Raw genomic sequence first — 63,778 nt, forward strand, 5'->3', positions numbered from 1 at the left:
AACTCTCTTTATGTGAAATTTTGTCTACAATATGACTCATAGAGGAAGTTTTTACAGCTTCAAATATCTCATTAGTCTATAAAGTTCACTGATTTTCCAAAATTCAACAGGAACTTTCTTTGACAGTTTAGAACTCATAAATTCTACAACATTATCAACATCCTTACATGCTCTTATCACCAATGATGTCATATTATTGGTGATGACTTCACATGAAGATATTGGAAGTAATGAATACATAAATTTCCTCTTGAATTGGAGGAAAAAATGGTAGAGGGTCTAAAATGGTTTAGCTCAATTTTGCTCTGCTTACTACACAGTCCCTAAAACCCTGGTTCCAAACCTGGGGTGTTTTCACCCACTGGGGGTGTGGGACAAGGGTGTAAGGGGTGTGGCTAACTAGTGTAGGAGAAAATTTATTTTGAGTTGAGAGAGCACCTCACATCATCACATGCTGAAAATGTGGATGAAACAAATTTTTGGGGTGTGAAAGGTTCACATGATTGGTCCAGGGAACTACTGCCCCAAAACTATAAAAATTTCAAATGTGTTCTGCAAATTTTTTCAGAACAGTGTAATACAGTACAAAATAACTGAAAGGTTGAGGGTAGTTAGGTTTCCACAAGATAATTAGACTAGATACTAATATTATTCACTTCAAAACAAAACTATTAAGCATGTAATAATTAACTTGTAAAATTCAAAAAAATAGACAAGAGATTCATGCTATATTGATGAGATTTCTTCCTTGATTGAACATTAACAATATCTATCGATTTTCAGAACCTAAAAAACCTTTTTAAATTTCAATTATGTAAGAAACACTGTTTATCAGTAGGGCAAGTTGACTTTATATCATTCTAGAGACATCAATGGTTTCTTCTAATATAACAAAAATCATGGACCTTAAAGGAATATATTTGTCAATACATTGGCTTTACTAGATGTTGATAGAAGTTCATTTTCAGCCATCTGTATCACTTTTTAAAATCAAAGTCTATCGTTTGATTTTCCTGCAATTCAACAGAAGTGCACAGAAAGAGTATTTTCTCAAACTAGAAATTTCTTTTCCTATTTCTATAGATTTCATTTCTATATATGGCAGTGGCTCAAGAAAAGACGACTTGTCTTTTTAACTTTCAAACATTGATAATTCTGGACACACATAGATTTGAATGCTCAAATTTCCACGGTGTATGATTGGTTAACAAAAATTTCTAATGTTGTGCAGTCTTAGCCTCGAAAGCGAAAGAAAATTAGCCTAGACCTATACAATATCTAGAATTACTCATGGCAATTCTTCTAATTAATAAGAGAATCTTGAGATAATTAATTAGTCTGAAAAGATGCTATTCTGATCATAATAGGATTAATTTACTTCCGACACCAAAATTTAATCAAAATAAAGCCTAGATTGCTTTCTGAACACAAAAACAGAGTAATTACTTCAAAATTTCTATGACTATAATCAAAAAATATTGCCAATGAAATTCAGGAAATCTTTGCTAGAAATTGCAGAAAATCGACTGAATTCAGTGAAACAAGATTAGATGTCATACATAATCCACTATAGTTAATCATTTCCTTTTCTTTTTTAAAAGTTTCAACTTAAAATCCCAGTATGTCACAAACAGCTAAAATCTATTAATGTTGAGGTTCCCTCACAGGATAGCAAGTTGAAGACGAGTGCCTATAAGAATAGTGGTTACAAGTTTCCAAAGCAACTCTCGTGAAACTGATAGCTTTGTAGCTTTGTAACTTTCAAACATAGATAATTATAGATACACTACTAAAAAATTTCTAGGGTAAGTTGTGAACATTATTACTGATTAATTTAGCATAACAATTCATGTTTTTGAGACCGTGATTTACTCCCGGAAATGTGGCATCTGTACTGAAACCTAAAGGATTTAGATAGATAATATCACACATAATAAGCCCAGTTCTTTATGTTTAAATCAAATCAGACTATCACCTTTAATAGGGTTTTAATTCAACATTATCATTCTCATGTGAATTTTAATGTTTTTACTATTTTCAGACCATGTTTAACGTTGTTTGACATGTTATTTGACACAAACACCACTACCAAAATCAACTTCAAGGGCAACTGATAAAAAGTTTAAATCAGGTCTAACAAATTCTCTGTGAGTTCTCTGTTGTCAAACACAATTAGTTGAGTGAATTAAAGGGATTGTAAAGAGGTTTTCTAAAAAATTTATGTGTATCAGGAAAACAACAAATTGCATCATTCGAATTTCCATTCAGAGGCTGTGGCTCTTGTAATTCCACTTAAAGTAAGTGACATCATTACAGCAAAAGCTGCTATTTATAAAGACCTTTATGATAGTGACATAAAAAAACACATAGTTTAAGTCAAATTGTGGGAACCACAGATGTCTGATTGGAATGGTGCAAATCGATATCCTACACACATAAATTATTCAGAAAACCTATTTAAGGGGTAATTCCTCAAATCCTACAGGTCAGATAAGTTTCTACCTATTAACTGAAGGCAATACACTGTATTCCAGATCCAGACCGAGTTTGGCAGAAAAGGTGGCAAATGTAAACAGGTTGAGAGGGCTTGGCACTGTGATAGTTATAAGTAGATCGAGTACAGCAAGAAAAGGTGGTCTGGGTCCAGAGTAGCACAGCAAAATATCAGTGCAGCCCACTTACCAAGGAGAAATGACCTTGGCCCTATGATATGTAATGTTGTAATACAATACATGGTGTTTGCTAAGATTTCATTTGAACGTAACAAAATTAATTCAAACTCATCGCATTGATAATCGTTGGCGACAATTTTATTTCCAGGTTTTTTTTCGCCACTGACTGACTGGAAAGCCAGTGTGGACTTGATGGCTCACATTCTCGCCCAGTGAAAACAGTGCAGTGTATCGATACAGGCCAGCCGGATGAGTCTGGACCGAGTATGGTTCACCTCAAGCATGCCCATTTGTATGCCTTAGGTTGTATTGATCACAGAAGACATAATCAAATCTTAATCTTTTTAATGGACATACTACCTTTCTCAAGAATCATGAAACTTAATTTTAATTTTATGTTCAATGTCATCTAAATAGAATCAAAAATCAATAAATGCCATTTGTAAACAATTATCACATGAACAGTCAATTGCAATACAGAAAATTTGCTTATTGACCTTATTAAATCACTGTAATCTGCTACATTGAATATTTATTTATATACATGTTACCATGGTAACAGATTTGATTAACACACACATTTTACCAATGAAATATTCAAACTTTTTTTTGCACACAGAAATCATCATTCATTGTCATAGTTTTCCTACTAATCAATAATTTTCAATTCTTTTAAAGTAGCACTATCATTCATTTTTTGGTGGTGTTTGGTATGTTACACTTGGAAATGAAAAAAACTTATTAAAGATGAGTTTCCTTATTTCTTAGTGTCAAATTAAGCAAAATATTTGATTAATGGGTGTCTCTTATGGATTATCATGTATTCTTCATCATATCATTATGTTCTTATTGCATATAATTAAGAGTTTTTATAACCAATCAAAAATGTCCATATGTATGTAGTCTGGATAAACAAAAAAAGACTTTTTGACCTTTCTTTATCAGTCACTCATTGGAATGCTGCGGGTGTTTCTCTAATAATTCAGGTAATTATGAATTGATTATGGCCATGTGAGTCTAACTGGTATCTTTGCAAGTCATTAGAACACCTCTACTTTCTGTTCATATAAGTATTAACATTTTCATTTTCATAAATAAAAATAAGAGAATCCATCTTTAAATGTGAATTGAGAGTTGGAAAAATTGGGTTAAGACATTTGATTTAAATTTCCAACTATCTTTGCATTTTCAAAATTTACAAAAATTCTTTTCATGAGTGATTTGGTTGGTTGAAAAAATAACACACTGACACAGGAGTTTTACATCCTACCTGGGCCACCAAGGCTCCCTGGCACAGGATTGAGGTGTTAAAATGAACAATGTACCGGTACTCGATATATACTACAATATGTGATACATGTAATTTTAAATTGATATTAGGGAAAAGTGTGAACTTACCACTTCATCAGCTGAGAAATCTATAAAACCTGGTAGAATCAGAAAATCACTGAAAAATAACCAAATATATCTAAATAGTTTAAAAGATAGCTATGTTACTGATGCATATTAAAAAAAACAATGTGTATACCATATCTTTAATAATAGTCTGCAACACTGGATGCAAGAGATTATTTTTGTTACAAAAAAGGAACATGAGTTTTACAGAATTTACATATCTGCATACAGCAGCAACAAAAGACAGGAGAAGTCTAAGAATCAGTGACTACCTGACTTTCTCGTACTTCTGAAGACTATTTATTCAAGACTCAAACCAACGCACTAAAATGGCGCAGCTGTCCTTTTAATGGGTAATGACGCATTTTGAAAATCAAAATATTAGCCACAAAAAGTGGTGGGGACCAACCACTGCAATCGGTGCCCATGACAGGGTATCAGGATGTGGCTGTCATAAGGTAAATTAATGCTATAAAGCCGCGAACCTTCAATCCTTACAAAACAGGTTTCAACAGGGTCAATCAAATATTTCAAACCCTACACCTCTTAGAAAACACATTCAAGAAACTGCCACACCCCCCACCCTCCAACCCTCTCCTCTTGAGACTGAAAAAAAAACTTCACCACATCATTCATTGAACACGTGGGTTATGAAATACAATTTACACGTGGTGAAGAAAACATTATTTTGTAAATGTTATTAAATTAAATACTCACTTGTAAGTCATACCATTTCCACCACCAAAAAGTTGTGCCCCAGTAAGGCCATCATCGGGTACATAACCTGTACCCCCAGTTATCAAATAATCAGCCATACTAAGGATTAAAACAAATATTTATTTCTAAAAAGTTTCTTAGAAGTTTAATGGCGATATAGGCCAAGTTCAAGGACGTTATTGTTTTGGATATAGCCTTGATCAAAAAGACATTCATTTAAATTACTTTAATCCGAAAATTTCCAAAATATAATTGGTTAACAGAAAAAACACCAGCGAAACCAGAAAACAGAAATGGCAGAACACTGAACCTAGGTTTGCATAAGTTTATATCAAAAGCTCTGTTGTCAGTATTACCGTAGAGTCTATTTAGGCCTATATAGATACTCAGAGTTTGCCTGATTGAAACAAAGTTAGAACCTGACAGAATCTTATGATGTCGTAGGTGCTTGAGGTCAAATTTTTGAATAGTATTTCAACTCAATACATCATGTCATAATCAATAAAATCAATTAGAATTCTTGTGATAAAATAATGTCCACTGTAAGAACAAATAAAAAAAAATATTTGACTCACCTGCAAGTATCTATATTTGAATGACTGAATCTGCTGGTGCACCTTTTACCAACCGACTCGTGTCCAGCTTGACGATGTGAACCTGTATCGGATGACATTGAGAGGACTAAAGATAGTCCCAATCTGTGAGTAAACTCTTTAAGAGTGTGTGTCCTAACAGAAACAATTAATTCTGTCAGAGAACATTACAAATTTGGTTCATAAATCTCAAAAGTCGGTCAACCAGACTTTGTTTTGCCAGGGTCCACGTATTGATAATTATATTATCTGTATTTCACAAAGTTTTCAATTCTCCGAGAAAACCAAATTTTAATACTTTTATAAATCAAAGATAAAAAAAAAACGGTTATAAATATATATTTTCGATGTTTCAGACTAGGCTCCTATCATGGAATTGTAACTTTTACATACTGTCACTATAGATTTTCACGGAATCGCGTATCCAGAATCCGGGAAAGCCAAACACCTTGTACAGGTGATAATAGGTGTAATTAACACAGACGACCACTAAACTAAGTATCTCCACAGACGACCTCCCCCTTAATTACATCCTCTTGTTATTTTCATTTGAAAATCCATTATTAGTAACCTTTCGATGTCAAAATATTTTTAAAGTTGAACTCAAAACAATTAGTATGTGTTGTATAAAGACACCATTGTTCGTCCAATTATATTCAATTATTATACTGAAAAGAGGAAAATTGATAAAATATTATATATTCGTCGATGAATTTGTATACCAAATAACGCTTAGATATTAGTTAAATATGTTGCATATCTATTTAAGGCTGAAACCTGATACTTTGTTGTTTATGTTCGCAAGAAAAAATCTTCTAAATATGCAAGCAGGTTTGCAGTATGCATATATGTGTACATTTTGCAGTGTGAATATGATTAGGCTACAGTTTTCAGTACGAATATGTGTACAGTTTTCAATATAAATATATGTACAGTTTGCAATATGCATATGTGTACATTTTGTAGTATTAATATGTGAACAGTTTTCGATATGAATATATGTACAGTTTGCAATATGAATATTGACATTGATATGAATATATTGTTTAATCTCGATAACCCCACACTGTACACAGCCTCAGACACCTTGGCACGTGGGTAGCCTGTCAGACGACCATGGACATGTTAGTTTTATGGCATGTGATAGGTAGCATCATTACAAGTTCGAAGGTGGGTTGACAGAATAACAAGTGCGTAAGTTTCAAGTATAACAAATGGGTAAGTTGATAATATAACAACCAGGTAGGTTGAAAGTATAGCAAGTGGGTAAATTTAAAGTATAACAAATGGGTAAGTTGGTAATATAGCAACCAGGTAGGTTGAAAGTATAGCAAGTGAGTAATTTTAAAGTATAACAAATGGGTTAGTTGGTAATATAGCAACCCGGTAGGTTGAAAGTATAGCAAGTGGGTAAGTTTAAAGTATAACAAATGGGTAAGTTAATAATATAACAACCAGGTAGGTTGAAAGTATAGCAAGTGGGTAAGTTTAAAGCATAACAAATGGGTAAGTTGGTAATATAGCAACCAGATAGGTTGAAAGTATAACAAGTGGATAAGTGTATAGCATAACAAATTGGTTGGTTGATAATATAGCAACCAGTTAGGTTGAAAGTATAACAAGTGCGTAAGTTTATAGTATAACAAATGGGTAAGTTGGTAAGATAGCAACCAGGTAGGTTGAAAGTATAACAAGCGGGTAAGTTTATAGTATAACAAATGGGTAAGTTGGTAAGATAGCAACCAGGTAGCTTGAAAGCATAACAAGTGGGTAAGTTTATAGCATAACAAATGGGTTAGTTGGTAATATAGCAACCAGGTAGGTTGAAAGTATAACAATGGGTAAGTTTATAGTATAAAAAATGGGTAAGTTGGTAATATAGCAACCAGGTAGGTTGAAAGTATAACAAGTGCGAAAGTTTATAGTATAACAAATGGGTTAGTTGGTAATATAGCAACCAGGCAGGTTGACAGTGTGAATCTCTTTTCTGGTGAATCGGATTCTTGAGGGGAATTGTACATATAAACTATAAGTAAAAATCGATGACAATTGTGATACGAAAAAATGGTAACAGTTGTGACATAATGGCTCTAACATCAAATGAATCAGTGTTGACAAAAACAACAAAACACTTAAAACAAACAATAAGGGCCATTTAAAGAAACAAAACCTGTCAAGTGTGAAAACCAAACATTTAAAGTATGGCCTTTTAGATCAAGCGTTAATATTTTCCAGTTTCAGTCAAAAAGACCTTGTTTATAAATCCATATTGCATCGGTCTGATGGATTTGAATCTATACACGTATGCCTTTAATGCATACATGTTATACATTATAGGAGACTGATGTTCAGGCTTATCTTTGTATCACTATAAACATTTTATTCCTACCATACCATAACTAAGTGTATATCAACATGTTTGACAGAATATATCTAAGAGAACGTACCTTTAAAAGAGTATTGTATACGCCAATGCACTGAAGTATGCAATGATACTCTGCGAATTTGTCAAGTGCAGCTTGTCCGGTCTCGTCCGAATTACAAATTGATACCGTGGATATAATTTTAAACATACATAGGCCTAATACAGTTTTCTCTGTTATCACATTTTCATAATGTACAGAAATTTTACGTTTGTTCTCTCAACCATACACACCAAAAGTGGTAGCTATTGAGTCATTATACGATAACGTTAAATCTATATTGGAGTGATGAGTTGTTTTCCGATGATATTTCCATATGACTGCCGCACGCCAAGTAAAAGACGCGTTTTTCTGAGATTCCATCGATTTTCTGGGTATATATAGTTGATAATGATATGATAGATTATGGTTATAAATTGAAAATGATTTAATACAAATTAATAATAATTATACCAGAGAAGTGGAAAGGGGTGTGACGAAAAATATCTTTCAGATTTTAATTACTGGATAGGATGCTTTAAATCAGGGTTTTTCAACCTGTGGGAGGAGGGGTAATTATTCCCAAGGGTCTAACATACAATAGGAAGGATTTATAGAAGGAAGGCGGGTAGTGCAATTGATTAAAGAGCCTTAAAGAGGTAATAAAAAGAAAGAAAACCCCTGTTTTTAATTAAGACAGGCTTAGCTTTTGTGTAACAGGCATTCTTTAAGACCAAACACGGACCATTACTTTTTGATTTCTAATTCTGATAATTTACATTCTTATACATTTATTACTTTTGGCTCCACTACAAAAATTAGGCCCACAGTTGCCCTTGGCGAGATGAGGTTTGTTCTACATTTTAGACCACCAGACGCCACACTGAATGTCCCCCTCCTAATTATCTGGGAAAAAATAATATGAATTGAAAAAAAAGTAAATTCCGATATAAGTAATGTAGGCCTACACCGAAAGTTGGCCCTTTCGACTAACGTCCTTTTTTCTTTGATAAAAGAATAGATGTTATGAAACAATGGAGGTTGCACAAACTGTATCCAGTTTCAGTCTGGTTTAAGGGTTTGACTTTTTCATACTATCTTAAACGAGTGTCTGGTTAAATGAGTCTATGGTGAACCGGAAGTTGACGTCTTTAATAGTGAGGGGAATTCCCAGAGTAAAGTCGTATTTCCCAAATTGAGTAATGCCAGAAAACCGATAGAGGGCTGATGGTAAACGACGTAGATTTGTCAAACCATTTTAACACCGAAAGATAAAGTTTATAATATCGTAAAATTACGTGAGTATAACTATGTTTATATTTGTCGAAGTACCAAACGCAAACCACTGAATAATTGTAGTTACAATACAAGATCAAAGTAAAACTTATGTCTTAAAGTTGAAGTACCAGGACACAGTCACAGTAAAGTATGGGCTCAAGACCAAGGAACTGAAGTTGGTATTTCTAGAAACTAACTATGAAATAAAGACATTGACATAAACCACTGCCTTCCTGTATTTGAACTTATTAAGAATAAATAAAAGTGGAAGTACATGTAAACATCCAACTGATAATTAATACTACAAAGTAGGCCATTTGTTTATCAACAATATCTAGCAAACTTTGAAACATAGTTCTGATGAGTCATCCCAAACATATCATAATATAAATACAAGTAGTCATATACATAGATAATAGTACTAAATACAAGTAGTCAAATACATAGACAATAGTACAAAATACAAGTAGTCAAATACATAGACAATAGTACAAAATACAAGTAGTCAAATACATAGACAATAGTACTAAATACAAGTAGTCAAATACATAGACAATAGTACTAAATACAAGTAGTCAAATACATAGACAATAGTACTAAATACAAGTAGTCAAATACATAGACAATAGTACAAAATACAAGTAGTCAAATACATAGACAATAGTACTAAATACAAGTAGTCAAATACATAGACAATAGTACTAAATACAAGTAGTCAAATACATAGACAATAGTACTAAATACAAGTAGTCAAATACATAGACAATAGTACAAAATACAAGTAGTCAAATATGCTTACTAACAGATTACTTATTTCTAATTAAGAATAACACAGCAATTTATTCAAATGGCTTCCTGATATTATGGTAATCCATCACCATAATTGATTAAGATTAACAGGTTTTTAACTAGTTTATTATATATCGATTAGGGGAGGAAACCACTTAGAATAGCCGTGGAAAACACTAGGATTAAAAAGAGGTGGAAACCACTGGAGGGAAACCACTAGGGAGGAACTTGTAAAGGGGGAAACCACTACATGCCGTCAAATACATATTTATTAGTACTAAATACAAGTAGTCAAATACATAGACAATAACACTTAATACAAGAAGTCAAATACATACACTGTACTTAAACTACCCTGAGTGAATTTGTAAAGGTATCCTTCTTGCTTGAAAAAGATTCCTGAATGCGAATTGGAACATTGCGTAAATTAAAGAGGAGTAGTATATCCATTATAGTATTTTATTTATATAATGTTCTATCTACCTCTAAATGTCAATCAAGGATAATCCTTATTGATATTGAAATTAGTGATATAAGGATCTAGTTTACATTATTGACAAAATACCTGTCACTGAAATATAACTCTAATTGTACCAACAAAGATGTAATGATTAGTGATATAAGGATCTAGTTTACATGCTTGACAAAATACCTGTCACTGAAATATAACTGTAATTGTACCAACAAAGATCTAATGATGATTAATGAATATTTGTATAAATTTGTTTTTGATTTTCAGAGGTAAACTTCATCAATAGAATAGCATCAAAATGAATGGACTAAATGGTGAAAGGGGAGTAGGTATACAGAATGGACTTGTGTCAGATTTTGAAGTTCTTGGTCATTCAGGACCTAGTACTGGTGCAAGCTATAATAATGGTGGTCCAACTGTTCAACCAGGATTTACATCTCAGATATCTCTCACTGATATGACTTTAGATGAAGCCAGACAGAAACTCATAGAATTTGCATCAGAAAATGCTGAACTTCAGAGTAAGTTTTGTTAGAGCCTAGTTGAAACAATTCTGTGATAAGTTGGTGAATACCAAATATTTTGGGCTCCAAAAAATAAAACAGGGTTAGGTATTACTATCAGGCAGTGAAAGCTGACACTGGGCCAACTCTCGGAAGCACCGACACAGGCATTGTTTATAGTTTTATTGAATTGAATCAAAAAGTTCATATTACACTAGGTTAGAGTTTTGGAAATCTAATTCAAACTGTTTTTAAGATGTAAAATGTTATTAAGTAAGACTGTTGGTTTTAAACTTTATCTCATGTATGTTTGGTTAATAGTTAAGTGTATTGAAAATATTTAGTTTTTTATATTTGTTTATTGGTTCCCATGCTTTATAATCAATAGAATCCTTTAAAATTGTATTGTGGTGTGATTGTTATATATTGTTTTATTTAATATGTGAACTATATTTTGTAGGGTATATGAAAGATAACAATGAAATGATGAAGCGTCAGTATGAACATTTAGCAGCCTGGAAAGATAAAGTACAACATGCTAATGTAGCTAATAAAGAAAAGTTTGAACAGACCAGAGTATTGATTTGTAATTTACGTAGAGAGAATGAAGAGTTTTCTCAGAAAGTAATGGTTTTAGAGAAAGAATTACAAGAAAAGGTATGCAGTCACTACAGTGTTCATTATATTAATTAGATTCTATGATAGGGGCAAGGGTACAATTTAATTTTCTATGTAGGTTTATATCCATGAGATCTTGGACACGTTCAATTTTGGGTAAGATTTGACAAATGATAACAAAGTTTCAACCCAATAGATTTTATGAAATCTTGTGGATTTATATAAACAAGATCTTGTACAAGGTTGCTTTTGGGTACTATTTGACATTTATTTGCATCATATATACCTTAATTTATTGGGTACCATAAATGGGCGTATCTAACGTAGGTGGGCGTAAGTTGTTGAATCAGTTATGTTGAAAAATGTAAAAGATTTCTACTATTGATAATGTGAATATTATTTTTATTTCTAGTATCACCAAGTAGAGGATATGAAACATGAAAATGAGTTGATAACTTCTCAGAAACAACAGAATGCCAGACAAGTGGAGGAATTAAAACAGACTTTGTCTCTGTTAGAGAAGATGAAAAACGAGGCTAAAGAGAAAGGGGAGCCTATTCCAGACAATGATACAGTAAGTAATAAATTTTCAAGAAATATTTATCTAAATATTGGCTTCAGTATCACTTATTACATCACTTATGACAATGTAATTTCCAGTTTGTCTACAATAAGATAAAGAGTTCAAACAGAAGTGACATACAAATATTACAAGATTTTTACTAATACCTTTATCTGAAATGTACCTTCTCCAACTGGTTGAGATAATACTGAGATTTGTCCACTTGTTTTCCCTCAGGACAGTTGGAAATTGAAAAAGAGTAGGCTTATGCAGCTGTCCTTGCTAAATTTCCCTCATTGCCAAGTAATTGCACACTGCATGGCGTTATCCGTCTTCATTTGCCCAATTAGTATGTAAAACTCTCATTTGTCCATCTATGTCCATCTGGCAGATTTGGAAAACCATATTCCTTTGAAAATTGAAGGACAATATGCGCCCATATTAATTGAAAATGTGGAACATTGATATATAACACCTAATATTTCTTGTATTTTAGGTTTTGGTACAATTGTCGTTAGAAAATGAAAAGAAACTGGACGAATATAAGAATTTGTTAGACAAACAAAATGTCGAGTTGAGAGAAGCCAGAAATGCTAATGATGTTTTACTGAAAGATTTAAAAGATTTGCAGAAATTGAAGGAACAGATTCAACAAGACTATCAGAGAGTCAGTCGAGAGAATATGGAACTGACAAACAATATGGAAGCTGGTTTGATTCTGAATTCTATCAACTCAGTCAGCTGGTTTCAAGCCAGCAAGAAACAATGTAATGGAGAAGATGGGGTGGATGCAGGACAGTCAGCCAATGGATCACAAGAAACAGAAGCATCACCAACAGACGGCAACAAGGCAATTGAAGACCTACAACAATCGGCAATAGACGATCTACGAAAATTCCAAGAAAGTAAAAATAAAGATTATGAAGATCAAATTTCACAATTACAAAAATCTGTTCAAGAACACCAAGAAAAGGTAAGAAGGAAAAAGGAGTAAAAATATGGTTTTTGCTGTCATGTTATGTTGTATAGAGCTCTTTGCATATTCTTTAAACAAAAAAAGAGAAAAATAAGAACAAAATTAGACATTTGAATGGTGTAAAAATCGTTAAGCTGTATTGCTCTGTATATGTAATTATGCCATTTCGCCCTTAATTACTTAATATATTTGTATTTGTAACATTATGATATCTATGATGGTAGCCACTAAAAAGTTATAATGTAATGTTCTTCTTAAAAGGGAATTTGATGTTCCAATTGTTTCAATGATGTTCACCCACTAGAGCAAGAGCTTATTAAGTTTTAACTAAGCTCAGTCGATGAATTAATTAAATCGTTTGACCACTAGTTTTGTCACTACTCATCTCATCAAATTGCTAAGCGGTTTGTACAAGAATATCTTCCATTTGTGAAAACCTAAAAGAGATATTCTGAATTTAGACGTCATTTCAAGATTTGTACAACTGTTGATTTTATATATTGTACAGAATGAAGAACTATTCCAAGTTATTAAAGAAAAAGATCGAGAACTTCAAGAGTTGAAAACCACACATGAACAGGAATTAGCTGAGTCTAGTAAATTATATGAAGACAAAATGGCCGACTTTGCTAAGAAATTAGACACTGATAGAGAAGAACAAGTAAGTTTTTTTCAAAAATGCCTTATGGACTTAAAGATTAGATAAAACTAGGTAAAGTACAAGAACTCTTTATTTTTTTTCTCATTTATTTGGTCGTGTTTTATCTTTTGAAAGCATATCACTCACCCCACTCCTAACACTAGACTTATTAGTGAACACAATGTATTTTAGCTAAAGTTGCAGTCATCAGCTAATGAGAATGTGGAGTCTCTAAAGGCTCAAGTTATAGAATTGATGAGAGAAGTTCATGAACTTAGTAGTAAAATAGAGGCTGCTAATAGTTCTATTGACAGGAAGAATGAAAGGTAGGCTTTAGATACTACAAGTTCAGGCTTGGTCAAGGGGAGATAACTTTCTTTGGAGTAGGGTACAACTGAAAAATGTGTACTAATGTTTAAGAAATCCATAGGGTTCAACTATTTTTTTGTTATATTTGGATGTACCCTATAAAATGTTAGACAGTGAAAACATTAATAGTAGCCCTGGCAAAGAGTTGGTAGTGCATGTAGACTTATGAGGCAAGAACAAAAATTACTGCTTGTTTACATTGACTGTTCTTTGTTGCTACAAAAATGGTTCCAAAACCAGTTTTTAGCGAGATTGATCGATTCAGGTATCTATCATGAGTGGCCAGTTCTGCAGTTCATAAGTTCAAAACTAATAATAATCCTAATAACTAACGTCTCAGTTGCAGATGGTTTTCTAAGGCATAATATACTTAAATCCATACAGTATCATTTTATTATTACTTTCAGAATAAGAGATATGGAAATGAAATGTAACAAAGCAGTTCAAGATTTAATGATAGTAGAGCGCCAGAAAGCAGATGCTGTTAACACTCTACAGGAACGGTGCCAATTTTTACAGTCCAACTATTCACAGGAACATGAACAATATGAAATCAGCAAGTAAGTAATTTGATAAGGAAATATAATCAAATAATGATTTACTCCTTCAAATAAGGATGTGCGATATACAAAAATCTCCAGTCGGTCTTTTTCCACCTTGTCGATAATCAAGTGCGGAGCATGCAATTGAAAGGAAAAGGAATCTGATTGGATGATGACGGTCTGTCATGCAGATGATAAAACTATTGGAGACACTTATCAAACTTCTGTGATATTATAAATTCTGTCGGTGACATGATAATCTTGTCGTGGAAGCACGGGCACCCGCTAGATTTTACTCAAGATCCGAGTCGGGGACAAAAATCTCCGTCCAATAATGCTTGTGTGAACATCCCTGGTACTGTAATCAATATTTTTCACTGTTATTATTTACTTTATGAATGGTTTAGAAGGACTGTCGTTGTCATGCTCTGTGAGGATGAGATAAACACTTACAACTTATTGTGCTAAATCTTGACATTTACAAATGATTATTGATATTTTTATCTAGAAGTGAACTACAAAATTTACGAGAATCATTTAATCGTCTTATAGAAGATTATAAAGAACTTTATAATACCTTCAAAACCACCCAGGTAAGTTGTTGTATAAATTGTTACTGTTATTTTATAAAAGTTGTACAAACAATAAAATTACCAACAGAGGCAAATATTTACATGGTGAGGTTTGAGCTTTCACAGGGAGCAATTTATAAATGCAAAGTCAATTCAGGGGATTTTTCTCTTCTGCTAATTTCAGTGTACAGAACCTGGATTTAATATTAAATTATTAGCACACATTTTGTTTATTCAAATTTAGGAACTTAAAATCTAAAAGCTTAAGTCCAGTGCTTGTGCTTTCGCAACTTTGTCGGTCTCTTTGAGCATTCTTAAGAATCAAAATGAGATCATGCTACATAAAGACGGGGAAAAAATCCATTGCCCATGCCCAACACGAATGAAGCTTTCCAATCGGCTGTTAACAACGGTACAAAAAATATGGAACAAAGACAAAACGCTTGATGACAGGGTGAAAAAAAAGAGGCAAAAATATAGCAGATGTTGTTTTTCAGGACGAATCAACATCAGAAGAAGTTAAAAAGTTAAAGAATGATGTCAACAAATTAACATGTCAGGTGATCGTTGCCGAGGAAGCCCTGACAATGAGAGATGAAACAGTTGAATCGTTAAAAAAAGAAATGGCTTCACTGAGACAAAGTTTCGAAGAAAAGATTGCTATTTATAGGGCACAGGTAAATATTTATCTCTCAAACATTTAAAAAAAATGATGAGTTACAATAGAAAACATTACTAGTACTGCTGGTACTGGTGAAACGATGTATCTCGATACGACATGCCATGATACAAGTTTTGTATTGCAATGTCGTGTATCGATACTTAATCATACATCTCGTTCTCATGGAAATTTTTTATAAGTTGGCGAATAGAATCACAAATTTTTCTGACTTAACTGAAATTGACATTAACTTCTATCAACTATATTACCAAATCTCACAGTTACAAAGTGAATTAGTGAATATTGTATCTTACACCATATCCCTATACGTATCTTATCCTGACCGTTGTATCATATTATGTATCCTATTGTGGCATATATCCCTATTAGTATCTTATCCTAACCGTTGTATCATATTATGTATCTAATTGTGGCATGACATGCCAGTACTAGTTATTAGTGTTATTTTCAGTATGAGTTCTATCTGTGGTAGCTAATTAGGTTGCTTGCCAACCTTGAGGTTTGATGACAGTACCAATCAATTAAATTCCTGCCCTTAGTGCTGGGATTTTTCGATGTGGACAAAAAGTGTATTCTTAGATCATTAGACACTGAATGCACCTTTTGTTCGAGTCACAAACTCCAGCACTTCCCAGAGGGAAGGAATTTGATTGGCTGGCAGTGTCACCAAACTGACAAATGTTCAAGAAGGCCACCTTAGACCCTAAATGAAATGGCTATATTAAAAATAAAAGCTTATTAAAAACGGAACAAAACTTAATTTAATTAGACTGAAAAATTTGCACACTGCATGACATTGTACTTTATTTTTATTTGAAGGCTGAAGTATTTAAAATGGATTTTGATGCTGAGAGACAAGCTAGAGAGAAACAGGCTCAGGAGAAGAATTCAATTTTACAAGATATGGCTGACTTACAAATCAAGAACCAACAATTAGCGGACGAAATGGACACCATTAGTCGCAATCAGTTTTCAGAGATGCAAAAACGTGTCAGACAACAGCCAAATTCAAGTTTTTTTCACGTACCACAAAGTCCAAATCCTGGCATGTCATCCCACTTTATATCTTTCCCTTCAGATACTTCTCAAACAAATCTAGTGGTAAGATATGATATTTCTGGCTATACATTACAAGGCATGAACATATAGTTTTTTTTACAAGATCTCCACATTGCACACTGCACCCAATAAGATGTACAATAGGTTAACGTTTTCCATATTTTCATTTTTATTATAATTCCATCCAATTATTTCCAAACTATTTTGTTTAATTAAGAGTCAAAATTTATATGTAATATGAACAGAATTGGTCCTACAATGTAGATATTGTAGCTGTGTTTTGCAATTTTTTGTGGTTGTCAATATTTAACATAATTTTTGGTTTGATTTGATGAACACAAAATTTCTTTTTCCCAGGGACCTGTATCATAAAAGAAATATCTCGATGTTTTGGAAATATGCTTTCATAAATTCCAATACTCCAAGGACAAAAGATTAACGATAGATTTTTGGAATAATAGAGCCCAAATCTGTAAATATATGAGAATGTGTTGTGGTTCGACAAACTGAATAATGTTCTTTTATTATTTCAGCCCCTTCCTAGACCAGCTGATCAGTTACAACAAGTAGAGGAACATGAATTTACTTGTCCCAAATGTAACCTGAAATGTCCTGATTTAGAGTCTTTACAAATTCATGTTGATGATTGTATGGATCTAGACTAGTTTAACTGTTCAGAAAATACACATTTTTGCAAGATGCATGCAGTTAAATGAATTCAATAGAGGTTTTCTATACATTTACAGCTTCTGTTTGTCCAATCTGATTAAAATTTGATTAGAATTTTGTTTTGTAATTATTTTTCTTCAGTCTTCATTGTAATCTAAGAATATTTATAACATGGTGCTTACTGTTGACATTCATTTCAACCAATCAGAGCAAGTCATGCAGAATCTTTGTCGAAATATTGTGGAATAGCGAAACCCAAAGTAGCGATATGACCAATGAGATTATGAGACTGCCGATACCAGCTTGTAGAAGTGATTCTGATTGGTGGCAGTTTGATGCATGATTGCCTGCTATAAATAGCTTAAAACATCACCAGTATGTGATCATGAGATAATACTTGTTAGATTACAATGGAGACTGTCAAAAAGAATGATTATGAAACAAAATATTAATTAAATTTTAATTAGATTGCTATTTAGCCTGAATGAGAAACCAGAAACCATAGATTGTGAACAGAAATCAAAGTTATAACAAGAAGCTATAAAAATGACCAGATAACCAGTTTTGAATCCCTTTGATTTTTCTAAAACAAACATTTTAATTATCCTGTTAAAATGGAATTATTGTCTTGTTTATGGAAATCCACTGTGTAATTTATTTAAAAACTGATCTTACACTTCTGTTAACTCGCTAGTGTTTTAACAAATAGCCAATTTGTTGTAAAAACCCATATTGTTATAATGTTATATATTTCTGTTCATTATGATGCATCATTCCTTACTGGACATATTTGGGGAACAAATAGTATGGTATAAGTTACTATCCAAATGGTATACAATAGTAAATTTAAGTAACATCTGTAAATTGAGGATGTTACCATGGCATGTACAATTGTTACCTTCACAATAGAAATTGTTACTAATTCTGTACTATGAAAGGGACTTTTCTCCTTAAAAGGGAGTGTTACTCTCACAAAAGGGATTATTACCCATAAAAGTAATTGTTACCCCTTAAAAGCAATTGTTACTCCCTCTTAATCCTTCTTAAAGTGATACTACGTCTTAGAATGAACATAAAATTTAATTCTCAAGAATGGTCAATATGAGTATATATATATCAGTGAACTTACCTGGTGTCATAAAGTTACAACAGAATCCCTGTAAAATCTGGAAAATTGGAAAATTTATAAAACTATGTAATTATTGAAAAAGGCTTAATCATAATATTAAGTGTTTTTCAATAGTTAATTGCATTTTTATTAAGTTTTTTGGATTTATCGGATTATATAAGGAACCGGTTATGTTATTTATGACACCAAGTATCTACTGATTAATATAATGCTCTTATTGGCCAAGTTTAAATTTTTTAAATTTAATGCTTATTTTAAGACGTAGTATCCCTTTAAGGGATTGTTACCCCATTAAAGAAATTGTAACCCTGGCAATGGAAATTGTCACTCCATCTATTAAAGGGATTTTTACACCCTAATATGAATGTTAATCCTTCTTAAGCCAATGTTACCCACACCAAAAGGGATTTCTTACCACAGTTGAGAATGACTCGGGATATTGTAAATAACTATTATTACTTCTAGGTGTATATATTTATGGAAGTTGTGATCAACTATAAAATGTGATATTAATCTTTTTATAACTTGTGATTTTAACACTGTGTATTAACCTAACATTTATTCTTTAGTTTGCACGAATTTCAAAATATTCAGCTTCAGTGGGGATTGGAAATTTGGATATTTGAATGTTTTTGTTGTAAATATTTCTTTCAATCCAAATATTTTTTGTCTTAATAAGAGCCCCAGACAAACGTATTTTTTCGCCCCATCAGGATGATTAAAATCGCCATTTTTCTGATCATGAAAGTGCACACGATGCGAATATTTTAGAGGATATTACTCGTAGAATTTTGAATGTCACATGATATCAGAATCAAGTCTGATTGGTTTGAGAAATATCAATCGCCCAACAAAATACACTGGATATGGCCAGACCAGCAAGTTTAATATATATTTCTTTCTTTTTTTATGCCAGCGATTTGTAAGGGAGTAAAATATTGTTGTTGACATGAGTGGACAACATCGGCCAATGAAATACGCTCAGAATACATTAGAATGCTTAATGGAAATTATCGGAAAAACCTTATCTTGCATATATGATATATTTCTTATGCTTTACATCCATCTATTAATACTGTTATGTTATGTTAATATGGCAATGCTTGTTCTCACTGTTTCATGAGTATTTATAATTATCAATGGGTCAATACTAGGGCCTGTTTCACAAAATTTTAACTGAGATAGAATACAGATATAAAAACACAGCAATTTGATTGGTTAATAAAGCTAAATTCAAAATCTATGTTAGTTATTGACCAATCAGATAACTAGAAATCATCTCAAGTTAGGATTTTGTGAAACCGGTCCAGTAAACCTGTACAATTTCTCTCAGCAAAAACTTTTTCCATTAAATTGAATTTGTATAAGTAGAATTTCTATTTACCCAAAGATAGTATTATTATAATTTTGATTTCTTGTAATAATATGTAACTGAAGTGTATACAATTGTTATTATATGTTCTATATCTAGCTTAGTGAAGATCTAGCAGTTAAATTAACTTAAATGTAAAAGCTGTAAAAAGGGCCTTTATAGACTTTGTTGAAAGGTGAATTTAGTGTACTTTAATGTTCTTTGCTGCAAGTATGTGAGTTGATCTGTAACAAATGAATAGCAATATTAAACAATGTATTTTAAAAGGACTGTAAAGAGGTTTTCTTATCAATCCAGTAAAGCAAAATATGCTTTATCACTGAAGGCCCATTGTGATTAGTAACAAACACTTACTTTTGATGGAATTGCAGGAACCACAGACATCTAATTGAAGATTGGAATAGTGCAAATTGATGCCATCAGTGTCCCTGATAAACATGAACAATTTAGAAAACCTCTTTACAATCCCTTTAAATAATGTATTTTAATCTAATTGTTTTCTCTTAAACAATTCAAAGGGATATGGCATTCTAAATATTTGCTTTATCAGTTGATATCTGATATCAGCTATTTAGAAGATTGTATAACTTTAATATTTACAATAATGATATAACTATCATAACCAAACTGATTGTTAAATTGTTGGTTAAGATTCTGTTATTATTCACAAAACAAAACCAAATGAATAAATTATTTGATAAAAAAGAGTTTTAGTTGTTATTCATTTGAGAATATCAATTCATTGTCTTCTATACCTGGTATATACTTCTTTTTTTATATAAATTACTTTACTCATATAGAGCACTTTACTCACATAGAGCACTTTACTCACATAGAGCACTTTACTCATATAGAGCACTTTACTCACATAGAGCACTTTACTCACATAGAGCACTTTACTCATATAGAGCACTTTACTCATATAGAGCACTTTACTCATATAGAACACTTTACTCATATAGAGCACTTTACTCATATAGAACACTTTACTCACATAGAGCACTTTACTCATATATATCACTTTACTCATATAGAACACTTTACTCATATAGAGCACTTTACTCATATAGAACACTTTACTCACATAGAGCACTTTACTCATATATAGCACTTTACTTATATAGAACACTTTACTCATATAGAGCTCTTTACTCATATAGAGCACTTTACTCGTATAGAACACTTTACTCATATAGAGCACTTTACTCATAAGATCATTAATGCCCCCTAGAAAATGTCTTTAAACAAAAGTTCTGAACTCATCTTGAAATGTAGACATGAGAAAAAGTTCTACTTGTCTTCAGTAGGGACGCAGGCTTACATTGGGTCAGTTGTCTGAAGATCACATAGCGTGAAACTCTGAGTAACAACAACATGTGTTTTTAGATTCTGTTAAAATATTTCTATATCACTTTACTCACATAAATCACTTTACTCATTTAGATCACTTTACTTATAGGCCTACAGATCACTTTACTCATACAGAGCACTTTATTCGCATAGAGCACATTATTAATACAGAGAACTTTATTCACATAGAGCACATTATTAATACAGAGAACTTTATTCACATAGAGCACTTTACTCTGATAGCTCAATTCTATTGAATCGTGCCTATAGAGATATATAACTCTATGATCATACCTCTATGTTGTATTAAGGTGTATGAGATGTCTTGCATCTGGAAAACCTGATGATATGCTATGACTGGGCTTGTCAATGGTACATTTTTCATTTAAATTCTATACCACAGACAGAGGCCAGATTGTACAATAATACACCTGTTAATCATTACGTGGATACTATAGTTCGATTTAATGAGCCAAACCAAAGACTTCAAAATTCATTGTTGTCTTTCAAATAAATGGATTGTCTCCCTTAAATAATTTTTAACTTTTTTATTTGAACAGGTAACAAATGTAATGCAATTTATAAAGGTGATTCTTTTCGGCTGTGAATTTGCAGCTCTTTTAATATGTTGTATCACCGATCTGTCAATTTGATTTATTCATTTCTTCAATAATATTAAAATCCCTCGCGTGTCGAGTATTTAAATAACGGTACATGGGATTAAAAGATTAGGGATTAAAACGAGGTTATGTATCCAAGGAGACGTTGTTATCACGTGACTACCAGGTAGGTAGTTGATAGACTACTGTATTAGTGTATAGAAAAGTAGAAAGAAAGTTGTAGTTATTATTGTAAAGGTAAGGCAGGTTTATTATAAATATATTAACTTTGTACTACAATGTATTCTATTATACTGTTATTTCAATATACTTAAGCCATAATATTCCCTTTTATAATGCATACATACATATACATTGTCGGTAAGATCAAATGTTTGTTTACCTGATTAAACTTACAGTTTACCTGTAATTAAACGATTTTCTTAATTATAAAACATCATCAAGACTATTCAGACATAGGCCTACATGCAGGATTGACATAGGTAAGAACTATAGAATAACTTGATAAATTTCAAATATATGTAAACGTATATCAATTATTACTGTTTACAAGTTGATTATAAACTAGCTTTGCAATTATTAGTTTTACAATTTACTAAATGAGTTCAGCAATGTTATTTAATGAGCCCTATAAAACCTTGCAATTAATGCAATTAGCACTATTTGAGAGTGATAAAGTCAATACTGTTGAAATATTTGTAACTAGAAATTTGAGAAAATGGTTTATTTTCAACAAATAATTATATAAACTTGATTTAACAAATGTTCCAAACTTGTCTTGAAGTGTTGACATGAAAACAGTTCTACTTCGGTAGGGACACAGGCTGAAATAGGTCAGTTGTCTAGTTTGAAACTCTGAGTAACAACATGTTTCAGGTTCTGTTTTAATAATTCTAATATAATTATTTACATCACCATGCTGTTTAAGGGATTGTGAAGATTCTAAAAATTGTTATTATATTGGGGACACTGATAACATCATTTCGTACCATTCCAATTTTCAATCAGATGTCTGAGGTTCCTGCAATTCCAATAAAACTAATTGTTTGATGACGTCATTAATTGCAAAGGGCCTTATGTGATAAAGCATATTTTGCAATTAGTGACATCATCAAACACTAAGATTTAGGAAAACTTCTTCATAATCACTTTAACTATCAGCATATTGCTAATGATAGATTAATTGATATGAGTGATTTGATATTTATTACTGCTAGGCAATATGTTATTGATCACACCATACAAAACAAGATTATTATATTTTCCTAGTAATGGATATTAAATCAATTCTATGTTTTCTTCCATTAATCGTCTTCGATTAAACAAGAAATCAATATGTCTTTCACAAAGCTTAAAAAATCTTGGTTGTTTTTTATAAACTTATAGAGTAACTGAAGGTTTAGAATTAGATCTTTAAGTGAGTGAATTCAAATTTGTCGTCAAATTTTGTTCTTGAAAAGTTCAAAAAAATTCTGCAAAAATTACAATGATTAGAAGATGTACTTAAGATTAACATCACAACCAAACAGTTTTCAAGTTTGATTTGGATATGAAAAGAATGTTAAGAGTTTGATGTGTAGATGGACCAACAGACATTTTTACATTGCGTTATTAAGGGTCCTTGTTTCGGATTCAGACAGAGGCAACATTTATGTAGTGTTAATATCTTGCATAAGAGAGAAAACGCTTGCTAGTCTGAATCTAGACTAACCAAGATTTATGTTAATGGCTGGTATTCAGAAAGGAAATCACGAATCCTGGTGCACTCTTAGATATTGTCAAATAAGATTTCTGAAAAGTATTACTAGCAGTAATTGGTCATTTTGTTTTTTCAGGGTAATGAAATAAACAACCAGAATGACCACGCTACCAAAAATAGCTCAAACCAGTACGCCGTTACCACGGAAATGTTCAGTGACTGAACCAATCAGACGATCTCAAACTTCAGTTTCCTTATACGGACCTTATCCACCACCACATTTATCTAACCAATGGGATTACTTGCAGACTCCTCCGAGAATCAATCCCATTGGTCCAATGCCACCAAGAAAACGTATCAACACAAGTTGGGAAACAATCCCCGCCCACTTTCATAATGATAGTAGAAGGATTTTGATGCAGCAGAGAGAGCATGAACGTTATCATTCTGCCTGGTCTAAAGCCTTTTATGGCAATCCTGCTGAGAGAGAGTCATACAAGTAAGTCACTCTTTAATAAGACTTACAATCTTAACCATCTTAGTACTAGGATATCCTAGAAATAATGTTAGAAGATAAGACCCTGGGACATTGTTTTGAGAATTTGGGGCCAGAACCCTATTATCACGCATACATCGGCCCAAAGTCTGTTTGAATCATCGGTTGAATCGTCGACACAATGATAGGCTAATGCATTGCTCAAATGTGCTTTTGCTCCTGTGATGTCACTATTGCAAACACTGCTTATAAAATCCAAGGGTCTTTGCAATAGCTACTGAGGGGGAACATCATAAAACACCTAAATTTTAGTGGAATTGCATGAAACAACAGATATCTTACTAGTTACTCAAAATTAGAATGATGCAAATTGATCCTATCATTATTCCTGATACACATACAAATTTAGATATATACTCATAAAATATATTGGTATTTTCAGTAAGCACTTTCGAGAGGTATTAAAACAACAGATGTCTGACCAGGATTCATGGAAACGTCAAAATCTAATAAATAAAGTACAAGAAAGTGAACAGGCTGTAGAATATGATAGAACTTGTCTTCAGAAAGATTTCGAAGATCATCTCACCAAATTCAATTATCTCAAAAATTTCAGAGATGATAATAAAAAGGTTAGTAACTTTTTTAAATGCAAATTTGTTCGCAATAACTTTTTTAATCACAAGATTTCCCTGAAATATTTCTGTATTCAAATGAAATAAAGAATGAAGGTTCTTAATAGATTTCAGCTCAGAGCATTTGATTCTAATTAAAACCTAACTCACTTTTTCATGAAATCAACATTGGCTAAATTTTTCTATCAAGGGGCTCACTTAATGATCAAGAATTTTCCAATCATGTGACATTTTGACTGACAGACAGTTAGCCATAGGTTATAAGTAAGTTAGATCATATAAAGTAAAATGAAATTTAAAAATATGTAAGCTTGATACCATCTAAAAAAATCTTTGGCCAAGATCTGATTCTTTAACATCAATCTTAAAGCTGATTGAAAACTTGGAAAATTGATTCCTTTTTCTGATGAACCCAAATTTTTCATTTCAGCTGATGGAGAAAAAATGGGAAGTATCGAAAGATAGCCAGAGAAAAAGTAATCTATATGAGAGAGAAATTATTAGATATAATCCAATCAACTGGAGTTGTACATTAAAATAAACTTTTCTAACAAACATTTTCATTGGACAATAACTGTGATACTGAGTTTTGATTGGACAAATTTATCATCAATCAGGAGACAATCGTTTCTACGGTGCAAAATTTTAGCCTTAACATGATTGTTTGTTATTTTCTTTGTATATTTGAGCAACATCTACATCAATTGTAAAACAAACATTTTTTGCCTTCAAATTCAGTATATTTATAGAAAATTCTGTAAGGATATAATATTTATTGTGAGTATTTGAGTACTTAGGCCAGACTTTTCTTTTATTTATTGGTGACCACTTTATTTTTGGAAAACATAGCATTATAAAAAAAAATGTGCTGATTTAGAACTTATAGGTACAGATTCGCCATTGTTGGGGGTTGATTTGGGTCTTGAATACATGTCTTTTCTATTGACGACAAAGTCTCAAGAAAAGACAAGTCGTTTTTTAACTTTCCAAAGTAGATCATTCTGGACACACATGGATATGAAGGCCCAAATTTTGACGGAAAGCTGTGAACATATTACTGATTAATATAGCTAAAAATTCCCGTTTCAGAGATTACAGTACGATTGGTCAAACGGATGGTCAACCTATAAGTATTAATATTATTGTAAACCAGAAAAAAAAGTCTGGCCATTTGCCTGTTTCTATATGTCTTATTAGAATTATTGTTATTTATTGTTTTTTGTAAGAAACTATTGAATTATGAAATGAACATACACTAATAGTACACATAGAAAAACATCTTTAAGAGAAAGTTATTAATATTAGTAGAGTATGATGTTGATTGACATAACAGGTGATGGCATACTACTATTTCTTGTTCATATTTTGTTTTTTTCGCTAGATCAAGAACATGTAGCTGATAGTCTCATTGTATTTTTTTAACAAATCAAATTACTAGTGGAATAGAGCTGAAATCAAAGTTATATAATTTTTTTGTGAAACATTGAATATTTAAGTTTTTATAAAACGATATAGGGTTTTGCATTTAATATTTTTTCGCGGTCATTTTAACAATTATATATAGGTTGAAAGGCTAATTAAATAACATGTCAAGGAATTCAAAAAAGGTTTTGTAGTATTTGTATTAATATGTATAAGGATACTTATGCCTTCTATTTTCACTATATCAAGCTCCCTTCATAGATCCATTATTCCTTGGACCAGATTATGATGTTACTATAGATTATACAATTGGACTTGGAAACTGCTTTGAAATTCCTTTATCTTATATCCATGATATTAAAAATATGAGACAGTGCTTGTGAATGTATCCTATTAAGTTCAGTTTTCTTAAGAAAAATGTATTTAAACCAGACACTCTTTTAATTATAAATAAACGTGCGTGATTTAAATTGTTAATGTTATGGTTTGTTATAGGGTATATTTTTAAAGTTTATTTATGAATATTATTTTGAATAACCAAATGTTTGTATGACTGTTACATTCCAATAAAATTGAATATTGATGTTATATCAGACTAATTTGGTCAGATTTATAGAAAACATTTAGATTTGCTATATTTATGGCCAGTATTATCAGTAGGATATGATCACAACAAGAATTCCTTATATTCCTTATGTTGACTGCCAAATTGCAAGCCTTCTCTGAAAATCCAGTTGCTTTCAGATTCTGTCAATTGTGAGCCTCCCCTTACAAAACTGAATATAAGGAAGTTAAATATAGAATGCAATGATCAACAGAAACAATTTAATCATAGGATAAAATTAAAAAAAAAAATCAAATCTAACAATGGTTAGAAATCAGAAATTCTGGTTGAGAAATAGTGAATATAGAATAGAATATATAGAGTATCTCATACTATTATAACATACACACACATATCACAATTATACATGTACAGATTTCTCTTTACAAAGTTCTTAGATTCATGGCAAGATTTCATGAATATACATAACCATTCAATAACTACTCTGTTTTTACACAAAAATATATAATTTTCAATTCATATTTAAGCTATTAATATTTTTTTAGAAAAAAAGTCAGGAAGTTTATATGACCTCTGACAATAAAAAAAATACTACGTCCATTTTAAAATCAACCACTCTTAAAATAATCAGATTGAATACATACTTCACACTCTTACTACTTTCACAGGAGTCAACAATATTGCATGCACTTCTTGGGGGTCTTTTGAATTGTAAGATTTCTTGAGATATAAAGAGATATGAAAAAATAAATTAAATTCAAACTCTTTGCTTTTTTAACTCATAATATTTTTAACTCATCAAAACAGCTTGTGTTTAAGTTTTGAATAGGGGTGGGCAGAGCAACTAACGGTGGGCTAGTTACCAAACAAATACCTGAGGAAGCAATTGAAACAGTTTAAAATAAAATACAGTAGGCGATGGAACTAACATTTAAAATACTGACGACAACACATAACAAAAAACATTAATGAAAGCACTAATCATTAACAGTTTTAGGTAAGTTTCAGGAATTTAGCAGCTAATTTGTCTTAAATAATAATATACTTGATAAAGAATTATGTTAATTTTTTGAATACTAAGAATATACATCACGCTGGTAATTTGTTGATGGCCGTCCTCGTGAACGTATTTTTGATAAAATAAATGGTAAAAATGATAGAGCTAATAATCCAAATCCTAACATGGGACGATACCGTATCCAACCAATGGCAATAATAGTTATTGATAAACTAATTGATAATGCAGCGTTCATGGCTCCTACTCCCATAGCAACCAGTTCACCAACTATTGGTAACCAATCAACTGAAAAAGAAAAATAAAGTTTGTTTTATTGGAGTTATGTATGGCTTGTTCCTAAGCTGAGAGAGCAACCAATCCAGTCTTAAAACAGGACATAGTCAAGTCTAACGGTCTGTTGAGTGACCTCCCTTTTTGTGCTCTCTTGAATTGTAGAAAATAAAAGCAGGATCATTCAGGCAGTGAACTGAAATACCTAATGGACTACAGAATTCAAAGACAAAACGGTACATACCTAATGTAGTAATAATACTAGTCAAACAACCAAAACCTACAAACATTAATAACCAACCAGCAAATCTTATTCCCCATGTCATCATAATATTTTGATTATGTTCTTCTTCAAACATTTTCTACAATTAAAATATTAATCTTTAACAACATGGCGTTGTCACTTTCCATTAATTCTAGCAGGTTGAAAGCAAAGATATTTTAAACACTAATCCCCAATCCAAACAATAAGTATCTTTTAGTTTATTTTCAGTTGCTGGGGTGTTAGCTCTAAATAAATAGAATGCAAGTGGAGACGCCTTCCAGAATTGGGAACACAGATAGGAGAATGACAGACTTAAAGGATTTCAATTGCAATAGCACTGTGGAAGAGCCATAGGAGCAAAACAAAATTGATTTGTGCTTTCGAACACATATTTTGGGGCAAAAAGGGATCAAAATCATTTTCGTAAATTTGTTAGGAATGAAGTTGGATATCCCCACTGGAGCACACTCATGACAACTATTCAAGTCTGCTTCTGTTTTTGCGAATGCATGTAATAAAACTTGAACCCTTTTAACATGTAGTTGCATGAGGCAGAAATATTCAATACCAAAATTACTCACCTTGGCAGACATTTCACCATGATATAGAAGTTCAAGGTCATCACCAGCATCTGTTTCATACCGTGTTAACTGTAACCCCACCTGTTTGGCTACCACACTGACCTACAATTACAAAAAGACTTGTTAAGATTTTCCCTTAAATTTACCTGTAGACCTTATCAAATTGACATAAATTTTAAACATTTTTCTGCTTTCATCAATAAAGACAACTTGTTTGGGAAAATACAATATTAAAACTAATTTTTTCTTGGATAATATCAATTGGATACATAAAGTAATTTAGAATAAAAAGTGTATGAGTAAAAATATGAAAGAACTTACTGTATCAGGATCACCTAGAGATGATTTGCCACTGATACCAGTATATTCAAACTGTATTCTAATATCTCCTACCTATAATAGATATACAGTTATCAGATTTCTTGTTCTTAACATAATAATGACTCTATATTATTAGTTGAATCCTTCAGAATAAGTAGGACACATATTTCTCTACAATTTAATGGGAGCTTCCAAGAAGCATAACAAACTTTATAAGTTTACATACACTTTTTAAATAGTGTTGGCATGAAATAATTCACAGCTGAATTTTTTTAGTTAAAGCTTTCAGATATGTTAAGGAACATGTTTCTTTAGATTTTGGTGTATAGATTTCATAAATTTCAGCAAAAAAAGAAAGAATATTTGACGTCAAAAAAAACCATAATTCCTTTTATATAACATTTTTGAACAAGTTTTAAATGATTCTCGTGCTGACAAGACTGGATGTAGTGGCAAGTTTTACCAACGTAAAGACATTCTTAGACTAACATTACTATTTTAAGGCTGATATTTCAATAAACATAATCAGTAAAATTGTATATCCTGACAAATATGCGACAGTAATGTATAGTGAAGAAATGACAAACCTGAGGTCTTCTAGGGTTGTTTGATTGATATAAATATCCATTATAGAATTCTAATCCTGAATTTGGAGGTATATTAATTAACTCTTGTCCTAATGGTTTATACTGCTTTATCTTATCAATTAAATCTGAAAATTTATAATATCAATATATCATTATTATCAAAAACTACCGGAAGCAATGATAATCAATTCCCAGGGGTTGCCATGTGATCAAAATGAGTTGTATTTCCTACTTATCTCCTCCTGATTGAAATCGTGTAGTAGCCAATGAGGTAAAATACACTGAGTCATGATCAACTCCTTCTTCATTCATCTTTACATCTTTAAAATTCCTGTTTAAACTGTATTCTACTATCTCCTACTAGACTCTAAAGTTGGAAATGAGCCTATGTTTGCATAACATGTTTATAACCGAATTCTATAGAAATTTCACTCACTTTTTGAAAGATGAAAATTTCCAACTTGAACAGAATCTGCTGTAAAAACTTTTGAAGTAACTTGCATAGACCTGAAATCGTATGTTCACTAAATTCATGTTCATATTGTTTCAAAAGCGTCTGGTCGTTTGGATGAGACAATAAGCCCAGACCCCATGTGCTACAGGCTTTGCAAGTGAAAGATCCCTCAACAGCCGGAAATTGGTTCTAGCAAAATTTCCCTCATCGCACACTGCATGGTGTTGCCTGTCTTCAAAAGGTGCAGAACAGTGGATGTAAAACTTCATTCATTTCATTTCTTACCATCGATTTGTTTCAGAAATGTGAACAGAGCAGCAAAAGATTTTTTTTTGTAAACATTTTACTAAAAATAAAAGCAGGTAGTATTTACAGATTTTATAAGTTAAATACACTACATACCCAGGATTTTCATGACCTAGTAAACTATGAAATGATGAACTAGACACTAATTCAGATCTCCACTCTTCAGCTAAAAAATAACACATTACAATCAATTGATTTAGTTGCATTTCCTCTTACAGACCTTGTAGACAAGACATACAAACAATAGAAATCAAAATTTTTACTTCTGAGGTATATTTGAAGGGATCATGCAATTTTCGTACACTTGTTTTTAGGTTTTTAGACCAGGATCAACCCTAGAAAATCCTGCTTCTTGCCCTATAAGTTTTAAATCTTTTTAAATTTTCATACAGAACAAACTATACTATATTTCAACTATTAGCCCTAAAATAGTATGTAATTCATATGTCATTACTATCACTCTCACAAAATAAAGTATGTAAAGGTATATACTTACAATATGAATATGATGTTTCTACCCTAGTTTGTCCTCCTTCATCATATTCACTGAAATAAAATTAAAAAAATTGTGGTTAATGCACACTATTTAAAAAACAACTGAATTAACTTTCAACCCATTGCTAGAAAGTTATTTGATATTGAAGTGTGCATATTTTCAAGGGTTATATGCTAAGGCAACTATCAAAACAAAAAGTAACTGACCGTTTTGATTCCTGTTCAACCCACTGATACATTTCAACTGATCTTTTTAACTTAACAACATGTAGATTGATACCATAGTCTGGATCACTCATAATCTGGAAATATCATTATTATTACTTACAACACAGGTCATAATACATCAGTTGTCTGAATTTCAGAATTTCAGACTGTAATATAGCAACCTTTCATGTATTCAGGAAGGTTGTAAATGCAGCAATTTAACTGGATTGAATGCTAGCAAATACAGCCAATCAGAGTCCTGACAGAAAGTCAATATCAAATGGCTTTTTTCCGTGATATAAGAATAATGTCTAGTGCAATCAAGGTATAAGATAAAGTTTGTAATAACTTGACCTTGTGAAGATGATAAAATTAATGAGTAACAGTAATTGTTCAGGTTTTATCTTTATATTTCTTTAACCATTAGTTATATGACACAAAACAACAATGAAAATTATAATGTTACAAACTTTTTTCACAAAACGTAATTTCATTACCTTATCAGTATGTAGAGTAGCTGTTAAATAGACCAGTTTACCATTATTAGATTCGAATGCTACATCTGTTGATTTTAATGGTATTACAACACTTAATCCTTCATCTAAAGACTTAGCTGTCTGCACTGCTCTACCCTGCAAAATACAAATATACCAAAAAGTTCAGAAAAATACATAAATTGGCAACTGGAAGCATAGGTGTACAGGCCAATGTCTTTTCATGGGGTTTCAGAAATAAAATATACCTTATATTGGATCTCAAGGACTAGGGTTCTGAAAATACTCACCTCATTCCAGTAGAGCAACCCAGAAGATGCTACTAATAGACCTAATCCTACAACAAACGCTACTAAACTATTCTGTATTCTCTCACAGAATGATGCATTCCGTCTATATGTTACTCTTGTATGACTGTTACCATAGTTATTATGCATTCCTGGGTCATCTGGATACTGAAATCAAAAATATGTCTACACATCATTATAACTTCAAATGAGGTCTTTTTGTGTATCCAGGAAACTTATCTACACCATTCCAATTTGGTCTGTGGTTTCTGTAATTCTGTAAGACCTTAAACTATGATGCCCCTAATGCAAAGACCATTCCAAATGTGTTAAATCACTACACAGGCCCATATCTGACTAACCATTCATGTTCATAGTTATTTTAACAACATAATTGTCTGACTGCAGACTGTGGCAGTGGGAAATAGAAACTTAATGTCTGACAAGACTACTACATTGAGCTTTGAATTGAATTTTCTCTCTCATTTCATAAATATACAGTATAAAATTTTAAACTTTATTCAATTATGCCACTCGAGTAAAGAATACTTACATGTTGTCGATACATATTTGTATTCCTTATTTACCTTCAACCTTTCAACACGTAAAAAAAAAACCACCTGTACTCTTTCTGTACCGGATGTAAACAAGGAATTCCACAGGGCGATATCTTATTGGTCAATATTAAGTCACATGATAGACCATCAGGGGATTTCCCAAATATTGACAACTTCCGGTTTAATAACAAACCGAAAGTACAAAACTAAGAACCAAAAACAGACATTTGCTCAGAAATAAAACGGAAAACAATGAAGAATCTAAGACATACGCCATCGATTTCACATGCCAGATACAACCCGTTGAAACTCCCAATGCATAACTGGTATCATACACGCTAAATTCTTTCACGGAATACTTGTTCATAAAAACATTTATTCAAGAAGCATTATCAGACCACAGTTAATACTTTCGTGTTCATAAGTTCATAAACAGCACTTTAAATGTTGTGGAAAATTCCCTTGGGAATTCAGGATAACTCAATTTGAACTTGGAAATTCTAGCGTCCATTGGAAATACCTAATAAGTCACATTTTGGAGACTGAGCTAGTCAGAATGTGACTTACAAGGTGTATTAGGATCCTTCAATGTGGAGACTTGCTAGGTTCTCTGATCTTTTAGAAATCTGCTTTTATCTTACCAAAGATGGACTGACAGCTTATTAAATAGTATTGAAATTAATTGATCCTCATTGAAAGTCTCATTTTTAAATTAAATTCATGTTTATATGTGTCCGGAATTGTGACTTGCTAGGTTTTACTTCAGTAAGAATCTTAAGGTAAATGTACAGAAAGTCTACACATTTTGAGATACAAGTGGAAGGTATTTCAACACAATTGTTAAATAGAGTTTTCTTTCACTTTACTTTTCCAACAGCACCTTAGACGTCCTTTATGTAGGTGTTCTCAAAAGCACCAAAATGAGCGTTATCAGATATAGTTTCCAATGGAGGCTAGAGTGTCTTCATAATGACATATTGTACTGAATGTGTTACCAGCGAAATGAGACTAGTATAGTGGTGTTATGTAATGCAATGCTTTTGAAAGGTGTTTCTCTGACTCTACCTCAACTTTTCATTTGATCACATTTCTAAATTTTCTTGTACCAAATCTTAGCTGAAGAAATATGAGACACAGTGTTGAGATAATTGAATCATTTAAGAGATAAAAATACAACTTTTATAATGTATCATACTTTATTACAGAACAAAACGAATTTAGAATTTAGTCTGTGGTCGTTTTGTAGAGAATCTTGGTACATACAGTTTGTGATTCACTCTGTGAGGCAATGGGAATCGAACATTGGGTTTCTGAAATAAGAAATAATGAACATTAAAAATCTCTAGTTTTTTTTTTTAAATCAATTTTGTATTGAAGCCTTTTTTCCAGCTGTAAAATGGCCATTGACAAGACTATTGGCAATAGACAGCAGCACAGAAATAGAGGATCTTAAAAGAGTGCTGATGTGATATGAAATTTCTAAATGGAGTTTCCAGATTTAATATTGTCTCAACAAGGGAAATTTTTAATCCAGCAACGAATTTCATAGATTCCATATTACATGTGAAAGATTTTCCTTAAATTCCTTGCACTTTTCCATATAGGAACAAATAAGATCGAGATAAACTTTCAATCAAAGTTATCTTATTTCACAGAATGTCATGTTCTGTTCACATGGTGCATGAATACAAGACCTAATTTGCATAGTTATTAACCTGTACTAGAGTTTGTATAGTTTTTATGAACCTGTGTTATGAACCCGAGAACAGTACTGTTACGTGTAAAGTAGAATATAATCCTTGTGAATCATGAAGTTTTCATTGTTTCTTCTCTAAATCTTATAATTCTTTTATTCTACCCATTTGCACACAGCTACAGTATTTGGCCTCAACAAACTACAAGAATGACGTAAATTTTCAGAGTTTCGCATGACAATCAATGTAGTTTCTTCTCATTGCTGAATTCCAATAAAGTTTCTGTTAAATGAGTACATACCATAAATTGTTTAATGTTGGGTCTTCTCACTTTATCATCTTCCACTTGTTTAACTCTGATGATCTGAATAGAGGAGGGACGAGCTCTATGACGAGCACCCATATCACGATCTGAAATACAGATTTCAAGATATTCTCTGTGAACTTTGCATTGCACCCTACATGGACTAAATGTTTGTTCCCAATTGCTTCTATATTGTGCTGTTATTGAAATGAACACACTTCTCCCTCCGAAATTTCCTGTGTAATAGACCCACATTAAAAATATTTATCAACTCAAATCTCTCTGTACTGCAATGAAGTTGATATTTAAACTCGTACAGAAATGGTTGGTGAAAGTTTGTTCTCTTTTGAACATGCACATGAACGTACACATGTATCTATGTGTATCAATCTAATATTTAACTAAACACTTACAACATGATGTGACTGCTTTAGCAGCAGTCAATTCACGATATTCTCTGTACATATTGTGAATACCACTTCGTGAAACATAGCGTAACCAGACACCATAGGTCTTAACTACAGTTGGTTTCTTCTCACCAACCTATACAAATAGAAAGTCTAATTGAATGAAATCCATGTGTAAAACAAAAAAGCTTAATGCATATAATTTCCAAATACCAAATATAATATACTGATAAAATTAAAACATAACTGTATAAGGATAAATTACTAATTTCAGTAGAAGATGTAATGATTGCAACAGGGAGAATATAGTAGGACTTGTCAACTTCATCCAAAAGTAACCATGCTCCATGTGTGCCAATGCATTACCATGCAGGGTACAATGAGGAAAATTTTGCCAGGACAGCGCCATTAGCGCTTTTCCTTGTGATATTCTCTTACCTGCATTACTTACAGGGAACAAATTTTAAGGTCTATGTTGAAACTGGTTTACTTACAAGTTTGCACATAAGGATTTCTCCATGCGCTTTTTTAATTTTCTTCAAACTCCTAAGATGATACCAAAATCTTGATTTAGCTGAACATTTGTCATTGGCAAATATATTCATTTTGAAAATGGGAGGGTTGGATTCTGTTGCCGAGGGCGTGTGGCGCCCATACACCATGTACTGTTTTAACTGAAAAGAAAATAATTTTCATTGATTAGCATTTTCATTAACCAAAGGCTTTTAACTTAAATTAAAATTTCAACCTAAGTGAATGTACAGCAAGTAGGAAGTAGGTAGGGTAGAGATCATACATGAAGCCATGATTGGATATGAACCGCAATCTGATTAACTATATTAATAAATGATCAAATAATTTCAACAAACTTCATCCAGTCCAAAAATGAAATTGAGTTTCACTTTCTTCTTTTCTAGCTAATAAGTCAACTTCATGCAGTGTACAATGAAGGAAATTTTGCCAGGACAGCTATCACAGCATCATAAGCCTACTTTATTTCATTTCCCGACTTTACTGTCAGAGAATCTTTAACGTGCACGCACAGCCTCTAGCAGACGGCCACGGTTTATTGTCCCCGATGTCCCATCAGAACAACTAGGCAGATACACAATTATGAAGGATGTAAGAAGTCTAATGAAAATCTTTTACCACATGAGAATATCACACATTGGATGATGAGAATTCTAGTCTCTAACACAAGAAGAGTTTATGATAATAATAAATAGAAAGGGTTCAATGAAAGATATCATTCATCATGGTAATTTTTGCAGCTGAAACCCATAGCACAAGTCAAGTCTATACGTCTTTAGACAGGTGTATGACACCATTCATGCTAATTGATGTAAAATCAAAAGATCTGTCTGCAGGACACGATAATTCATTGCGAAAATGACTTGAAATACGACATATTCGACTCTTTCCAACACGTGTTTACAAGTGAAAGCCGCCATCTTGAATCGGGTAACCAGTTTTTGGCGTGTTTGAAACCTGTTTTCTCAAAAATGTGCGATTCTATGGGTCTAAAGCATATGTAATCGAGAACGATTCTTATTCATCAAGGGAATGAAAGGAGTTGATTTTGCTTTCTAAGGTCGCTAAGTGACATATTTGATAATTTAGTCGTACCTCACCACGAACCCTCATTTTGCTAGTTTTACACGAGGGGAAAAAGAAAGATCACGTGATTGATTTTCCGGAAATATGTTTTTCTTGATTCAAATTTTGTTGAAATTCAAAATTATTCCCAAATCCCATATCTTTATCAAATTAACCGATTTCAAAATATCATAAAACCCAACATGATTTTGTAAAAAAAAATAAAAATGAAAAAATTTCGACAATATTTTGTGGTTCATTAAAAATGTAGATTGAAAAACAATCCTTTTTGAAACGAAATATTTTAAATGATATTTACCCCCGAATATTCCAATATTAAGGTTGTCAAAGGTATAGACAAATTTCAAGCGGACTGTTCCGCGGTCATTGGCGGATCTTATCGAAGTAGATTATATCATCAGTATAATTAACAGGGTCTGTTGGAGTAATAATGGACGCAGCACTGGAAAATTAGAGGTTTAAATCTTTTAAAGTATCGGGTGAAAGAAAGTATTCACATAGAGGCTGAGCTCTTAACGGATAGGCTTGATTCATCATAACAGGCCAAATGGCAAAAACCACCGTTATCTATGATGTACATCAAAAGTAGCCGTCATGAAATACAGAGATAGTGTACACAAAAATCAAATACAGAAGAAATCCTTCTTTTTTCTCAAGCTTATGTAAACAAAACAAATTTTGAGTACATGTCACAATACGCTCATAAGCAACGGTTTAAAGCAATCTAACTTTAAAGAACCTTAAAACAAATCGCAAATCGTTGTTGTTTTTAGAAGGATTTTTTTTTAATAAGGACACAAACCTAGCCCCCCCTCCCCCTTTTTTCTCTCCCTTGAATTGGTGTCAAGCCAAAAAAAGTCTCACATATTGATGGTGCAATAAAATCACATGAGCAATGATGTTTCGTTTCATTGGATTGCTGAGTCCAGAATTTAACGTAGTCCACTACGTTGTTGGTTGTGTACATTAAACAAGCATGGTGTGATGAAACGTGGTTGAAATCAAAATAATCGTATTTAATGACATAAAACAATCAAATCTATCAGATCAATTAGAAAACTGACTTGGCGATGTTGTGAAATGGTTGTTAAGCTGACAAAAATGTAGAAAAGTTACAATTCTAGTGCAAATTTGTCGAATCTATGTGAACATCTGCAATCTTTTTTGGGACCAACTCCCACAATAAAACGATGATTTAGTCACCGATATTTATTTTTGAGGATGAAATAATTTGTTATAAAGCATTTGATAAAAATCAAAATGGATGAATTGGCTTTACAGGGGCTAGGTTCACTGACAGACAGTGGATCACAGGCCAGGGTAAGTAAATGAAATCGAATGACTGATTCACTTCAATATTTTAAAAAAATTAACAATTTAAATGCTTGTTTGAGTGTTAAGTTTTAGCCTAAATAATTTAAGATTTTCCATACAGTCTCAAAGATGGATTTAAATAAAATTTTCCACAAAGAATAGTAGCCCATGAGTAGTTAGTCATAAACATCTGCTTCTATTCCGGCCTTTGCTTTGACAGAATGTGATATTTTGACAGTTATTGGCTGGAGTCAGAAAAACTATGCCCTGTTTTATGGGGATTTTCCACTCATGTAATTGAAGATATGCTTTTTCTAACATAATATTAAATTACCTTTATGATAACTGTAAATTGGGTTGGGTGGTATTATAGTAACTTTCGTTCCACCTGACTTTATGAGCCTTGAGTTTAGGTTAGAGGCTGGAATAGAGGCAGACATTTTGGTCTAAAGAGTGGTAAACCTACTGTATTAAATGATACAGAATTACGTAATGTTCAGTATAGACACCAAATGTTGTGGTCATGATGAATATATTTTCAGGCTGTGCAGTATTTTGAAGAATTAAAGGCATGTGAAGATGGGTGGAAGTTATGTGCTCAGGCATTTACTAATGGCAATTATCAGGGGTAAGATCATTACTTAAGACTTAAGTTTCATAGACCTACTACTGACTGTAGGCTTGTTATTATTTTTATTTCTTTGTTATGTTCTTAACAGTCTTCTTAAAAATGGATTTACAGTAGTATCATCTTATAACTTGACTGCAATATCCATATTTCTTGTTTCACTGAAAGTAGGATGTAAAACTCCATTCATTTCATTTCTTGCATCACAGAAGTAAATACAGCGATTTGATTGGACTGTACGCTAGGGAATACATAGCCCCTGATCACATTCTGAGCCAAATTGTTTACAGTCTACCTGTTGACAGCTCTGATTGGCTGTATTCCAAATGTGACTATTGCAGTCAAGGTATTAGACAAAGTTTGTAATAACTTGACATTATGAAGATGCAGTAGCAAAAACACTCAGTAGTACTCATAATTATATCAAGATCCTTTACAGAAAGATAAACTCAGCCTCAGCACTGCAATAATTTAATTTTTGAATAATTCATTGTATTTTAATTAGTCATTTTTCTTTTCAGAAATGATCATGTCAAGTTTTTCTGTCTACAAGTTATTGAAGATTATCTAAAGAAAAGGTTTGTGATTTGATGTTAGAAACTTGAATTTTGGAACTTAAAGCTTGTCTACAGCTCTCAGAGCTGATATTAAATGGTATTTGACTAAACAGATGTTAAAATGGCTTTTACATTACATGTTTAAAATATGCATTAATAAGATAAAAAAAGCCATACTATACTGTAGTGATATGTGAATTAACAACATGGTTTAATTAGGATGCAGTTGAATATAACCTAGAAAACAGTGGAGTGTACTGTCAATATTGATTAGTTCTATGTTTGTTTATTTTAGATATATTAATTCTAATTCTGATGAACACACTGTTGTGAAATCTTTTGTTATGGCATGTCTTCAAATAGAGGTAAGTAAAATGATTCCTGGATTATCTTGATAAAAGATAAAACTTCAGTCTCAAAAAAAAACCTAACACTTCCAGTCTTATAAATGCAATTTTCTGAAGGAGACTTTGTTTAAAACATTTGTCCTATTGATCTTGAAAACCATGAAAAAAAAAAAATCTAAAATAGTTGAAATAAGATTGGTTGTATCTGTTTGAGATGTATAGAATCTATTCAAGACTGTAATTTATAAAGTTAAGGAAAGCTGATTTCATTGCATTTTGTATTCAAATTTCATTTCTTCATTTTTTCCAGATTTTTTGTTGCATTTTGTATTCAAATTTTTCACTCAATATATTTCAGGGCGATGAAAGAACTCAGAATAAGAATTTTATTCGTAATAAAGTAGCTCAGTTGATATCGTTAGTCTATGTTGTAGACTACCCCCATCGATGGCCAGCATTCTTTACAGACTTACTACAAACATTAAACCTAGGTCCTATGGCTGTAGATATGTATTTACGAATATTATTAGCTATAGATACAGAGGTTGTTGATAGAGAAGTCATTCATAATCAAGATGTAAGTTTAATTTTGTATACTCCCTGTGCCTCTAAAAGACTATCTATTTTTTGCGTTTTGGTTTCTCATTACATTGTAATAACAACGAGATGAATTCAGATGAAATAGAATCTTATGGTTAACTTTAGATTGAAAATTTAAATAAATTCTGTACTAGTCTTTATTATCCTTTCCTGCCTAAACCTGCTAACCTGACTTGACATTCTTCAATTGTGAAAACTTGATTGAAAAAAACATGAAATGATCAAATAAAAGTTAATTTAATCAGAGTTCATATTGTGTATTTTCAATGTGTATTTTATAGGAGACAGCTCGTAATACAATGATAAAAGATGCTATGAGAGATCAGTATGTTGTACAGTTAGCTGAATCTTGGTTTCAAATCATGGTAAATATTACATTATAATATTTAATCCAAATTAACTTTGAACCAAGATGTTATAACTGAGAATTTTAACTTTGATTTTGAAGGATCATATATGAGGGCATCCTTTTAATAGTCAATAGCCACTTCGATAAAGTGGTTATTAATGGCCTGCTACTAGAAAGCAGAATTCTTGATGGGTAGGATTGTTTTTTCGCTTTATGTCTTTTGACTTTTAGAAGCTTATGTTGTTGGCTCAGACAATAAAACATGTGTAAATGACACTGTTATCTTGCTTTGTTTTCAGACTCGATATGAAGATACTCATCCAGAAATAACCTGTCGTTGTTTGGACGTGGTTGGAAAATATGTGTCTTGGATAGATATTAATCTAGTAGCTAATGATCAGTTTGTGACAATATTATTACGTTATTTAAATAAACTATTAATAAGAGAATCTGTCTGTGATTGTATATATGATATTATGTCTAAAGGAATGGATCCAGTGGCTAAAACTAAATTAATTGATACCTTTGTTAATCTTATTGAAGCCCAGGGTGTTTTTAATACTTCAGAGGTAAGTTATGACAAATTTTTTAATGTTAATTCATCCCTTGTAGTCAATCATGATTTGTTTTAAGAATTTTAACCAATTTAGAACCCAAACAACATTTTCATCCAATCAGCATTTGCTAATATATTTCTAAATTATTAAATATTTCATAAATATGTGACATTTTGACTGACAGTTAGCATTAGGTTAAAAGTAAGTTTGATCATATTAACTCCTATAAACCACGAAAATTTACAAAGCTCAAAGTTAATTTGTTCTTTTTGAACATCAGTCAATACATTGCTCTGTCAAATTTTCATGTACAGTGTGTCTTCTAACAAAGTTTGATGTTTGATTTATTTTATTATATTACAGGATGAAGATGGAGATTTCCTTTCTAAATTATCAAAACTTGTCAATGGTATTGGTGTTAGTTTAATTATAGCTTGGCAAAAGTAAGTATTTTGCTATACAATGTTTTTAAGGGGACAGATAGGCCATTTTTTTTACCAATCATACTTTAGTCTCAGAAACTGGAATTTTTTAGCTGAGCTAATCAGTAATAGTGTTCACAGCTCACCGTCGGAATTTGCGCCTTCAAATCTATGTGTGTCCAGAATTATCTGCGTTTGAATGTCCCTTTATGGACAGAGGACAATTTTTTTTCCTTTTTATGTTGCCAATTCGTTAAAATTAACCATTAAGGATAATTAACGTTTCAAAACTAAATTTTGGAGATTATTTTGATATGAAATTAAATACCAGCTTCTAAAGGCAAAATTATATTTACCAACAAGATGGTAGCATAATTTATTTTTTGATGATGGTATTTTGTGTTATAGGCTAGTTAAAGGCAACGACCAAGAAAATGCTAATCTAACTCTTCAGTCATTAGAGAATAAAGTACCATTTATGTTACGATTTCTCGGTGACGAAGATGATCATGTATCAGGGGAAGTAACTGGATTTGCTCAAGATTATATTGCATTATTAAAACAAGTTGTTCCCCTTTCTCCTAGACAACGAGAAAATGTAGAGGTGAGTAGAATTTAGGATTTCCCTATCCCAAATTTATTCCAATCCCAAAATATTGTTAAGTTAGTTGACCTTTATAGATGGGACCTGGGCACCAAGAATCTCATCCACAACAAAAGTTGTTCTTCATTTGCACCATGATTATAAAAAATTTGTATGAAAATATAGGCATAACATAACTTATCATAGTTTTCAAAAAGTTTTGATCATACATCCAGTGAATTGATATGGCAGATTGTTGATTAATGTCACTATTACTATTCACATAGCAAATGAATTATCAAAGAATTTACAATATACAAGTATGTTGATATGATATATTATTATTTATTTCCAGGGGTTATTGTATACTATAATATCAAAAATGAAATATGATGATTCCTATAACTTTGAAGAAGAGGTCAGTCTAGAATATTTAAGTATAAGCTATTAGATGGATCCAGATTTATAGTTTGTTATGCAACCTGTCTGTGGCTTATCTGTCCCTGATTAAATTGTTTTCATTTGACCAATTGTTTAATAGAAAATAGATAGAAAATGACAACTCCATATTGTTCATTGACTGTATTCTATTGTATTAAGTATTAAATTTGATTTATTTTGTTGTAGGGAGAAGATGAAGCTATGTTTTTAGAATACAGAAAACAACTAAAAGTTATCTTCAACAATCTAGCACTATTAGTAAGTTATGATATGTTAGATTTTTCTTGATCTATTAGGGTATGTTAGGAAGTTTAATAGCAAGGGTTAACAGATGATAAATGATCAAGTGCAATTAGAAAAAATCAACTTTAGATACAGATAACACAAATTCAAGGAACAAAAAAAGCATTTATGTGAATCATCTAAATTTAATTGCAAATTACATGAGAGACATTTCAGTTTTTTGTACGCCCACATAGAAAGGTGTATTTTGCCATCCATTCATCCACAAGTGGCTTGTGAACTCAATAGAGGCCACAGTGTTTGTCGTATTTTTATCAAATTTGTCTATAGTTCTATTATGTGATCTTTTCATTTTTTGAGCACCATCAGACAGATCTTCAGAGTGGGGAGTATCTTGCTTTGTAACAGCTAGTTTTATCCCAATGACAATGTTTAACATGAATGTTATTTTTTTTCAGGATACAGATCTACTCATCAGTAATGTATTAAATGTAGTAACTAGAACTCTACCTAACTGGGAGTCTGTTGATTTTAGAGATGTAGAAATAGCTGTTTGTTTAATGTATATGTTAGGAGAGGCTGTCCCTGTAAGTTTGTTAACTCATTTCTTAGGGACTTTCTGTGGTTAACAATTTATCAATTCCAGGTCCTGTATTCTTGAAACAATCGTAGCGCTAGGGTCTTAACTTCTAACACTGGGTTTAGGATGTCCTAGCACTAAGATCGTTTCAAGAATACGGCTCTGATTCTATGATAACTGGATTATGTAGAGTGTCATTTTGAAGCCTGGTTAATATTTTCATTAAATGTTCAATCTTCTGTCATACTGTATAAATCTAAGTTCTAAATCTCCACCTCTTTCAACCATTGAGCTTTTTGGTCTGGTTTCAAAAAGTTCACTGAAACAAACATTGAAAAATCAGAAATGCATTTAATGAAGAATGATGCTTTCAAAATAAGTTATATCAACTGTGTGAACTCTCTGAAATGGATGCCAAGTTGAACACCCAATCACAGAGTGGTAGATGTTCCTAATTTGCTAGAAGCAGTAACTTTTGGGAATAGTAAAATATTCATATCTACCTACTTTATTGTTTACAGACATCTCATGGTCAACATTTTAGTGGTAATCCATCCAAGGCGTCTGCTTTACAGGAAATGATGAGACTGGTGAGTTATCTTCCTTGATCAGAAAACTCTATGCCATGAGTGCAGGATGCTCATCATCTGCACCATCTATTGGAATTTTAATCCTCATTTCTATAACAGCGGTCCTGATGAGGATTTTATAGCTGAAACATGCTTTCATTATCATATTTTTGACCAATGTAAGAGCATGCCTAAACTACTAAGTGTTTTGTCATTTATTATGCTTCTCTTAATATTTTGTTATTGGTTTACATACATCTTTGATTAGTTTAAAGACAATGTAAACGTTTTGAGAATATTTTGTTTTGTATTTTTAGTTAATAAAAAGTCGAGTTAGCTATCATGGACATACCAGTATTTTGTTACAATTTTTTGAAACTGTTGTAAGATATGATAAATTCTTTCAATGTGAACCAGAACATATCCCTGAAGTTTTAGTAAGTAAATAATGATATTCTATCTCTACCTTGAAGTTAGTACGGCCCTAAAACAAATTTGACACTTGACCAGTCAACTTTCATGTTACCAATGTTGTTTTCTTTGGTAAATTATCTGTTTGTAGTGCTGGCACGATATGTCGGTGAATCAATGTATGGCTATACAACTTGCCACGAAAAGCATATTGTATACTTGGCGATACCTTTTATTCCATAAAAAGTTGGGATTTTTATTTGTTTTATGTTATTACGATTTTTTTCACTGCAATTCTTTTTATAAGACAGTGGACGCTAACCACTTCTATCAACTATATTACCAAATATCACAGTTATAAAGTTATAAATTAATATATATATAGTAACTATTTATAAGACAGTGAACGCTAACCACTTCCATCAACTATATTACCAAATATCACAGTTATAAAGTTATAAATTAATATATGTAGTAACTATTTATAAGACAGTGAACACTAACCACTTCTATCAACTATATTACCAAATATCACAGTTATAAAGTTATAAATTAATATATAGAAATTTTGAAGATAAAATGTTAATTTTCATCCCATATCGCGATATGTATCGAGATCCTTGTTTCGCGATATATATCATATTGTGGCTTGATTGACGATACCCAGCACTACTGTTTTGACAGTTATGATCAGAAAAGGCAGAAATAATTATCGTTTCTCATTGGTTCAAATTATTCCTGGTCTATTATGCTTTTGTACTTTTAATTCAATTTCAACTCTTTTCAACTTTTATTTTAGATGGCATTTTTAGATGAACGAGGATTTCGTAATCAGTCTGGTAAAGTGAGAAGCCGAGCCTCCTATCTTTTCTCTAGATTCGTAAAAGGTTTAAGGTAGGTGATTTATGTTTCTAATGATTTGATGGGGCCAATGAAAAAAGCTGAGTTTAATGTAGTTATAGTTGTTTTGTTGTGTGACACCAATTTCTAATTGATAGTTTGGATTTCAATTTATTTTTAAAGGCGCCACTGAATTTTTATGCAAGTTCTGTTATTTTTGTTTTCATTTTTTTGCAGGCAACATATGAATGCGTATCTTGAAGATGTATTAAAGAGAATGAATGATTTATTGGCATTAAATACACCAGATAATGGCTACCAACATCTACTATCTGATGATGATCAACTGTTTATATATGAAACAGCTGGTGTTTTGGTGGTTGCTAGTGATTTCTCTCCTCAGGTCGGTCATTAAGTATCATTGATGTCATTTGCTTGGTATGGTAGGAAACAAATAGTAGTCATGGGTTCTAATCTTGGTCATCAAGAATTGCATAACCCCATCAAAATAATCAAAAAAAAAAATAACAACCTTTAAGATAGGCTGTAGCGTAATGGGTTAGAGTGTCGGAATATTTACCTGATATCGTTTGCGTGATTACATTACAGTTATTGGTTTCTAATCTAGTTTGGTGTGTGGAAGTTCAATGATCTTGAATAAGTCTCTTCTCTCATAACTCAGGTCTACCCAGCTGTGAATGGGTACAGATAATCCAGGAAAGTTAAATAACGGGAGCATTAGTCAAGGATCAGCTGGTAGAAAAGTTCCTTTGTGAACCTCAGTTGTTATAGTTTCTCACTTAAATCATTAAATTATCAAAATTATTGTTTCCTTTTCAGAAAAAACAGGAGTTAATGAGAAACCTATTGGCACCCATTGTTAGTAAATTTGAAGGATTATTAACTAAGTTAAATAGAGAAACAGATGAAGAAAAACAACTAGCCTATGCTCGGTGTATTAATAATGCTATGGGTCTGGCAAGGTAGGAATAGATCATATGTATTGTTTAACCTGTTTCTTTGTGTTTGAAAATAGTTTTCAGCAATAAAAATGTTCAAATCTAACATGGAAATTGAAAAACATTTGCTTAAGTTTGATATAAACTAACTGGATTTATAATTTCTATTAATTAACATTTTATAATAGATTATACCTCAAATCTCCCGTGTAGCTATACTAAGATGAGTCAATACAAATATTTTGATTAATAATCGATAATTGATAAGTAGCCTGTCATCGATAATCAATATCAGTTTGTAATAATTAAACTCTATTAAAATCCATGTTTTATTTTTTGTTTATATTTTTTTTTCAGTCGAACAAGTAAAGGATTTTCTAGTCAACAGACCATAAAACAATCTGGTTGTGTAGAAATATTCACAGAACTCCTGAAAATATTTCTACAAGCTTTAAATGCGTCAGTACATCGTCCTATATTACATGTTGGTGTCAGACAGTATATGCATCGTATGGTAGTATGTCTAGGAGAGGAGATATTACCCTATGTACCTATAGCTTTAGAGAATTTATTAAAAAATCCTGAAACCAAGGAACTGTATGATTTTATACCACTTATTAATCAACTTATTATGAAATTTAAGGTAAGTTCAACTTTTTTGTACTAATTAAGAATAAAATTTGGTTTCCTGAAAGAAACAAACCTAAACCAAGAGAACATTAGGTTCATTATAATCCTGTATACCTGCTGGTCCTTGGCCTAACCTCTTGACATTGATCTATTCCGGATTATCTATACCCATTTACAACTGGGAAATAATGAGGAAAGATGCCTTATTCAAGGTCATCATATTTCTCACATCATACTGTAACACAACCTAGCAAATGATGTCTAAAATTATTCCAACACCCTAACACATTAGGCTACAGACCATCTCATACTTTGCAATCTGAGATTTTTTTAATGGGTTTGTGTAATTCTTGATCAATTATTCATTTCAGACTGATATTGCTCCCTTTCTAAATAACCTATTTATGCCATTAGTGAGTACAATATTTCGTGTAATATCAACACCAACAGATGAACGTGATCAGATAGCAGCCAATGAAAAGAAGATGTTAGAACGAGGCTATTTTCAGTTTTTATCTACCATTGTATCTTATCAAGTGTATGATGTTTTAAAGGCTCAAGCCGGACAGAATTTAGATCAAGTTCTAATGTCACTAATACAAGGTGCTGTTGAACTACAAGACCCCCCTGTAAGTATCAAACTTATATGTCAAAATCTAACATTACTTACCACTAACAATTTTGTCAAAATCTAACATTTCTTACTACTAATAATTTTGTCAAAATCTAACATAACATTACTTACCACTAACAATTTTGTCAAAATCTAACATTACTTACCACTAACAATCTTGTCAAAATCTAACATGACTTACCACTAACAGTTTTGTCAAATCTAACATTACTTACCACTAACAATTTTGTCAAAATCTAACATTACTTACCACTAACAATTTTGTCAAAATCTAACATTACTTACCACTAACAATTTTGTCAAAATCTAATATTACTTACCACTAACAATTTTGTCAAAATCTAACATAACATTACTTACCACTAACAATTTTGTCAAAGTCTAACATTACTTACCACTAACAATCTTGTCAAAATCTAACATGACTTACCACTAACAATTTTGTCAAAATCTAACATGACTTACCACTAACAATTTTTTCTGAAATGACATACAGTTCATCCTGATCATGCGACCAAATTTATTAAGCAATCACCTTCAGTATACGACCACAATAAAGTCCCCTTCTACAACTTTTCAAGACAGTTATTGACTGATAAGCAACCACCCTCCTTACGCCACCAGTGCCCATGTATTTACACTCTCAGAGACCACCTCCATTAAGAGACCGTTTTGGATTATTCCTTTGAGTAGTCTCTTATTATTGTTTCTACTGTATGTAATCCAAGGGGATCAGATTCTCACAAATGCCATAAATCAAAGGTCTTCTCTGGATATAACATAACTGTTGACAGTTGGATATCTACAGTAGGCTAATGCCACCATCCATGCAAAATGTCAGTTATTGCACACTCTATGGCGTATGCCTGTCCTTATTAGCCTAAACAGAAAGAAAAGTAAGATGTAAAACTAAACATGTTAACAAGAATTAAGTTGATATTTGCTATATTCTCATGGTGTATTTTATCTATTTATAGAGTCAGAAGTTATGTTTTAATATATTTAGAAAACTCATTGAAGAATGGGGTAAGTTGATATTGTAGATTATTATAATTTATACAGCCATCATAGTCAAACTTAATTAAAGAAATTTGGTACCAGACTTCATTTACATACATCATAAATAACATGGCGCGACTTTTGTGTGTAAACTTTTTCTTATATAATTGTAGGAGGAACAAATGGTGTAATGGGATTTACAGATTTTATGTATAAAAGTATTATACCTGCTTGTTTCCTGGCTCCTCTTAAACCTACTTTTGATATAACAGATGGTCAAACTGCTCTGGTAAGATCAATTCTTATATTCTCTACAATTTATTGAACCCTTTATAATATTAGAGGCTGGTGAAGCAGCCTTAACCAAATGACGTCACTCATTGGTCAAAAAGTTAACCAAATATAACCAAGCAAAAATATTACAATTTTATTAATACTGCTCTGTTAATTGAGCTAAAGTAAATGAACTACTTACTGTTATATATTCAAAAGAACTGTTCTGTATTAGGTATACAAGAATGCTATACATAGAAATCCTTTGTTAATGTTTTATTTATTGTTTTTAGGCATTAGGTGAAAGTGCATTATGTTTGAAAACTATTGTTGATAAAAGGGTAAGATTTTAATGCTGTATATTTTAACCACAGTTATAGATTTGTATGCATTGATGAAGGTTTTTGTTTGTGTTTTGTATCAGGAACTCTTATAACTTCTATTTGAACTACTTTAATATCCAACCAGAAAACTGTGGTTCTTGTCATTTTGCATTTCAATATTGTATTGCTAAATTTCATCATTTCAATAAAAACATAGCATTTATCATCAATGTATAATGTATATTATTATATTGTAGGGTGATGAAGTGATAAACTATTTACAAAGTGAATATCTACCACAATTAAATATACCCCCAGAACTCATACAGGTAAATTTCAATATCTTATATTTGTATAATGGCTTGATTCTCTCATTCTCAAAGTAACATTAATTGCTTTTGGAAATGTGTTCTTCACAGCTAGTAGCCAATGGCCAAAAATACTTAAGAGTATACAAGTACCATCTAAAGAACTGATTGCAGCTACTGTCACCATTTCATTGATTATACAAAATAAAATTCCATGATGTACGCTTCTTGTCCAAATTATTTTTAGCTAATCGCAGAAGGATGTACGTTTTATTGTAGCGAAAAGTGAACATGACATGGGTCTAGTCGATATCAAGTGGTCAAGAACAGAGTAGTTACTACAGCCTGTAGTAGATGTTCCTTAAGTGATTATTTTATATGATATTCAAGGCTTGTAAACAAATGAGAACGTTCGTTTGTTATTTAAATTTGATTTTTATTTATTTATTGTAGGAGTTTTGTCAAGCCTTACGCACAGACAGTAAAACATTCAGAAATTACCACAAAGTAAGTGAAAATCCATCTCTTCTTGTCTGTATAATATTTGACAGCTATAGACTCTAAAGCAAGTTGATGAACATTTTTCCCTTCTTAATCTATTGAACATTTTTCATTTCAGATATTTTTTACCAAGGCTAAGTCATGACCAGAAGATACTTAAAGTGTATATATTGTACTATACTGCATTTTATTAGTGGTTATCTTTCCCTTTGTCCAGAAAACTGGCGCCATGGTCAAAATATCTCTTCTTACAATGTATAATGTCTCCGTGTATATCGATTACTTACAATGTGCAGAAAAGAAAGACATTCTGTTGCATCACATTGTCTGTTAATGATATGAAAACACATCTTGGGATCATCAAGGAAAATTTGCTTATATCTTGCAAACAAAACCTTTGTTTTCTTACAGCATCTTGATTAATATATAAATAATAGCTCTGTTAATACTACTACATAGCCATCTTGGCTTCTAATTGAATCCATAGATATACTGTTAGTTCATTGACTGCCTGATAATAGAGCACAATGTTAAAACAATATTCAATTTGAGGGCATTATATGGTAAAACAGTCACTTGATGGCATTCTGTATCAATTTATTTAGTCAAAACTTAAATTTATTCATAGCAATATGAACTGTGCCTCAAGAGCATAATGGACATTAGTATGTTACCCACGTCACAATTGTTTTGGGAAAATATTATGTTATAATATGTATGTTTGGCCACAATGAATGAATTGAGCCCCTAACTTAAACCTTTAAATGTGTAAATTAATTTTGTATTGTCCAATGTGTTTGTCTATAGATTCAAGTGTTTTAGAATGGTATTTGGATCTGTTGATTAGAAGGTGCCTTAATATCCTCTCTATAGAGGAATTTAATGATCGATTTTGAAAGGACTTTTGATGTATTGGATGAAATTATATTGTTTTATTAACAAAGTTAAAGGTACAGGTACGCCATTTTTTTGACTAATCGTATCTTAGTCTCAGAAACGGCAATTGTTTTAGTTATGCCAATCAATAATAGTGTTCACAGCTCACCCTGGAAATTTGAGCTTTCAAATCCATTTGTGTCCAGAATATTCGATGTTTGAATGTCAAAATGATGTCTCTGTGATATATAGAAAAGACATATATAGAAATAGTGAGTAAAATTCCTAGTTTTTAAAGGAATTATGCTATTTTCTTACATTTCTAGTACTTCTGAAGACTATTAACATATATTCAACATTCAAATCAACTGCCCATAATGGCACATCTCTCCCTTCAAGGAATTCTATTAGATGAAAATGTAATATTTTTGTCAAGTAAATAGAAAAGTAAAAATAACTTTATTTTCAAAACTACAGTTTTATATCAATTCTTACTTCTGATTTTATAAGTAAAAATGTTGATACTTTCTTTGAATTTTTCTATTGCATTGAAATTCTCACTTGCACTATTAGAAATTTGAATTATATTGAACTAAGGCCTATTTTCAAAAAATTGTGAGCAAAGTTTGACTGGATATATACTATGGACTTTTCAGAAAGGTTGTAAATGATAGAACTTCAGAAAGTTTGTAAATGATGATAGAACTATAGATAAGTTTTTTAGGGTTTGCATTGAAAATAAATGAAAGTGTAGCTGTTACTAACACCTCCCCTGTAGATATAAATTGTATATTTGTTATATTATTGTATTATAATTATCTTGTTGATGGTTGAAAGCTTAAGTTATTAATATTATTATTATTGTACATGATTGAATGAAACAGCTTAAAAATGTGAAGAATAATAAAGACATAATATTATTTACATTGTGACCTTAAAGACATGGAATAATTTGCATGCATGAAAGGAATAAAACCTACCATGCATTAAGTTGTCTGTGTTAGCATGCATAAAATGTGTCTTTACTCTAGCAACAGGAGTAGTGGTGGCCCGCTAATTGCAGGTCCAGAGGTCAATCTAGGCAAAGGTCCAAATGAACTTGATTTTCCCATCAATGATGCAAAAACAGAAGATCCCTTCACAGTTGAAAGAGGTTAATGCCGCTGTCTGCCAAAATTTCCCTCATTGAACACTCCATGGCATTGGCCATCTTCATAAGCCCATTAGGTGCAGAAAAGTAGGACTAAAAACTCTATATTTACTCTAATTGAGCACAAAATTTAAATGGGAAACTGAAACAAGGACTAATATCAATTGAAAGCCTCAGTGGTCCATACGATCCTGGAAAGCAGGCAAGTAATCTGTTACCAGAGCCTTGCTTGTGGATATATCCACAATGGTTTAGCTGTAAGAGTAGGCTACCAGAGGGAATATGACAAGAAATTTAATAACCTAAAGCAGCTGTAAACATTTCATGAGTTCATATCAAAACAAAATGGAAAAATACAAATTTAATATGAAAATCTGATGAAATATGAAACAGTTTATACAATTTCTGTAATTAGAGAATAATTCAATTAAAACTTATAAACTTTTAAACATAAGGATATACAAAACATTTCAGTTCACTGATACTTTGCCTTCATGATTGTTTTTCTTTTTAGTTTTTTTTTTATGTGAAATAGTCTACAGGGAAAATCATTAAGCAGTTGCAAAAATAACGGAAATTATTCAAAAAATCTATTATGAAAATTTTCATATGAAAGTTTTTACAATAAGCAGGCAAGCTAAAGCTTTTCAACAATACAGAATACATTGGATACCAGTAAGTCCTACATGCATTAGATTTTACTAATATAAATGAATGATTAAAACTCTGATGAAATGGAATGAAAAATTTGCCCTATAAGTGCAAGAAATACAAATAATACTACAGAAAGAGAAATTATAATGATAACAACAGACAAAAGTGATTCTTCAAATGAGTTTGTTTTCAATGATATGATATGAAATGAAGTTAAAAATCTATGTAAATATCTTTATGAAATACCATGAAAATGGAATGAAAATATATTTGGTTTGAACAAAAAACAAACTTTTCAAAATTAGCCCTAAAAATACAACAAATGCAATTAGTAAAGACTTCATTAAGAGAAATAATAATTCAAACTGACAAAAGTGTTTCTTCAAATGAATTTTTTTTCAATGAAATGAAGTTAAAAATCTATGTAAATATCTTTTTGAAAATGGAATGAAATTTAATTCATATTAAATTTGTTGCTGCAGTTAACTTATAGTATCATTTTTGGAGAATGAATTTCTGAGAATGGTGGCATGCTAGACTTAACACAAACTCAACAGCAAGTAAAACTGGCTGAAAATTTAACTCAAACTGAAATACTGATAGTTAAGAAATTAAACACAAAACTAGAGGAAAATATCTATCTATCTATAGCACTAAAAGGAAGTAGAGTATCTTTAACTTTGAGATTCAGGAACTGGACAATCTGACTCAATACCAGAATCAGCTTTTGATACTGTAGAATCTTTAGATTCACTGCGAGATAGTTTACTTGGTTCTTTAACCTTTTCTTCTGACTCATTGTTGTTTGTATCTTTTTCATCATCAGAGTTATCTTTCTTGGATTTCGATTTAGAAGGAGATTTTCGTAATTCCTCTTCACCCTAGGGAAACAAAAATGCAAGCTTAATAATCCATGCAAATTTCAATTTTCAGTTAGGCCTTTTATGGTAGACTTTCGGTGAGGGAATTGTATTGCATGTACAGATTTATTGCCATTAACTGCTATTATTTTATTTGCAGTTTTTGCAATAGTGACGTCATATACAGTTTAATATTTCTATAGTTACAGAAACCACAGATATCTGACTGAAAATTGATCTTTATAACCCCTTTATAACATGTGATAGAATTTTCTCCTCTCTCCACATCTGTGCAGGAGTTGCTTTCAAAACATAAGAATTTTATACTTGATTCAGATGACACTCACAACTGTTGAAAGTCGACAAGGGGTTTAACTAAAAGTCATCATTTGCAAAAATTTCAATTACTTAATAATGAGCCGCAGAGGATGAAAAAAATCATGATTTGTCAAGTAAAATATACTGATATTTAATACCTGTGTAACAGTCCATGGGGGTGGGGCCTGATCTTGACATCTTTGAAGAGCAAACTTCCAAACTCCAAAACCAGACATACCAGTAGTAAACCAACACTTCTCTACTGTATACAGACCTAAAAATAATCAACTAGATTTAGATCTGGTCAAATCTTCTAGATAAGATGATCAGCGACACAAAATAATATTACACAGAAAAAATCCTTCTGCAGATATCTGGGTTTCTGGATCGATAAAATTTTTGACCTTCTATATGGCAAGTGACGTCTTCACAATGTCAAGATATTACAAACTTTATTTTTTCCAGGACTTCAATAGCCACTAATCTTGTATCACGGATGTTTGTTAATGCAGCAATTTGAAGGGATTGTATATACAAACGAATACAGCCAATCAGGGCCCATGACAGAGAGACTTTCAACATTTTTTTTGCGCATATAGTCAGGGGCAGTAATCGCTATCATACAATCCAATCAAATCGCAGCATTTACAAATATGCGTGAACAGAGAAAGGTGGCTATTGTTGTCAAGGTATTAAATACAGTTGTGAAGGTGGGCAAGTGAATAACATGTTTTCAAATATTCCATAAATACGAAATAAATGAAGTCTAAACTCACCATCATATCTGTAGCCTTCATCAGGAGCAAACTGACTTTTTAATTTGTAGCCCCGTATAACACGTATTGGATTCTTTGTATCACAACTTATACTTAATGCTAAATTACCACGGGTTAGAGTCTGATCTTTAGACTGTGGGGCTGTTCGTAAATTCTGAAAATAAAATTAAATATCAAATAACAGTGAAACTTCAGAAACTGCCCAATCTTATTGGATAGGTATAAATTCCCAAATAAGCATTGCAAAATGGGCATTATAATTATAAAGGATTCTTAATTTTCATGCTACTTTTTGTGCCGTATTTCAAATCAGTTATTTTAGCAAGGCTTTTTTATCTTGCCATCATATGTAAGAATCCAGAAGGAAGGGGCCGCCAACCTTTGGTTTATTAACTGTTCCTTTTAAATCTCTTCCTCCCTCTCCAGTGTATGTGAAGCATTCTCCAAGGTCAATATCATCCTCATATCCTCCTGACAAGGCAATGGAATACGTCCCCTCGGCACCACCATGGATCCCAGCTACAGTTGGTCTGGAATGAAATCAAAATAAACTTAAATTACACACCTTAGGTTTATTGACTGTTCCTTTAAGATCACGCCCTCCCTCTCCAGTGTAAGTAAAGCATTCACCCAGGTCAATATCATCTTCATAACCACCAGATAACGCTATAGAATATGCTCCATCATCACCACTAGCATGAATACCTGATACTGGTGGTCTATAAAATGGAATAATTAGGTCATGGGAAAGGAAACTTTCTTTCAGAAATGCATTTTAATATCTGAACTAGATACAATAAATAATTTAACTGACATTTGTCATTAGGTGGTACAATCATATGATGAAGTGGTTCTCTCTTGTCATGTCATTAAGTGGTTCTCTGTTTTCATGTCATTAAGTGGTTCTCTCTTGTCATGTCATTAAGTGGTTCTCTGTTTTCATGTCATTAAGTGGTTCTCTCTTGTCATGCCATTACGTGGTTCTCTATTTTCATGTCATTAAGTGGTTCTCTCTTGTCATGTCATTTACTGATTCTCTCTTTTCACGTCGTAAGTGGTTCTCACTATTCATGTCATTAAGTGGTTCTCTCTTTTCATGTCATTAAGTGGTTCTCACTTTTCATGTAATGAAGTGGTCCTTTCATGTCATTAAGTGGTTCTCTCTTTTCATGTCATTAAGTGGTTCACACTTTTCATGTAATGAAGTTGTCCTTTCTTGTCATTAAGTGGTGCTCTCTTGTCTAGAGTGATACTTTCTTTCCTTAGGGATTTGCAAACAAGAGTTCTTCAGAGAGTCAACAGGGCATATGAAATCAGTTTTAAAAATGTTGCTAGTTTAGAATGTAAAGACAATATTACCTATGAACACCATCTCTACAACACTCCATTCTGGTTAACCAAACAGTTCCTACATCAACATCTGAAAAAAAAATATGATCATATTATTGTTATACAATTAATTGAGCGCACCCCTTGAGGCCATAATTGCTGTCAATTTCAGACTGATTTTTAAAATACTATTAGGTGATTGGTAAACCACAGATGCATATTCAGCAATCAAAATTCACTTAAATGTAATAAATATAAACAGGACAAAAAATATACCAACCTTCAACAGCACCATAAAAATTTGGTCTATTTTTAGGAACTTTAGCTTCAACTGGTATAGACATTCGCTTAATAATTTTCTGTTTTTTTCTTTCATCATCATCATCGTCATCACTGAGTTCATCTTCATCTGGTACATAATCATCATCATCCTTTGGTTTGTTAGCCTAGATAATAAAATATATCACTGGAATTTGAAGATGTGCAATAATTGTAAGTTTGAAATATGACTGTGATGTCTAATCCATTCTAATTAATATAAGATTACAATTAGTTTCATTAATGATCTCCATTGCAATGTAACAAATTCACTACCCTAGTCCCATTCTAATAAGGACTGGGTAGCCATTACAAAATTAAGATTGATTATCAATGGCAGACTACCAATCAATAATCGATTAATAATCAAAATAATTTAATTGAGAAACCCTGTAAATACTAAATTATAAACATGCCAAAATTCTTAATTTCATTAGTGTCAATCCATTTCGAACCCTTGCTTTATTTTTGTTGAATCCTTAGACAAGTTATCCTTACCTTTCCCTGTATTCTTGCAGATTTTCTCTGGCCTCCTCTTAATGATCCAGAGTTTTCTAAACTTTCAACTGTATCTGGTGCTGGCCTCTTTTTAGCTTTTGGAGGGCGAGGTAAAATACTTTGTAATGGTGCATGTTTCTTAACTCCTTTCTTAACTACATTTTGAATTGGACGGAACTGAAAAGAGATGTACAACCAACACTTGTCGTAAACTCAAAACTTTTTGAAAAAGTGAATGCATCATGCAAAAGCACAGTAAAATAAAATATACAGCAGTGCAGAAACAAACTCATTAGAGTATTATTGAGTTAGGGCTACCTCATATTGAGTTACAGAAACTAGCAAAACATCCAGGCACTAATTGGACTTAAGAAGACTGGCAATGCCATGCAGTGTGCAATGAGGTAAAGTTTGCCAGAACAGCAGCATTAGGCTACTCTTTTTAAATTTCCGACTGCCGATGGATCTTTAATGTACACGGACAAAACCACTAGAAGCTTTTTCCATGTCAACATAGCGCACTAATAATATAGTCAAATCTATCTGTTTCTGTATTAGTTTAGATCAAGGTTTATATTGGGCCTTCAAGAAAAAAGAATACCTACAGGATTAATGAGACCAAGCTTAGCAAGAATCCGTTTATTATCTTCGATGTTTTTCTTTCGAATTTGTTCATATTCACATGACATTTTGCTGATGTTTTGTTTCTCACTTCTATCTTGTTTACTTTCACACCACGTGTTGACTGCGACTCCCGCCAAATTTGTCACATGATCTATAAAAGTATCACGTGTTGGTTTAAAGTGACGGGTCGCTTAGGTAAACACAGTGTGACCCCCAAAGCCAAAAAAAAAAAGTAAAATAAAATAAAGTAAAATAACCTGATAGGTATTTTGACAGTTGTTGTCGGCTAATCTAGAGACAGAAAAACTGAAGATGAAGGGGTTTTAAACCTATTTATTTAAGTCGGATTCATCAAACCCCGATATGTTCGGAAAAAAGGATATATTTGAAGTTAAGTCTTCACATTATATTACCCCTCGAAACCATTGGTGTCATGTCTGTGGTAACATCTATGTTATTTTTAGCGAACCTACCTGAAAACAAGCACCTACATGTATAATGAATACTTCATATTTCTCATATTTCCCAAGGACCCTTCCTTTGATCCCTTTTTTGTGCACAAAAACACTCAGTGTAATTCACATGATACAAGGCTTGTAATTCTATCGCCTATGTCGTCAGATATGAATCAATAGGGGATTCCCCTAAAATCTTCTAGTATACCTATGTAGATCACCTCCTATGTAACCTTCTGCGTGTAGGGTGAGACTCGATATGTAGACATTTTGAAATCACCCATACACTTTGATCTGGCAAATATCTGAAAGGACAGTCATTACAAGGTAGATCTATTTAGTTCTGTTCAATTAAGTTCTGTTCAATTAAGTTCTGTTAATTTTAGTTCTGAAAGAAAAAAAAAAGTTTTGCCAAAATATATTTGAACAGAAAGTATCAGAGAAACAAAGTAAATTTCAAATCAGGCTTTTAGAATAAATAGAAGTTTCCTTGGCAAATTAAGATAGTCAATTTTAATATTGGATTATAGAATTAAAAGAAATATAGGTTTCAATATTGGCAAACCCTTTTCTGTCTATTACCCCTTAATCAATTGCATTACCCCTTCCCCCTATAAATCCTTACTATTTCGTGATTTTTTCGTAGGTTTTGTCTGCAATATGTTCAATGTCGGATAATATAGTCTGGAAACAATAGACTGACCTTAATTATCCCTTTGGGGTAATGATCCCCAGGTTAAAAAACCCTGATTTAGACAAATGTATTCACATCCTCTTAAAATGTATTTTCAGATGGTTTTATAGTAACAGTTGATAAAGATGCCCAAAAGGAATATCTCGAGAAAACTACTTTATGCATCATATCAAGGCGATATTGAGAAAGTACAACACTTGAATGTAAAAGGGGCTGATGTCAACGTTCTGGATTCTAAAAATCGCTCCCCTCTTTTTAAGTCTTTATTTAATCCACACGAAGAGGTAGCGTTATTTCTCATTGAAAATGGAGCAGATATAAATATAGATGATCGTGATGGCGACTCTCTACTTATGCTGTGCGTCATAAAAAGAAGTTTCATAATAGCAAATACTCTTATCAACAGAGGGTGTGATATTCATTGTCGAAACAAATTCAAACGCAATGCCCTTCATCTCGCCGCCTATGTTGGGCATCTAAAATTGGTAAAAAGTATGGTACAAAAAGGAGCCGATGTGAATTCTTTAGATCAGAGACAACAATCACCTCTTTTGATTGCTTTATTCAATCAGCACGAAGATATAGCGTTGTTTCTCATTGAAAATGGCGCCGATAAACAGATATTGGATGTAGATGGCAACTCTATACTAATGATTTTAATCTTTCAAAGAAAATTCACAATTGCGACAACACTAACTGATAGAATTTGCAGAACAGATTTCAACAGACTGCTCTTCATCTGGCCACAATAAGTGGTCAACTTGGACTGATTAAAACTCTCGTAAAAGAGGGAGCCGATGTCAATGCTGTAGATGGCGAAGAGCAATCCCATTACTTATTTCATTACAGGAGCCGTCACATGAAGACTTAGCGCTATTTCTCATTGAAAATGGAGCCAATATAAATATTATGGATGATATTGGGGACTCTACATTGATGCTGTGTATTAAAAATAAATGGCCCAAAGTTGCGACCATAATCATCGACAAAGGGTGTGATATTCATCATCGAAACAGATTGAACCAGACTGCTCTCCACCCCGCCGCTTTTGATGGGCATCTAGAATTGATAAAAATTCTGGTTAAAAAGGAAGCCGATGTCAATTCTCAAGATTGTAAAGGGCAGTCTCCTTTTCTTATTTCATTGTTGAAACAACACGATGAAATTGCTGTACTTCTGATTTAAAATGGAGTCAATGTGTCTGTTGATAAGGATGTGCACTAATACTGTGTGTTGAAAAAAAAGTTTTTCAACGTCGCAACTACGTTAATCAAAATGGGATGTTATATTCATCATAGGAATAGTATGCAGAGAACTGCCCTTCACTTTAGCGGCTGACTGGCTGTGAAGACATCATTCTCTGTTTGATAGAAAACGGGGCAGAAGTTAACACAATAGACAAAGATGGCAGAAACCCCTTTGATAGCGGGGATTAAGCGAGGAAACTCCAGTGTTGCGTTATGAAAATGTTGCCGATTTGGCAGTTGAAGATGAATATGACAATTGTTCACTGACTTTGTGTATCCCACAAGGGTGCAATATAGACCATCGAAAAAAATATGACCAGACTTCTCTTCATATAGTCGCCAGTTGTGGAAGGATGAGAATTTGTAGATTTCTAATACAAAATGGTGCAGACGTTGAATGCTGTTGATCAACGACGAGAATCAACTTTAAACATGACATGTATATTGAAAAGTAAACTATTCTACTCATATCCATTAGACAACATTTGTAGCAAAGTACATGTATATAGAAATAAGTCAAGGGATAGCATTAAGATATATATGCAATTAATATACATTTTATTTTTTATTAAAGATAATTTATGGCACTTATATTAACAGAGAAACAGGAATAAAACATGCAAGAAGAACTTTGATTTTCCAGAAAAAAACTATGATAACTTTATTAAGATTTATTTTTTTTTAAGTAGAAAAACAATCTAAGGATATAACTCTCAGATCAAAAAAAAACTTTTAAAATCTGGCAAAATTAGAAGAATTTTTCACATTTTCAATGTAGAAACTAGCAAATAATTTTCGTTGAGAATGGAGTAAGTTAATGTCTATATATTTATTCCATTAATCAACTTATCGCTATGGTAACAGATTCCTCTTTTTTAGTGGATTCTTCATGACATGTTATATGTAAATCACCATCCCTGAAAATACAGATATCAAAAATTGATTTTCATATATTTCTAGCACTTCTGAAGACTATTTACATATATTCAAGACTAAAATCTACCCCCAAAAATTGCACACCTGTCCCGTTAACTTTCTGAGAATGAAACCTCTTAATTTGATTACATTGATCAATTGATAATGAAGTATCTTTATAATCTATTAACATTAAATAATAGAAAATAACAATAGAATTTACCTTCTAAGATGAAAGTTAGTATTGACTGTACATCCTACTGGAAGATCTTTCATTATGATCTGTAATATAATATCAAATATCAGTAACATTAGCAAACAATAGCCATGTCCAGATGATACTTTGAACTAACACAACAAACTAAATGCCTTCAGAGCCTTCAAATATGAACAAGTGAAAATACGGGAACCCATCTTTAAAAGGACTGGTTCGCCATCTGTTTGATCAATTGTATCTTAGTCTCAGAAAAGGGAATTTTTTTTGCTAAGCTTATTAGTAATAGTGTTCATAGCTCACTGTCAAAATTTGAGCCTTCTGATCCATGTACATCTAGTATTATCCATGTTTGAAATTTAAAAAGAAGACTTGTCTTTTTTCAAGACTCAGTCATATATAGGAATAGAAATTCCTAGTTTGAGATATTTAAGAAGGAATTATGTGATTTTCGTACATTTCTAGTACTTCTGAAGACTATTAATATATACACAAAACTAAAATCAACCCCCGAAAATGACGAACCTCTCCTTTGATATTAACAGTTCTTTTTAACAAATGTTAGACCATCAAGTCTCACCAAAACTCTGTTTAAATTGTAAACTTCTAAAGGACTTACCTTAGCTAGTAACTCATGTTGACTATCATTGTCTGTTTCGTAGATTTCTAGTTTTAAAGAAGTTTGATCTGGTTGGAGAGAGAAGTTATGTTGTTTACGTGAGGGAATTAAACTATGCTGAGGTAAAATGGTAACATGGCCGCTAGTTTCACTTTCAACCTGTTGTAAAATGAAACAAATATAGATCATTTAATAAATAAATATACAGTGAAAACTTTTCATCTCTGACAGGAGCTCAAAAGAATCAGCTGTGATTTCAATCTTCAGCAAATTTTCATGAAAATGGTCCTTTGGAAATGGTTAACAACTGTTAACATAAACAGCCGATACATTACTAGGTCTAAATTTCATCTATAATAGTACAGACATTTTTCAACATGAGGAACTTCCGTCTTTTAAAAAAACAACAATAATGAACCTACCCTGACAGTAACAGCTTTAGATAAACATTTAATTTTACAGGATTCTTCATTTTGTTTTATTTCTTCCATTTCTTTACCAACTAAAAAAGCTGCCTGCAAAAGACAAAGCTTAAATTAAGGAAATGTTGTCCACAATGCTGAATTTTGTAAACCAATTAATATATGTTACACAAGTCTTCTTCCTAAATCTAAAGAGAAACAGCTCACTCTAATTTGAAACGATCAATGTCATATCAATCTATATATAAAATGTAATAAACAAAAACAAAAAATGGAAATTTTGAATAAAAATAGTCTTAAATGACCCCCAACCTATGGTATAACACAGATATACAGAAAAGTACAAATTTGCCAGGAAAGCGCATACTTTATAAATAATGCTATATTGATATAATAATGCTTGATATCGTGATATCCCCTTTAGCTATTATCGCCCAGCCCTAATTTACCTGTCTTTATCATCCCTGGATGTCAACACATATATTTACTAAGTTACAAATCCATATTATAATTGAGTTGACATACCTGTTTAGCAGCCCCTATAGCTATAACCTCATCACTGGTAATAGATGATAATATAGTTGACTCCTTTAAATAATCTCCTATAGTCTTCTGTAAAATAGGTACATTACTACCTCCTCCACATAATATAACCTGTAAATATACATAATTATACATAGAAATATACAACATAATATTAGAAATATACAACATAATATATATAGAAATATACAACATACTGTACATAGAAATACAACTTTACAGCATAATATACAACATACTGTACATAGAAATACAACTTTACAGCATAATATACAACAAACTGTACATAGAAATACAACTTTACAGCATAATATACAACAAACTGTACATAGAAATACAACTTTACAGCATAATATACAACAAACTGTACATAGAAATACAACTTTACAGCATAATATACAACAAAATATACATAGAAATACAACTTTACAGCATAATATACAACAAAATATACATAGAAATACAACTTTACAGCATAATATACAACAAAATATACATAGAAATACAGCATATCCTATGTTGATTAAAATAAAAAAAATTTCTTTTTTGTCGGATATCAAAGCATGTAATGTAGAACATTCTTGTTAAAAAAAAGGGAATAAATAGTGGGATAGAAAAATCATAGTAAATCAAAATGACAGCCTCTTGGAGTTTCACAATCCAATAATTAGTCATTGTTATCAAGAAGAGGCTACACCACATGCTTTGGTAAGTTCATTAGAACAGGACTACAGTAAAAAACTAGTTAGATCACAAGTATCACAAACATTGACATCTGATTTTAATTGGATATTTTGAATGCTTACCTTTTGAATATCTGATTTATTTAGTTGTGTTTCTCGTAAAATTTGTTCTATTAATTGAATACTTTCTTGTAATAAATTATTACACAAGACTTCAAAACGACCTCTGAAATTGGTAAAACAATATAATCAAAAGTCAATCATAAATGAAATTTTAGGTCAAATTTTGGAGTTGATAAAAACAATAAAAAGTACTTTATCTGAAAGTTTGCAGCAAATTATCTGGATTTCATAAATATGAGAAATTTTCACCACCAGACCTCCATATCTTAAAACATGAAGGAACATTAAAAAGCAAAAAAAAGAACGACAATTATATTTCATTTACACTAACCTAGAAACATTGTAGTGAAAGTCTATACCATCATATAGAGAATCAACGGCACATTGAGCATTTTGTAATGTTGATAAAGTATGTTTACATACTTCAGATGCCAATCTTAATTTAGTCATGGCTCTTCTATTTTCACTAATATCACTCTTACTCTGTCTGTAATAGAAACAAATTGTCAGGAGATGCATTAAAGTGTGCTGAATAAGCACCATTGACAGAACTATTACTATTCTGAAGTAAAGACATACACACCCTTTCAGCAAATACACTGGCACTTTCACTTTTTGAAAGTATGATTTCTGCTGGAGCATGGGCACACTGTATTTTTCATTAATGACAAAACAGACAATATTCAGACAGGGGAGTAACCAGTGAAGATTGAAAATCAAAATTCTAGTT

At 31.9% G+C, this 63,778-nt stretch overlaps 11 protein-coding genes across 11 annotated transcripts in view; 5 read left to right on the forward strand and 6 right to left on the reverse strand.

Moving 5' to 3' along the window:
* LOTGIDRAFT_134377 (hypothetical protein) overlaps positions 1-4,882 on the reverse strand; it is a gene marked incomplete at both ends in the record, with an annotated part of 16,497 nt that extends 11,615 nt beyond the window's left edge. Inside the window, 2 exons of the mRNA XM_009068493.1 lie at positions 4,071-4,119; positions 4,785-4,882. Of these exons, the coding sequence (XP_009066741.1) occupies positions 4,071-4,119; positions 4,785-4,882 (147 nt within the window). The remainder of the gene's footprint in view (positions 1-4,070; positions 4,120-4,784) is intronic.
* A 1,858-nt stretch (positions 4,883-6,740) lies between these two features.
* LOTGIDRAFT_134420 (hypothetical protein) lies at positions 6,741-7,142 on the reverse strand (the record flags this gene model as incomplete). The annotated part of the gene is made up of 1 exon (XM_009068494.1): positions 6,741-7,142. A coding segment is annotated over one exon (402 nt), but the record flags the coding sequence as incomplete, so codon positions are not given.
* Positions 7,143-20,830: 13,688 nt separating this feature from the next.
* Positions 20,831-21,022, forward strand: LOTGIDRAFT_70531 (hypothetical protein; the record flags this gene model as incomplete). The annotated part of the gene is made up of 1 exon (XM_009068465.1): positions 20,831-21,022. A coding segment is annotated over one exon (192 nt), but the record flags the coding sequence as incomplete, so codon positions are not given.
* A 1,183-nt stretch (positions 21,023-22,205) lies between these two features.
* Positions 22,206-25,476, forward strand: LOTGIDRAFT_236939 (hypothetical protein). The gene is made up of 4 exons (XM_009068495.1): positions 22,206-22,218; positions 23,817-24,179; positions 24,619-24,808; positions 25,242-25,476. Exons 2-4 carry the CDS (start codon positions 23,839-23,841, stop codon positions 25,350-25,352), a joined length of 642 nt encoding a protein of 213 aa, XP_009066743.1. The 5' UTR covers positions 22,206-22,218; positions 23,817-23,838; the 3' UTR covers positions 25,353-25,476.
* A 2,398-nt stretch (positions 25,477-27,874) lies between these two features.
* LOTGIDRAFT_134414 (hypothetical protein) lies at positions 27,875-32,233 on the reverse strand (the record flags this gene model as incomplete). Its single annotated transcript, XM_009068496.1, has 11 exons — positions 27,875-28,101; positions 28,331-28,448; positions 28,933-29,034; positions 29,254-29,325; positions 29,841-29,965; positions 30,277-30,347; positions 30,697-30,766; positions 31,097-31,146; positions 31,303-31,397; positions 31,800-31,934; positions 32,087-32,233. The coding sequence occupies 11 exons, from the start codon at positions 32,231-32,233 to the stop codon at positions 27,875-27,877; spliced, it is 1,212 nt and encodes a 403-aa protein (XP_009066744.1).
* Positions 32,234-33,817: 1,584 nt separating this feature from the next.
* LOTGIDRAFT_207423 (hypothetical protein) lies at positions 33,818-36,830 on the reverse strand. Its single transcript, XM_009068497.1, has 5 exons — positions 36,672-36,830; positions 35,540-35,719; positions 35,052-35,181; positions 34,636-34,745; positions 33,818-33,950 (listed from the first exon to the last, which is right to left on the reverse strand). Exons 1-5 carry the CDS (start codon positions 36,687-36,689, stop codon positions 33,858-33,860), a joined length of 531 nt encoding a protein of 176 aa, XP_009066745.1. The 5' UTR covers positions 36,690-36,830; the 3' UTR covers positions 33,818-33,857.
* A 1,092-nt stretch (positions 36,831-37,922) lies between these two features.
* LOTGIDRAFT_197880 (hypothetical protein) lies at positions 37,923-49,945 on the forward strand (the record flags this gene model as incomplete). The annotated part of the gene is made up of 25 exons (XM_009068498.1): positions 37,923-37,982; positions 38,519-38,604; positions 39,126-39,182; positions 39,457-39,526; positions 39,867-40,085; positions 40,390-40,473; positions 40,757-41,026; positions 41,378-41,457; positions 41,845-42,040; positions 42,375-42,437; positions 42,647-42,718; positions 43,162-43,290; positions 43,805-43,873; positions 44,170-44,289; positions 45,063-45,157; positions 45,341-45,506; positions 45,944-46,086; positions 46,420-46,705; positions 47,064-47,321; positions 48,304-48,352; positions 48,499-48,614; positions 48,892-48,939; positions 49,179-49,250; positions 49,683-49,736; positions 49,849-49,945. 25 exons carry the CDS (start codon positions 37,923-37,925, stop codon positions 49,873-49,875), a joined length of 2,889 nt encoding a protein of 962 aa, XP_009066746.1. The 3' UTR covers positions 49,876-49,945.
* A 3,729-nt stretch (positions 49,946-53,674) lies between these two features.
* LOTGIDRAFT_134399 (hypothetical protein) lies at positions 53,675-55,082 on the reverse strand (the record flags this gene model as incomplete). The annotated part of the gene is made up of 3 exons (XM_009068499.1): positions 53,675-53,862; positions 54,365-54,518; positions 54,930-55,082. Coding segments are annotated over 3 exons (495 nt in total), but the record flags the coding sequence as incomplete, so codon positions are not given.
* A 3,352-nt stretch (positions 55,083-58,434) lies between these two features.
* On the forward strand, positions 58,435-58,893 carry LOTGIDRAFT_55775 (hypothetical protein; the record flags this gene model as incomplete). The annotated part of the gene is made up of 1 exon (XM_009068462.1): positions 58,435-58,893. A coding segment is annotated over one exon (459 nt), but the record flags the coding sequence as incomplete, so codon positions are not given.
* A 325-nt stretch (positions 58,894-59,218) lies between these two features.
* Positions 59,219-59,467, forward strand: LOTGIDRAFT_134398 (hypothetical protein; the record flags this gene model as incomplete). Its single annotated transcript, XM_009068500.1, has 1 exon — positions 59,219-59,467. One exon carries the CDS (start codon positions 59,219-59,221, stop codon positions 59,465-59,467), a length of 249 nt encoding a protein of 82 aa, XP_009066748.1.
* Positions 59,468-62,191: 2,724 nt separating this feature from the next.
* On the reverse strand, positions 62,192-63,567 carry LOTGIDRAFT_134408 (hypothetical protein; the record flags this gene model as incomplete). Its single annotated transcript, XM_009068501.1, has 3 exons — positions 62,192-62,353; positions 63,049-63,151; positions 63,380-63,567. The coding sequence occupies 3 exons, from the start codon at positions 63,565-63,567 to the stop codon at positions 62,192-62,194; spliced, it is 453 nt and encodes a 150-aa protein (XP_009066749.1).
* Between the last annotated feature and the right edge of the window lie 211 nt (positions 63,568-63,778).

This window comes from Lottia gigantea, assembly GCF_000327385.1.
Source record: "Lottia gigantea unplaced genomic scaffold LOTGIsca_90, whole genome shotgun sequence".
In the NCBI taxonomy this organism is placed as follows: Eukaryota; Metazoa; Mollusca; class Gastropoda; family Lottiidae; genus Lottia; species Lottia gigantea.

Bases quoted from the DNA above. Each gene is read 5' to 3' on its own strand.
- LOTGIDRAFT_236939 (XM_009068495.1), top strand. From the start codon at position 23,839: ATGACCACGCTACCAAAAATAGCTCAAACCAGTACGCCGTTACCACGG. The intron at 24,180-24,618 runs GTAAGTCACTCT...TGGTATTTTCAG, and splicing joins GCTGAGAGAGAGTCATACAA to TAAGCACTTTCGAGAGGTAT. The intron at 24,809-25,241 runs GTTAGTAACTTT...TTTTCATTTCAG, and splicing joins TCAGAGATGATAATAAAAAG to CTGATGGAGAAAAAATGGGA.
- LOTGIDRAFT_207423 (XM_009068497.1), bottom strand. The intron at 35,182-35,539 runs GTAAGTAAACCA...CTATTTGTATAG, and splicing joins AAATCCTTATGTGCAAACTT to GTTGGTGAGAAGAAACCAAC. The intron at 34,746-35,051 runs GTAAGTGTTTAG...TCTGTATTTCAG, and splicing joins TAAAGCAGTCACATCATGTT to ATCGTGATATGGGTGCTCGT.